Here is a 72089-nt window from a genome sequence, read left to right as displayed (position 1 = left end):
ATCAGATCCTGACTGAGTGTTTTGTGGGGATTATAGCCGGAGGATTTCCGGAGCAGCAGCAGACTGAGGTTTCCCGCACAGATTATCAGCAGCTACTCGTACGAGGTGAGTTACCTTCCAGTAGCGGTGGGTCTACGGCCACAATGTCGGCCCACCAGTAGGAGTTGTATGTTAGGTGATCGTCTTTGTGATATCATCTAGGTTTGCTACTACCTGATATGTTGTATGCTGGCATGACATGTTATATGTGATAGTAGTAGAGTTCGGTTGTTAGGACCGAAGGGTAGGTCAGGCACCCCAAATATGTCTGACAGTATGTGATGATATGTTTATATGCTGGCATGATATGTTATATGTGATAGTGGTAGTAGGAGGGGAATAGTCCCCAAGTTCGGTTGATAGGACCGAAGGGTAGCTCAGACACCCCAGATATGTCTGATAGTATGTTTATGTTATGATATATGTGATAGTAGCAGTAGGGGGGTGGAATAGTCCCCGAGGGTCGGTTGTTAAGACCGACGGGTAGGTCAGCACCCCAGAATGGCTTGACACGGGTAGGTCGGCACCCCAGAATGGCCGTACCGGGTAGGTCGGCACCCCAGAATGGCTTGACACGGGTAGGTCGGCACCCCAGAATGGTCGTACCGGGTAGGTCGGGCACCCCAGAATTGTCCGGCAGTACGTATGCTATATGATTGTATGGTATGTGGTACGATTGGGGGAACTCACTAAGCTTCGTGCTTACAGTTTACAGTTTTGGTTTCAGGTACCTCTTCAGCGAAGGGGAAGGAGCTGGCGCGGTAGCAACACATCATACACACACGCATTGATTTTCCGCACTAGAGATATTCTGGGATTGTACTCTAACATGATGTTATTATATGATTTGGGTTTTCAGACATGATACATTGATTTACAAAATGATATATTATTACGTAGTTTTCTTACGAATGTTTTTATAATCAGTTAATTAAAATGAAATTTTTGGACTCGAAATTTGGGATGTTACATTTTACGGTTGTTTTATTATAAGTCCATGGTTCAATAATGAATGGGTGAAGAATCATTTTCGTTTGCATCCAATTTCAGGACGCGAGATTCTTGTTATTATGTTTATATAATATATTGTTTTATCCAACGTTCTGATTTTTAAGGTTTGCAAGCAAGAGAACCTTTTTAGCCTTTTTCTGGTGGTAAAATCAAACACATGTATTATACTATTATATAGCACAATGTATTGTTCATCACTCACCAATAACTACAGTAAAACGAATAGTGTTAATTTGTTTTAAGGATCCTATGGAATAAGAGTTGGCATAGATTCATATACCTTTAGGCCTCTAGATCATAATTTGTATGATCTTTTGGAGTTTTGTCAAGTGGTAGTAGTGAGTCGAGTGACTGGGACCTTGCCCCCTGCCCCCACCACTTATTTTGGACCACATTTGTGTTTGTCTATTCATGCAATAAAGATTTGTGTTTTAAAATTTTGTTGTTTTTTCGTGTTGTAACTATGTTGTGTTATTCTATAATTTTTTTTTGGACCTTTCCGTTATCGTTATTATGTTACGTTACGTAGGTGTTTTGATTAAATGATTGTTTGATAAAAAAAAAAAGTTAATCACCAAAATATCAAAACGGGAAATTTTTTGCGGGCAGAATATCTCTCAAATGCAAATAAAATTAAGTTCATCAAAATCGGATATGACGTTTGGCTCTCAAAAGGTACCACATTCGACCCTTTTTGGAAAACACTTGCTTCACTAGCTAAAACACTATGTTATTCATTTATATGTAAAAGATAGGGATGAGCAAAAAGCGCACCGCAACTAAAATTAACCGCAAAAACAGCATAAATCCCAACCGATAAACCGCAATCACAATAAAAACTGATGGTGAGGTTTTCTGTTTTTCAAAAACCGCAAAAAAAAACCGCACCGCACCGCATATATTATATACAATTTTTTTATTAATTATTAATATATTAAATATTAAAAATAAGACAGGTTTCATGGATAAAAGATGGATAAAATACTAGAAGACAAAAGTGTTGGTTTTTTGTTACGTCTAACTTTGAAAAATGGTGAAATTAGACAATTTTAATATATTTATTGTTAATTACTATTGATTTGACGTTTTTAAGATATTAGTTGTTTGTGATTTAAGTTAATTGTTTTATACTTTATGGTTTTTTTATTATTACAAGTAATATGTTTGAACTCTTAAAACCGTTTGAGCTCTAAACTGTGGTTAAAATCACACAAAATAACTGCACCAAATAGAATGCGGTTAATAACAGCAACATAAGAAAAACAAAACCGCACCGCAAAAATAACCGCACCAAGCGGTTTTGAAAATGGATTAACCGCATTTGCGGTTAGTGGTGAGGTTTTGGCTAATAACCGCACCGCACTCACTCCTAATAAAAGATGTGTAAAAGTACATTAACCAATTGTGATGTACCTAATTTTATTTAGGTTTCAAGTTATAAAATAACATCATTTTTTTTAAACAAAAATAGCAAATTTCGTAATTTTTTTATTTTGTAGAAACTTCTTTCTTCGGAAGTATTTTGGTTATTTAGTTATAAATTTTGAAAATATAATATTTATTTGGTATAATATTTCTATATCTTGACATTAGTAACTCTTGATGAAACATGTTTTATAATTTAGTATTAGAGAAATCTCCATTAAAATCGTAATATTCTTATGAAAAAAATATCAAATTAAATTTTATATATCGAAAAACACGGAATTTCGGCTTTAACTCCAAGAAAACTTTTTTAGGCCGGTTTCGTAGAGTTTAACCGGTATCCCGTCGTTACAATATTTGAACTTTTCTGAAGATAACTCTATTTTTAATCAATAACCAAAACATTATGACTTTTTTTAAAGATTGCCTTTGAACTGATGTATATTATTACTAACAAATCATTCATAACACATCTTTTTTTATGAACTAATGTATATTATTATTCATAACACATCTTTTTAATGATAACAGGAGAAAATCATTCATAACACATCTTTTTTTATCATCACAGAAGAAATATACTGTAGTTGTTAATTTCTAAAAATGTAAAGATAGACTAAAGACACGTATTAGCCATTTCAAATTCTCTACGTTTTCCTTGTGTATTATTGTATGTGCCATTATCATGAGTATTCCTCAAAATCCTAGTTTTTTGTAAGCTTTATCCGGTTTTTTTTATGTTTTTCTTTATTTTGTGTTTTTCTATAAATAAAACAATCAAGTTGAAATAAGTGAAATTTGTTTTGAATTGAGGATTTATTCTAGTTTCCGTAGTTGGTATTAGTTGATAATTATACAAAATCAGATTATAATGTTTGCTTAGGTTATAACCTGATTATGAATGAAGGTCAACTTAGAAATGTAAAATGCAAAGGCAAAGGTAAAGGCCGGCTGATAATGTTTTGTTGGTCTAATTACTTACACGTCATTTTTCACCAAAAAAAACTAGAGCCAGAATCACATGATGCCTGCCTAACAACATCCAACGTCCAACACTGGAACTTACTTTGTACTCCCTTTTTCACTCAAATCATCTTCATTAGAAGAACATGTAGTTGTAGCAGCAGTAGTAGTAGTGGTAGTCCCACCAGTGTGGACCGGATCCTTGAGGAGGTCAACCAAATCACCTTGGTCAATGCACCTCCTCATACCACCATGGGGAGAAACCAAACTCATTGCAGCAATAGCATTCACATTTACATCAGTGGTTGTGGTTGCTCCATAGAAACTTCCACCTCCAACACCAGAGGGGAACTGGGTAGATCCACTGAGGAGGAGGCGTAGTGTGTCCCTAGCACTCTTTTCTGAATCAGATTCTTGGACATTCAATGCTGGTGGAATGCTTACTACGCTCATAATAGCAGGGCCAGTACTGACTAGGTAGGCTTGACCCGAGGAGCAGATGTCCATTACTGGGATCGGGATGTGAACTATTGGGTGGTCGCACTCGTACATCAAAGGGGTGAAGAGCGGGATCTGTTGTGAAGGTGGCATGCCCATGGATATTGGTAGAAAAGGTGGGAGTGGGATTGAGATTTCAGAACATGTTTTTGCAGATGATGCAAGGAGTGACGAAAGGGGTGGCAATGTAAAAGATTCGGTTGATGTTGTATGCGGATGTTGGGGTGTTACCATAACCACGGGTGGACACCAGCAGTAATATGGAGGAGGAGGAGGAGAGAAGATAGATGATGGTGTAGTACTAGTATTAGTATTAGGAAAAGGATGTGTTGCTGAGATTATAGATGGAATTTGCATGTTCATGTTCCCACTTAATACTGATGGGAACAAGCAAATTCCAGAAGATGATGATGGAAGCCTGTTTTCTTCATGCTGATTTGAAGTGGAAGGAAGAGGATGTTTTTCGGAGGATGTTTCAAGGCGGACCCCTTCCACCCTACGTCTTAACTTGTCTCTGACTACATTTCTCAAGGAAGCTATGTTTCTGGGGAGGCCACCTTCTTTGAAGGAGCTTGGCCTAGGACTCAGGCTGCCTTGAATAATGCTACTGCAGGTCCGGACCCGTGAAGCCTTTGAACTTGATGATGCCAACAATGGAGGAGACTTTGAGTTTGAGGTTTCACCAACCAGAAAAGTCCGTAGATGATGTACAAAGCGTTGAAGACGGGAATTACTGATTCCGGTTAGTTCCGCAAGGGAAGGCTTCCTCTCCAGTAACTTCCTCATCTATAACAACAAGATATATATGTGTATACACATATCATCAGATTCAGACATCAGTTGGTTTCTTACTAAGATTTGCTGGGTTACCTTTTCGAGCAATTCATCACCGAGGAGTTTGGATTTTTCAGAGCACCACAAGTAGAAAGGCGTGGGGACCCTAACAACAAAAGATCGACCAGAGGTATCTGCTGGGATTCCTTCAATCACAACAGAGGAACAATCTGTTGTGTTTCTCAAGATTGATATTCTCTCTGCATGCCCATCATCCCCAACAAACGATATGCGTAGATCAGAAGTTGGTAATAATGACAGAACTAAGTTTCCCCTGTTGCAAACCACCCAACATAATAATAAGCATATATTCATTCTAACACACATACAACCATATACATACTAACAACTTTCACAACTTTAAACATCATTTTTTTTATATGTAAAAACCATTGTATTCTAATAATATTTCTTCTACAAAACAAATATAGACATGTTCTTATCTACTTTTCCTTTCACTTACTTTATAATTTCTTTAATTTACACTTTTCTTGTGGCCGAGGGGGGTAGCTGTAGCACATATGTTATTGATTCACAAACAACTTAATAATAAATGTTTTCTCCAACTTTACAACAATAGCTATCACTGTATTAACAACAGTGTATAAATTAAAACTAGGTATATCACCTAAACACCCAACTCAAATAACAATATGAATCTTAACAACTTGCTCTCACTCTCACTCTTGCCTTTTAAATTGAAGATCAGTTTAATTAGGTATGCCCTCAACCCCCTAACTTAAATACCAAATTAAACAGAATACACACATTGTTACTGAATAGCTAGCTGCGTGTGCTTGTCAATAGATATTAGGACTCAAGCCAAATCAGAGAAACAAGTCTCAGAATTTTGTTCATTACTTCCAACAGAATCATAACTATTCACCAAGAAAAAAACTAAGCCATCATTAAACTACTTGAGACAGGTAATGGCACATCAATATCACAAGAGAGAACAAGAGAAGTTAGAGAATAAGATAGTTCAACTTATAAAGCAAGAACCCTTCAAAACATGTGGCTATGTGTGATAATGGAGTATAGAATGTAAACAAAAACATATATGATACAAACATCAAAGATGTCCAAATAATTGGATGATAATAAGAGTTGCTGCAAAACCGATAGTAGAAGAACCCACAATATACAATATGAGAGCATGAATCTACCTTTACTTCTTCTTAATTCAGAGATCATAATAGAAAACGCCAGTTTACCTACAATGAAAAGATATATTCATTTTGACGCATGTACATGTCACCATTATAAAGCTAATATACAGGAGCCTACAATTTCTACTCACTGAGTGAGATTATGTTGATCCCCGCATAGGTCTAAAAGGAAGGGATCATCACATCACATGTGCATATTATTACTTCCTATATAGAGAATACAGCAACAGTCTGTATGACATCCAAACATGAACTGGAAGGCCATAATAGATTACCATTGCAACATAATAGTAACAGACATGTCCTATAAACAAACAAATGTAAATGTATTATCACATATATACCACCACCAAGTAGTACTCACAAGCTACCACCAAATCATTTACATCAACAAAATGACCCTAAGATCCACCAAAGTAACAATGTTTCCATGCATTCAACATGAATTTGATTATTATCCATCACATTAGCCGGATTTATCCTTCATATTAAAAAGAAAAGTTTACAAGCCTACAAATAAACCACTTGCAGCTAAAATCTTGATAGTCAGTATTATGTGAAGTTGAAAGCCAAACCAACACTCATATAAGATAAAATAACTGCTACATTCAGTCGTTCAAAAGAAAATATATGCAAAGACAAGATTCGGTAATCATATTAAATAAGCTATTAATGAACACTTATGCATCTATAGGCAACTTGTTGATGTGCCAGAAGTAAATCTTAAGATGAATGTGAATTTGGGAGATGTACCACTAAAACTAATGACAACAGAACACATTGCAGATGCTAACTGATAAAACAGGAAACAACTACCTTGCACTTGTTGGAATAAGACGAGTTCCTTGTTTGTTGATCTTCCCAACACGAATTGATACAAGAGGGATACATAAGCACCTTGCGAGCAAACCGACTTCTGATGGCTCAAAATGCTGTCATGAAAACCAAGTTGAAGAATAAACATCAGTACATCACGCGATTCAACTGCAACAATACATCATCACGAGCATTCACTTTAATTGTTCGACACTCAATGAGAGCTTAATAATATTGAGGTGATTCTAGAGGAAACCATAAAGTATACCTGACTTAGATGCGACAGCAATCGGTCTTCAGCCACGCTGGATACATTAAGCTTGAGCAAGGGCTTCAACCTCTCATCGGCGCGACACGCTCCCAATACTTGCATATCAAGAGCCTGTAGCCACTGTACAACCGTGCCTTCTTGAGTGTTTCGTTGCATCAGCATATCGCTATCTCGGTCGCCATCTCCAACAAACAAATCCGTCAAACGAGCTGCAAGTCCAATATTATTTCCATTCCTCCTCGTCAAGGAATCTCCCGAAGCTGCCGCCGGAGAAACCTCACCGGTACCACCGGATACCGGTGACAAATCATCGTTTGATTGTTGTTGATCATCTACCTCCCGATCACTAAAAGATTGTTGTTTTCCAGAATTATTCATATTGATTGATTATAACGCAGAACCTTTACAAATTAAATGTTTAGACTCTAATTGAAGATTAGAAACCCTTGATCGCAAGGGGCTAAACAATATCCTTCAAACGAAATCCAACGATCGATCGGAGTGTGAAAACAGAGACCGACTCGAGGGATCTGATCCGATCAATCTTCAAAATGTGAATTAGTAGAAACGCAACACAAAGAATCACAAAAACTAATGCAAGATGACTCCTATAAAAGGAAAAGAGGTTACGGACTTGAAGAACAGGTTATTCTGATTTCAGATGGTGGTTGGAATCCGGCTCCAACGGTGGGACATACGTTAGCAATTGGATAACATCAGCCTTCAATTTATATTTTATAAACTAGACTATTAAACTATAATATTCAAAAACTTCTAATAATATATTAGAATATTCTAATAAATCTAACAAGTAAAATATTAGAATATTTTAACATATCTATCAATTTTAGAAGAAACATTCTAAAATTTTGATTTGATTATTTACACTGTAATATTTCAATATAATATTTCACTCATATTTTTAAAGAAACAGTGTTTTTTTTTTAATTTTTTTAGATAAATTAAATAACAAAATTAATATTTAAAAAAAAGAATTTTTTGCTTTTCTCTTTATTTTAATATATATATATACTAGTAGGCTACCCGCGCGATGCGACGGCACGAGATAGTTTCTTACGGCGGATTGTTTTTATGTGGCGATTAGTTTTCTTTTCGTGTCAAATAGTTCGTTTCAGTCTTTTAGCAAAAAAAAATTATGTTGGATAGTTCCATTCGACGAATAATTTCTAGCTAAGCACGTAAATGCGGGAGCGAAATAGTTTCTTATCCGATGTTATCTATTGCTCTAGCTTTTATTTTACAATTAGATTAAATGTAAAAGTGTATGTAACAATCTTTAATGTTTGATCCATGAATAGGTTCTATCAGCAATTACTTTCATTTAATATCTAACGAATTGTTTCCTTTTCAAATTTAGGTTTGGTTCAAATTTTTTTTTTTAAGTCAAAAGTATTTTATTGTTTTTTTGGACGATCCTAAATGAAAATTAATAATAAAAATACATAATAAATTAATTATTTCAACTTCACTTTCTCATCTAGTTACAAATTAAATTAATTATTTCATATCTTTATTTTTTGGACTGATTATATATTAAAATTACATAATAAATCAATAATTTTAAAAACTTTCACATGAAACCAGAACCGGAACCCGAAACCAGAACCGGAACCCGATGGAACCAGTCGTTGGAACCGGCCTAAAACCGGGAACCGGACCGGATAACTCACTCATATTTTGAAAGTTGCATAACTCACTCAATTTAACTTTTTTTGACCTGAATCTTTTTCCTACATGTAGATTATGATTTGTAGTTAAGTTTAGACTATAAAAACGTTTGATTTGGTTAAAAATTGAATGAGTTACAAGCCCCGCAAGGAAGGTGTCAAATCAGAATTTTTTTTATGTTTTAGCAATTAAATGTAATCTGAATTTGTTATTCAAATGTGCATAACTCACTCAATTTAACTTCTTTTTACATGAATCTTTTTCCTACACGTAGATTAGGATTTGTAGTTAAGTTTAGACTATAAAAACGTTTGATTTGGTTAAAAATTGAATGAGTTACAAGCCCCGCAAAGAAGGGTGTCAAATCAGAATTTTTTTTATGTTACAACAACTAAACGTAATCTGACTTTGTTGTTCAAATGTGCATAACTCACTCGGTTTAAGTTTTTTTGACCTGAATATTTTTCCTACACATAGTTTAGGTTTTGTAGTTAAGTTTAGACTATAAAAACGCTTGATTTGGTTAAAAATTGAATGAGTTACAAGTCCCGCAAGGAAACGTGTCAAATCAGACCGGTTCCAAAATTGAAAACCCGGCAAAAACCGGAATCTGTAGAACCGCCGGGCCGGTTCGGTTCTTGATTTTGGCAGAAGCCGGTTCGGGTCCGGGTCGGGCCGGTTCCGGCCGGTTCGGTCCGTTTGCTCATGCCTAATGAAAAGTATCTTTTCAAACATAACATTTTAAAAATAAAAGTTGATAGTATTTTAAAGCAACGAAAAACAACTTTTATCAAAACAATTAAACTAAACCAAAAAGGAACTTAAAATAATTAAAAGACGTTACTCCTTAGAAAAAAATAAACTAAAACGATAACCTTTGTCATCACAAATGATATTGAACATTGCTTTTAAATACTCAACATTGCTATGAGAATCTAAATACTAATAATTAAAAAAAATAACAAACATAAATGATAAATCTCTTTTTATCTTTTGAATAAAAATTAATACACAAAATCAAGAAATGGGTTTACATTGAAGTTACAAATCAAAACCCTTCATTATAAAAAATTTAAATCTCTATTTTAGTATGAAAACCTTAAGAATCAAAACTCCTTAATTTCCAAAATCTACTAAACAAATACTTTTAGGTTCCTATAAACAAACAAAATCAAACAGCCATTTCCTTACATATAATCACAAAAACACACATACACAGTCTACTTGATGATACAAACAAATGAAATATATACATCTAAAAAGTAATTTAAAGATAATTAATCTTACAATAAAGCACTATGGAAGTAATACAAAATAAAATATCATTTACAAAAAACTTCTCATTTGACTTAATACCAAAAATCATCCAGCAACTCACCAACTATTTAACTATTTAATTATTTCAAACATAAGCAATTAAAGTCATCTAGTTGCAGCTAAGAACCAACCAAATTTGATCCTCATTACAACACCTTTCCTTGCTTCAGCACCAACAAAAAGCTGCAAAGGAACAAAAATAAAAAGTGAGATTTTGACATGTAAAATTAACTAAGCGTATATAGAAAATAATCAAACTGAAAATAGGGGTTTAAATTCTTATAATGTAATTGACTATGGGTAGATTAAATTCATATATACCATGAACATGCATTTTGCCTAAAGAGAGCACCGGTTTCTTTCACAGTTCTGTCACTACTTGGAAAATTACAAAACAATCAACAAAAAATTCATGGGTTGTGATTTAAAATTCCTACAAATGAAAAGATTAAAATAAAATAAAACAAACCTTCAAATAATCACATATCTGTCTCCTCTAGATCTGTCTTCACCTCACTTTGTACACAAAAACACAAAAAAACGATAACTAAAATGAAAAACGAATAGTTAAGCTTTAGGTTTGGTATCCAAGTTCCTTTTCTTTCCTATGTCTGTGTTTCAGTCAAAAGAAAGCATCCCAATAAATCTATAAAAAAACCCAAACACTTGTAAACATACACACAGTGAGTATTATAAATACTTGAGTGACAGTGAACAACCTGAAACACAAGAAGAGGCATATATTGGAATCAAAAACTCTGGTAGAATGCACAGATTACAGTGAGGGAAAGCATTAAAAATGTTACCGTCAGCACCAAGAGACGATGGTGCAACATTAGTACAAAACACTTCCCGACATGGATGAGGCGAAGTGTGAGTATTTCACTCATTTCGTTTGTACATAAAAAAAAACCCTGGTAGAAGCTTCAACACTTTCCGATTTCATAGAGAGGTTACTGGCGGAAAGAGATCTCAAAATCGGAGGTTGAGGTCATGAACTGGTCAATGAAAAGGTAAAGATTATGACTTAGGGTTTGTCTTGGGATAAAACGCTATCTAGCCGTTTGATTTGGATTCCACATGCTATAATATGTACCTTTGAAGCCCTAAATTTGCTGGCTAGCAGATCCGGTTAGTATTTTTGGATCTAACCCAGAAAGGAAAGGAGTGGCGTGTAAGCGTGGCAGGAGGCAGAAAAGGTAGTTGATTTGAATGGTTGAAGAAGGAAGGAAATGAAGCAGCGAGCGGATTTGGGCTGTTGATAGAGGTGAAGCTCGAGATGGTGGTTGTTCGGTGATGTTGAAACTCGTGTTGACGGAGCGAGAGTAGGAAGCGGATGTGATGTTCTTGTTTAGCTGAGGTAGTGACCGACAGGGCGCAGGTGGGAGTGGCGACATGTCACTCTGTTACAAAGTAAAAACCTGTGTATGAAAGACAAATGTTAGAATCAAAGATGTTCTCTAGGGTTTGTGGCTGAAAGAGTTGGAGCAGAGAGTTTGGAAGGAAACACTTGGGTGTGTTTAATGCAAACAAAGGTTGTATGCCTATGGATGAAATGGAAATGATGAGATATAACAGGCCAAAAAAAATGTTGATTTTAAAATTTGAATCCTAGAGAATTCACTTTATCATCGGATATATGGCGATATATGCGGATTTAACAACACTCGGTCAACATTTAAAGAAGCTGAGTCAAAAGGCTGCTAAAATTAAGGAAATATATGCATTGCTTGATTGTACATTCAGTTTAACAATTTAAAATATAATATTATTTAATTGATGATTGGTTGTACTATAAGCTTAAAGATTTGAACGTCTTAAAAAATATTATTATTTTATTGGATCTATTTATAGAAATAGTAGGATTTCTTTTATAAGTTAGTAAAGATATATATATATATATATATATATATATATATATATATATATATATATTGATCTCCAAGATGAGTGATTAGGATCGTATCTCCATGTCTCACAAAATTAGCATGATCTGAAATAAACTTATATATATAATCATTCAAAACAAACGTTTCCAAACAATATAGATATGTAAATCCAACTTAAATATCTATAAGATATTCAACCCAAACATACACAGTCCAATCGATTCTCATAAATCTTGGTTCAACAATTATCTGGAAGAATCACCTAACCTGATGAATCGTTTGAGTAGTTGTTTGACTACACAGCTAGGGGAGTCCTTGGTGAGTGTAAGTATTTTAAGGTAACCAATGTTCAGAGTATTTGACAAATACGGTGTCCCATTTTATCTGTATTTGTGGTTTATAAATACACACTATCAACGTAATTCACGAGACCGTCTACAATAATCAAGTGTTGTCATCTCACTCTGGAAGATGCTCTAGACATACCCTCCAACTGTCTGATCTGGACATGCTAATACTGACTATCCAAAAAAAGAAGGACTACTGCACTCTGTTTTAAATCTCACACATTACCCAACTATGAGACTATTCGGATTTCCAACTTACTTCGATCTAAATTATCATTTATAAGTCTTAATTAAAATTAAACAAGACTATAAAAAAATTAAGTTTAAATAAAGTTTATTGATCACATTATACTATTATAACTTAGTAAATAAAACCAACACAAAGATACAGATAGTAAACAATTAATATAATATTAAAATTCGAACGATGGACACTTTTATTATAACTATGCACTTGAAAGTAACTACACATTCACCTGGTTAAATGTGAAAGACTCTTAGTGAAGTATGTGCTCCAAATAAGCATCAACTTTTACTTTTAAAAGAACATAGATATAAATATTGCTATGTTTAGTCACACTTTATATTATTCCCGGTTATAATTGTTGTTTCTGAGATTGATCAATAACTCCAAACGAAATACCAGATTATAGTTGATAAGAAACAACCATGTAAGATCGTATCAGAGGTAGGATCTGTTTGGCATATAAAGATACTAGGCGAATGCCCGCGCGTTGCGTGGGATATAAAAAAATATTTTATATTAAAAATAACTAAATCATTGTTATTAACAATTAAATAATAATTTCATAAGAAATATAAAAAATGATTTTAGTATTGTTATTATGTTGAACTATATTATAAGAGATAAGGTTGGAACTTGAAGTTGTTTTGCATATACAAAGTTATATGATTAAAATAGAAAAAAAAAATTAAAAATAAATAAATCATTATTGTTATCTATTAAATAATAATTTCATATTAAATTAAAACATTTACATTAAATATTATCATTATGTAGAAAATACGATAATAGAGACATCTTTTTATCTATCTTAAATTTTATCATTCTGTACAACATATGATAATAGAGACAACTTTTTATCTTAAATAGTAAAAAAATGTTTTGTATCATAAATATTACCATAATTATGTAGAAGATATGATAATAGTGACGTCTTTTATAAGGTTAAAACTTTAAATTGTATTACATACAAGGTTGTAAAACTTGGCTAACACAACCAAATACTCGGCATGTTACTTAAACTCGGCCTCCAATGGAAGCGAGTTTGCCTAACTCGGCCAGAAGACACTCGGATCCTTATTAAACTCGATCCCAATCTAAAAAATACGGTCCAAAATCATTTTCGAAATTCTGAAATTTAATTTGTCACTTGTCGACAAAGACAATCTCACCAAAGAATACACTCAACGTCCTACAAAGTTAGATGCAAGGAAGATCTCATGGCTTAGTCCATTTGAAATATTTCACATTTTTTCCTATTTATAGAGGAGAATACATTCTCTTGTTTACTCTCATGATCAATGTAGGATGAAGACATTTTAATTAAACGCATTTCTTTATTTGCCAATAATTTCATTTTGTTAAATAAAATATTAAATAATAAAAATAAAACGTTATCCAGAAAATTTATTGTTCAATAGTTCCATTTTTCAGTAATCTCGTAAGTTGCTATAAAAAATTAAGTTTTTATTGAATAACTTTTTGTTAAATCTAAAATCATAAATTCAGTTAGGTACTTAATATAGAAAGTTTGTTTATATGTATTTTCTTGATTCAAAATGTCATTATAAAATGAATTCATTTATAAAATATAATCGAGTATGTATTTCGTGCTTTTGAATCAAAGTGATTTTTCAAACAATTATAATTTTATGTTTAGGTAGATTTTTTTATATTTATATAACATTATGTAACTTATAATATTATTATAAACAATTTGAATAATCATGAGAGTTTCAAATGTATGTGGTGAAAGGAAAATGCTTCATTTATCGGTCCAAATTGATCAAACTCGGACCGATTTAGCTTAATATACCAAACTACATAACGTTTTTTCTATTGAAATCCGGTTTGTATATATTTTGTGTTTTTGAATCAAATTTATTTTTCAAACAATTATAATTTTATGTTTAGTTAACTTATTTATAATATTATTAGAAACAATTTGAAAAATCATGGGAGTTTCAAATGTATGTGCTGAAAGGAAAATGTATCCTTTATCGGTCCAAATTGATCAAACTCAGACCGATTCAACTCAATATACCAAACTACATAACAGTTTTTCAACTGAAACTCTATTTGAACCTAAAAAATCTTGTTCAAAACCATTTTCGGGATTCTAAAACTTAAATGGACAGTTGCCAATAAAGACAATCTCACCAAAGAATACCCTCAACATTCTAAAAAGGTAGGCATAAGGAAGTTCTCATGGTTTGGTCCCTTTGAAACATTTCACAACCTTTCCTATTTATAGAAGATGAAACGTTCTCTTGTTTACTCTTACCATCGATGTGGGATGAAGACATTGTAATAAAACATGCTTTCTTGTTTATAAAACATTATTCAACTTATTTAGTAAAACACCATTTCTCTTGTTTACCCTTTCTTTATTGTTCAATAGTTCCATTTTTCTATAATCTCGTAAGTTGCTATCCAAGAAAGTAAGTTTTTATTGAATAACTTTTTGTTCAATTGTAAAATCATAAATTCAGTTAGGTAGATTTTTCCAATAATTATAATTTTATGTTTAGGTAGATTTTTTTATATTTATATAACATTATGTAACTTATAATATTATTATAAACAATTTGAATAATCATGAGAGTTTCAAATGTATGTGGTGAAAGGAAAATGCTTCATTTATCGGTCCAAATTGATCAAACTCGGACCGATTCAGCTTAATATACCAAACTACATAACGTTTTTTCTATTGAAATCCGGTTTGTATATATTTTGTGTTTTTGAATCAAATTTATTTTTCAAACAATTATAATTTTATGTTTAGGTAACTTATTTATAATATTATTAGAAACAATTTGAAAAATCATGGGAGTTTCAAATGTATGTGCTGAAAGGAAAATGTTTCCTTTATTGGTCCAAATTGATCAAACTCAGACCGATTCAACTCAATATACCAAACTACATAACGGTTTTTCAACTGAAACTCTATTTGAACCTAAAAAAATCTTGTTCAAAACCATTTTCGGGATTCTAAAACTTAAATGGACAGTTGTCAATAAAGACAATCTCACCAAAGAATACCCTCAACATCCTAAAAAGGTAGGCATAAGGAAGTTCTCATGGTTTGGTCCCTTTGAAACATTTCACAACCTTTCCTATTTATAGAAGATGAAACGTTCTCTTGTTTACTCTCACCATCGATGTGGGATGAAGACATTGTAATAAAACACACTTTCTTGTTTATAAAACATTATTCAACTTATTTAGTAAAACACCATTTCTCTTGTTTACCCTTTCTTTATTGTTCAATAGTTCCATTTTTCTATAATCTCGTAAGTTGCTATCCAAGAAAGTAAGTTTTTATTGAATAACTTTTTGTTCAATTGTAAAATCATAAATTCAGTTAGGTAGATTTTTCAAATAATTATAATTTTATGTTTAGGTAGATTTTTTTATATTTATATAACATTATGTAACTTATAATATTATTATAAACAATTTGAATAATCATGAGAGTTTCAAATGTATGTGGTGAAAGGAAAATGCTTCATTTATCGGTCCAAATTGATCAAACTCGGACCGATTCAGCTTAATATACCAAACTACATAACGTTTTTTCTATTGAAATCCGGTTTGTATATATTTTGTGTTTTTGAATCAAATTTATTTTTCAAACAATTATAATTTTATGTTTAGGTAACTTATTTATAATATTATTAGAAACAATTTGAAAAATCATGGGAGTTTAAATGTATGTGCTGAAAGGAAAATGCTTCCTTTATCAGTCCAAATTGATCAAACTCAGACCGATTCAACTCAATATACCAAACTACATAACGGTTTTTCAACTAAAACTCTATTTGAACCTAAAAAAATCTTGTTCAAAACCATTTTCGGGATTCTAAAACTTAAATGGACAGTTGCCAATAAAGACAATCTCACCAAAGAATACCCTCAACATCCTAAAAAGGTAGGCATAAGGAAGTTCTCATGGTTTGGTCCCTTTGAAACATTTCACAACCTTTCCTATTTATAGAAGATGAAACGTTCTCTTGTTTACTCTCACCATCGATGTGGGATGAAGACATTGTAATAAAACACATTTTCTTGTTTATAAAACATTATTCAACTTATTTAGTAAAACACCATTTCTCTTGTTTACCCTTTCTTTATTGTTCAATAGTTCCATTTTTCTATAATCTCGTAAGTTGCTATCCAAGAAAGTAAGTTTTTATTGAATAACTTTTTGTTCAATTGTAAAATCATAAATTCAGTTAGGTAGATTTTTCAAATAATTATAATTTTATGTTTAGGTAGATTTTTTTATATTTATATAACATTATGTAACTTATAATATTATTATAAACAATTTGAATAATCATGAGAGTTTCAAATGTATGTGGTGAAAGGAAAATGCTTCATTTATCGGTCCAAATTGATCAAACTCGGACCGATTCAGCTTAATATACCAAACTACATAACGTTTTTTCTATTGAAATCCGGTTTGTATATATTTTGTGTTTTTGAATCAAATTTATTTTTCAAACAATTATAATTTTATGTTTAGGTAACTTATTTATAATATTATTAGAAACAATTTGAAAAATCATGGGAGTTTCAAATGTATGTGCTGAAAGGAAAATGCTTCCTTTATCGGTCCAAATTGATCAAACTCAGACCGATTCAACTCAATATACCAAACTACATAACGGTTTTTCAACTAAAACTCTATTTGAACCTAAAAAAATCTTGTTCAAAACCATTTTCGGGATTCTAAAACTTAAATGGACAGTTGCCAATAAAGACAATCTCACCAAAGAATACCCTCAACATCCTAAAAAGGTAGGCATAAGGAAGTTCTCATGGTTTGGTCCCTTTGAAACATTTCACAACCTTTCCTATTTATAGAAGATGAAAATTTCTCTTGTTTACTCTCACCATCGATGTGGGATGAAGACATTGTAATAAAACACGCTTTCTTGTTTATAAAACATTATTCAACTTATTTAGTAAAACACCATTTCTCTTGTTTACCCTTTCTTTATTGTTCAATAGTTCCATTTTTCTATAATCTCGTAAGTTGCTATCCAATAAAGTAAGTTTTTATTGAATAACTTTTTGTTCAATTGTAAAATCATAAATTCAGTTAGGTACTTAATATAGAAAGTTTGTTTATATGTATTTTCAAGATTCAAAAGTTCATTATAAAAAGAATTCATTTATAAAATATAATCTGCGTATATATTTCGTGCTTTTGATCAAATCGAATTTTCGAACAATTATAATTTTATGTTTAGGTAGATGTTTCTTTATATTTATATAACATTATGTAACTTTTTTAAAATATCATTGGAAACAATTTGAAAAATCATGGGAGTTTCAAATGTATGTAGTGAAAGGAAAATGCTTCTTTTATGGTCCAAATACATCAAACTCGGACCAATTCAACTAAATATACCAAACTACATATTTTTTTTTCTAGTGAAACTCGGTTTGTATATATTTCGTGCTTTTGAATCAAAGTGATTTTTCAAACAGTTATAATTTTAGGTTTAGGTAGATGTTTTTTTATATTTATATAAAATTATGTAACTTATTTATAATATTATTAGAAATAATTTGAAAAATCATGGGAGTTTCAAATGTTTGTTGTGAAAGGAAAATGATTCCTTTATCGGTCCAAATTGATCCAGCTCTGGTTCAACTCAATATACCCAACTACATAATTTTTTTTCTAACTGAAACACGGTTTAAACTTGAAAAAATTCGGTTCAAGACCATTTTTGGAATTCTAAAAGTTAACTGGACACTTGCCAATATAGACAATTTCACCAAATAATACCTTCAAAATCCTACAAAGATAGGCATGAGGAAGTTCTCATGGTTTGGTCCATTTGAAACATTTCACATCATTTCCTATTTATAGAAGAGGAAACATTCTCTTGTTTACTCTCACCATCGATGTGGGATGAAGACATTGTAATAAAACACCCTTTCTTGTTTATAGAACATTATTTAACTTATTTATAATATTATTGTAAAGAAATTAAAAAATCATGGGAGTTTCAAATGAATGTGGTGAAAGGAAGTTAAAAAATGGGGTTTCAAATGCATGAGATTCAATAAAAAATGCTAGCTTTATAAGTATGTATGATACCAAAAGAGTAAATTACAATTTTGGTTTATTTTGATTAGACTTTCGATTTTTTGTGATTGGTTGGTTCTTGCGGTATCGAAATGTTGCATGGGTAATTACTAATTACCGTCTACATGTTACGCTAGGTGAGAGTTAAATGACAAATTTCTCTTGTATTTATGTATTTACTAGTTTATAACTCGTGAGAACCACGACTATAAAATTAATTAAATTTTCATATTAAAAAACCAAAATTATTAATCAATTATTTTAAAGAAATACCAAAGGCTTCTAGTCCAGCGGTATCTGGTGTTGCCCTCCCTCCTTGAGGTTGAGGGTTCAAGTCCTGTCATGCACAAATGTGGATTTAAGGTCTAGTTTAGAAGTAGGTTAGATTTGCCGTTAAAAAAAATTATTTTAAATAAATTATTAATTAAGAGATATTTTTTTAGTTATATAAAATTATAATCATTGATTTAAATAAATACGTGAAGTTATATTACCTTATAATTTGTATTAATTTAATTTTATTTTTTAATCTAATGTTATTAATTTAATATAATTAAAAGCGGAAAATTTTAAAATTTAATGTAATTAGGATGAGAAATTTAAAATTTAAAATTTGAAATGTATAATTAATATGTTGACAAATGGCATGATAGGTGACATATAATATTAATGAGGAGTTCTAATATAGTGACACTTGTCAATAGGAGAATAAACATATTCATTTATTAGAATAGATATTATTTTCTTAACTTTTTAATTAAAAGATTCTTACCCCATACCCTCCCTTCCCTTCATGGTGACCCGTTAGGAAACTCCACCACTCTTCTACAAATACGGCTTATGAGTATTACAATATTTTCGGCTACATAAATATCTTCACCCCAACTAACTCACCATCATAACGTTACTCTACACTACCACTTCATCTGGCCATTAGCCAACCTCACCAGTCCCACATGTTGGGTTTTCTCTTGGGTTTTTTAGCCCATGAGGAAAGCCCACTTCTTTAGCCCATGTATATATATGTGTTACATGCCCTAATTTCAACAACACACAATACTTTTCAGCCACCAAGAGAGTTAGAAAGAGTAAGAAGCAAAATAGGGTTTTTCTCAATTCCCGTTTTTGAAGATACACCTGCATTGTTTGGTAATTTCCCGGAGATCCAACGGTCAGCTTCTCTCATTTTTGGACAAAAGCTTCCCAACATCGAGGCCTTCAGATCCAACGGCTGAATTGTCAATATCAGCTCCAGAGACTCGGGAATCGTTGCTTATGTTTGCTGCTGGAAATGAGGAACATTTTTGGTGATATTCTTCTTTGTCTTTGCTTATTTGATTATGTATGATTGATGTGATTTAGTTCCAAGTATATGATGATTATTGTATGCCTCTAGTACATCTAGAGAAGACTTTGTATTGCTCTAATATTGGTGATAGTGGATTTGAAGCGGCTCTAGTAGTCCCGTGGTTTTACTCTCCTTTTCTTGAGGTTTCCACGCTAAAATTCTAGTGTCTTTATTTGTTGATTACTTATTGTTTTGGGTTGATTATATTGATCATATAACTTGCATTGGGTCTGATTTGTTGCAAGTGAAATTATCCTATTTTTTTGCATCCTAAAAGGTTCATTCAAGACGGGAATAGTTTAGTTAAATGAAGTATTATTCCACATTGTTATTTACCGTTGTGGCTGCGTTTTTCCCATCAGATTGGTATCAGAGTCTGGTTCTTGTTATTAGCTTACTTGTTTGAACAATGGAAGCTAATACAAATAGGATTGTGAACTTGAATGGTTCTAATTATCAAGTTTGGAGAGGCAAGATGGAAGACCTTCTTTATGTGAAGGATTATTATATGCCTGTGTTTAATACTGAAAAACGTGAAGATAAAACAGATGCAGAGTGGAATATTTTGCATAGAAAGGTTTGTGGGTATATTCGGCAATGGGTTGATGATAATGTTTTGAACCATATTAGCGTGGAGACTCATGCCCGTACTTTGTGGAACAAACTTGAGAAGTTGTATGCTCGGAAGACCGGGAACAATAAATTGTTCTTGATTAAGCAGTTGATTGGCTTGAAGTACCATGATGGAAATCCTATTAGTGATCATTTGAATTCTTTCCAGGGAATTATTAATCTGCTTGCAGGAATGGGTATCAAGTTTGAAGATGAGTTACAAGGTTTATGGCTCCTTGGCACTTTACCGGATTCTTGGGAAATTTTTAGGACATCCTTGTCCAACTCTGCACCAGATGGTATTATCACCATGGAATTGGCTAAAGGCGGTGTTTTAAATGAAGAGATAAGAAGAAAGTCACAAGGTTCCTCTTCACATTCAGATGTCTTGGTCACAGAAAGCAGGGGGAGAAGTCAAAGTAGAGGTCTGAATAACAAAGGGAAGCATCGCAGTAAATCTAAAGGAAAGTTTGTTGACTATGAGTGCAATCATTGTGGTAGAAAAGGGTACACAATACGATTCTGCAGACAATTGAAAAGGGAGAACAAGAAGGCAAATTACAACAATCAAAAGAACAACCACAAGAAAGATGATGGTGGTAATGATACTGCTGAAGTTAACACTACTACCGAAAAGTTCTTTATTTGTTGTGATTATGATATGGTTAATCTTGCACATGATGATTCGAGTTGGGTTGTTAACAGTGGTGCTACTTGTCATGTGACATCACAAAGGGATTTTTACACATCTTACACTCCTGGTGATTTTGGGAATGTTAAAATGGGTAATAATGGGTTATCAAAGATTGTTGGTGTCGGAGATATTTGTTTAAAGTTTGAGACTGGGATGGAGTTGGTTTTACACAATGTAAAACATGTTCCAGATATTAGACTTAGTTTGATCTCTACTGGCTTACTTGATGATGACGGTTACCATAGTACCTTTGGTGTTGGCATTTGGAAACTCACTCGTGGTTCTTTGATTGTGGAAATAGGTGAAAGAAGCTCAAAGTTATACATGACACATCCGAAGATCTCCAAAGAATCAATCCATGCATCGATATATTGTGACATGACCGATTTGTGGCATAAGAGACTTGGTCACATGAGTGAAAAGGGGATGTCTTTGTTGTTGAAGAAAAATGTGTTGATAGGTATGCATGATGTGAATTTGAAGAGATGTTCTCATTGTCTGGCAGGTAAGCAAAATAGAGTTTCCTTTAAGAGCCATCCTCCTTCCAGGAAGGAGAATATTTGATCTGGTACATTCCGATGTATGTGGTCCCATGAAGACTATGACACTTGGGGGTTGCTTGTATTTTGTCACATTCATCGATGACTATTCAAGGAAGGTATGGGTTTATACTTTGAAGACTAAAGATCAAGTATTGGATGTGTTTAAGCAGTTTCATGCCTTGGTTGAGAGACAAACTGGGAAGAAATTGAAGTGTGTTCGGACAGATAATAGCGGTGAATACATTGGTCCTTTTGATGTTTATTGTAGAGAGCAAGGTATTCAGCACCAAAAGACTCCTCCAAAGACACCACAGTTGAACGGTTTAGCAGAACGGATGAATAAAACATTGGGTGAAAGAGTTAGATGTTTGCTTTCACATGCAGGATTACCTGATTCTTTTTGGGGAGAAGCTTTGAATACATCGGTACATGTTATTAATCTTACTCCTTGTGTTCCTTTGTCTTTTGATGTTCCTGATAGGGTTTGGAGTGGAAAAGATGTTTCGTATCGTCATTTACGGTCTTTGGATGCAAGGCTTTTGTGCATATTCCCAAAGATGAAAGATCAAAGCTTGAAGTGAAGACCAAGCCGTGTATATTCCTTGGTTATGGTCAAGATGAATTCGGTTACAGGTTATATGATCCAGTTCTCAAGAAACTCGTAAGGAGTCGTGATGTTGTATTTGTTGAAGATCAGAGTTTAAAAGATATTGAGAAGACAAAGATAGTTCCTGAATCTAATGATGATCGTGTTGATTTGGATCCGGTTCCCCCTCAACATTTTGAGCCAATTAATGAAGATGTTCAGAATGATGAACAACATGGTACTGATGACAATGATGTTCCAGAGCAGTCGGAGTTGGATGAGGATCTTCATCCAGAGTTGCCAGTACCTGATATACCACCATTTGTCCCACTTAGGCGGTCTACGAGAGATCGTCATCCTTCCACCCGTTATTCTGCTGATGAGTATGTTTTAGTCACTGATGGGGGAGAACCTGATTGTTATGCAGAAGCTATGGAATATGAGCATAAAAGAGAGTGGGTTGAAGCTATGTGTAACACCCTGTTTATTTAATAAATAAATAAATGAACGAATAGTAGCCCTAAAATAAATAATTATATTTCAAAGGTTGATCTTGAGGAGCTAACTGTCAGACTTTAAGAGATTGGGGGTTAAAAGTGTGAGTTCCGGACTCAGTTTATAAATATTTATGAGGACAGGGGCTCCGTGGTAATTATTTGGATTTAATTTAAAGGAAATGAGGTGAAAGGGGCTGAATATGTCATAATTAAGATATTGGGGGTTGTTTGGTAAATTTTGTACCTAAGTTGTAAAGGATTTTAATGCTAAGGGTTTAAATGATAATTATCGGATTCATTTTGAAAGGAAATGTTATGGAGAGGGGCCATTCCTGCCATTATGGAGGGAAGTTTGACGAGACACGGTATTTAACTGTTGTATTGCTCTCCGTAACCCTAAACCTAACCAATGTTCAGCCACCACCCTCTCCACCCTCCTTCTCCTCCCGCCGTCACCATCTCTCCCATAGTCGTCGTGCACCACCGTGTGGAGGATGCAACCCATCGAGTCAAGCGCTGCTGTCGCCGTTCCTGTTGTTGCTGGAGAAGGAGACCAGCGAAGGAGCGTAGTTCAGTCGGAAATGGTCGGAGAAACCCCCGAGATCGGAGTGTGGCTATGAACGAAGAGGGGCAGGTCGCGAACAGCCATAACCTTACGGTTAGACCACCTCGTCTCGCTTATCTGTACTCCTCGAGGTGTTTGACGTCGCGAGTGCCACTGTTGCGACTGGTTTCTTTCCCGAATGCCTTGTGCCGCCATGAGAATAGTGGAGATCGGAGTGTGTTCAGGGTCAAGCCCCCGACGAGTGGGTGTTCTGTAGGCGCGTGTTTCTGACGGGGACTCAAGAAAGCTTGCCACCACCATGAGGTGGTAGCTGTCTTTGCAAATCAACGATGCTGCCATCCCAAGTCCACTGTTGTCGCCGCCATGAGTATGTGATCGGGTGTATGGACCTTTTCTGTTAGCCGAAGTTGTCCAGAAACCACCATGGCCGCCAGCCATAGTGGCTGCCGCCGTTCGCCACCGCCAACCACCATTAGGTTGTTGTGTACGTGTGTTGTATTAGTGTGTGTGTGTGTGTGTGTGATTATTTGGGGTTTTAGCATTGTAAAATGTAACCGGAAAGAAAAATAATGAAAAGAAATTGAAAACCACCACCTTAGGGTGGTGGCTGCCGCCACCGGCCGCCGTGTCGGGTGGCGGTGTGCTTTGATGGTGTTTTGACTCGTTTGGATGTTTGGACAAGGGACTAAGAAACCCTAATGGGCCCAATGAGGCTTAATGGGCCCAATGAAGCTTAATGGACCTAAAAGCCCAAACAGATGACTAATGGGCCTAGTGAAACCTTAATGAGTCTAATGAACCTTAATTGATCAAAAGACATATCAATTGGGCCTATTGGGCTAAGATGGGGTTAGAAACCCTAATTAGGATTTCGAAAACCCTAATATTGGATTTATGGGCTTGGACTTATTGGGACCCACTTTTGGGCCATTGGAATGGAATTGTGTGATTAAGCCCAATCACACCATATGACTTATTTAGAAGAATGATGGACTGAATGGATTAAGTCCTTAATGGGTTAAGGGAGAGACACTTAACCCTAATCATCATTTTATGTGAAACCCTAATTTCACTTGGGTTTATTGTTGGGCCTCTTTATTGGGCCTTGATGATTGGGTTACTAATGGACCATCCAAAGTCAAGCAATTGGACTAGAATAATTTAAGGGGCCTAGGGTAAGGCCCATGTAAGGGGTTTGGGCCCAATTTGGAAAATTGGGCCATAGATGGGCCTTAGTTTGGGCCTTAATGGTTATATGATGTTGGGCCTTAGGATAAGACCATGTATAGGCCTAGGCCCAATTTGGAAAATTGGGCCATGTGTTGGACTTTGATTTCCTAGTTGACTTTGGGCCTATGGATTAGGTCCTGGGCTTGCATAAAGCCAAGCTTGGGGTAATGTAGTAATTATGCAAAGTATGTACTTATGATTATGTGGTGGAACCCAATTATTAATTGGGTGTTATTTTGGTGTTGACAGTTCGAGAATCTGTCATCCAGCAGCTGGGGTTGAGTCTGCGGGACTTCAGCAGTGTGGGGTTGTGTCTACGGGACTTCAGCAGTGTGAGGTGAGTTACCTTCCAGTAGCGGTGGGTCTACGGCCACAATGTCGGCCCACCAGTTGTAACGACGTAAATTTTTAAACAATTTTTCATTTTTCAAACATAATAAAACTCATATAATATTTTCAAATCTCGTGTATCAATGTCATCACAAAACATCTCCCCATAATCTCAACACATAATCTTCCACCAGTGTGTACAAATCATGTCGGCGCCTTCCCGCGATTCCTGATAAGAACCTGAAACACATAACACATAACACGGTAAGCACAAAGCTTAGTGAGTTCCCCAAAATACCACATACAACACATAAGCCACTCGAGGCTATAACTCGGTATGACCCTCCGGTCAATGTGTCTCAGCGGGACCCTCCAGTCCCGTAGCTCGTTGGACCCTCCAGTCCGGTCTAGCTCGTTGGACCCTCTGGTCCGGTCTAAATCGTTGGATCCTCTGATCCGATCTAAATCGTAGGACCCTCCGGTCCGGTCTATATAACACATAGCATACATATATCACAATACACATAAACTCAAACATACACATAACACATAAGACCCTCCGGTCTGCACATAGATACCACTCTATGTAATGTATAGTGAGAAGACTCACCTCGGGTAACTCGGATAATCTCGCACACGAATATACTGATCTAGCCCCCGCCTAATCACATAAACAATATCCTCCAATAAATAATGGCTCCCAAAGGCTAGATTAAATCCCCTTCTAAAATCCCACAGAAGGGTAAAAGACCACTTTACCCCTCCCTGGCCCAAAAGTCCAAATGTTGATCAAAACCCTAAAAGTCAACGAAAGTCAACGGTCAAACTTGACCAGACTCGCCGAGTGCACTCGTGTGACTCGGCGAGTTCATGCGTGTCCTCTGACTCCTCGTATGCCTCACTCGACTCATCGAGTGAACCTTCCACTCGACCGGTTACCACTGGAAACGAATCGCGGGGCAACCCGACTCGACTCGTCGAGTCCCATTGTGAACTCGGCGAGTTTCTTCCATGCTCTCACTCAAATGACCTTCTGAGGTCAGATCTGCTTCCCTATCCTATAGATCTGACCTTCCCAAGCATGATAATTACGTAAAGGTTCGAACTTTAGGCCCATGCATCACACTATCATCTCTATATGCCAAAATATCCTTTAATATGATAACCTAGGCCCCAAAACTCATAGGGACTGCATAAAGCTGAAGGATAGGGACTCTCTGGGCCTCTCAAGGTCCAGATCTGATAATATTGTCACAAGGGAACATCATACACACTAGATCTCTACCAAAAGAGAAGAGAAGAAACCCTAGATTCATGAAATCTATTACTCAAACGAAGATGGACATGAATCCTTACCTCTCACAGCAGCTCTGAACGAAATGATGGAAGATTTGAGTCCCTCAAGTCAGCCTAGCTCGAAATCCTTCCTTCCCTTTGCTAAAACACACTCAAGAATGATGGATTAGACTTCCTCTTGCACTACAAGCTTCTCTCTGCTCTCTAGGGTTTTCTCAGGGGAGTAGTGGCCACAAATGAAGCTATAAATGCCTTTAAATAGGTCCCAAACCCGGAAAATTAAGGTTTCTCTGCCCAGCACCTACTCGGCGAGTCCCTCCTCTGACTCGTCGAGTCCATTCATTAAATCCACGCGGCAATCTCGACTCGACTCGGCGAGTCGGTCCCTCAACTCGTCGAGTCCCTCCTTAAGGCTCAAGATTAACATACACAATAATGTCCCTGAAAATCCGGATGTTAAAATTCTCCCCCACTTGAATTAGATTTCGCCCTCGAAATCGCTCATCCACAACATATAGATCTAATCTAATAACCAAACAGCACCAGCGAAAGGGTCTCATACCACACAACTATCTTCCTCTCTGGACACCTGAATCCTAACAGGAACTCCTCCTTGGAAAAGGACAGACCCATCTGCCACTACGCTACCCCTCCTGACTCTCAAGAGTCTGGAAACTCTAGTATCTCGATACACAGCCAGACCGCTCTCTTCAGGTGTCACCTCGTTATTCGCTCCTCGAATAATAAACCCCGATAGCTCACTGCACCTCTGATTCTCTGGTGGGGACTGATAAAAACAAGTTCATGCCCAAAACTGGCTACCGATCACTCGTCCCAGACATGATAAACAACCCAGATCATATACCAAGGAATGGAAGGATCACATCACATCAGGGACTCATCCACTGTACTGCAATCAAATCCATCTGAACAACGAATCCTCAACACCCTGACCTCAAACACAGATAATGATCATGCTTGTTCTGAGGCGTCCTCTGACATCTAACAAACATAAACCTCAGCTCCCCTCTCAATACTGAGCACCGGGTCCTCACCCGACCCAGCAGCTGAACCTCTAAAGGTTACCCCTTGCATGTCCCAAAACGTCTCGTCTACTTCCTTTCCACAACAACTATCTCGGCCCAGTGTGACACACACCAGTCACGGAGTTCGCTGTACCTCAAGCGAATACTGAATTCGACTCACTCTCGATCTCCGTCGTCCACTACTCATTAGTTCCATGCGTTTCACGGTTTCCTCATACCAACGAATTGACCCACTCCGGTCCAAGACACCATATGGAACAATACCCCCTTCCAAATAAAATGCATCTCTGAATCTGGAATCTCATTATGTCTACTCGATACACCACTAGAATCGAACTCAACTCGAGAGTCTGATCCGGCACAGAATTGGAACCACTCGTCCCAACGAACCACTCAACTCATGACTCATGACCCGCAACTCATGCATTCTTCACTTATCCACTTCCCTTTGGTTGCGACAACCATTACTCAATTCAGAATATAACAACTTCTGACAATTATGGAGATCCCAGTCTCACCCCTAATTCGACCACCAGGCTCCCACAAAACTCAAATATTAGGGCTACCCAAGCCCAAAACTCCTCTATCTCATGCTCTGATCAGAGAGTACTTCGTCGCAACATTCTCTTGCTGACTAGTGGGTACTACGGCTCCCCGCAGTATCACAACAACCTCTCACTGAATAGTGAGTACTACGGCTCCCCGCAGCATCACAACAACCTCTCACTGAATAGTGAGTACTACGGCTCCCCGCAGCATCACCACAACCTCTCACTGAATAATGAGTGCTACGGCTCCCCGTAGCATCACCACAACCTCTCACTGAATAGTGAGTACTACGGCTCCCCGTAGAATCACCACAACCTCTCACTGAATAATGAGTACTACGGCTCCTCGTAGCATCACCACAACCTCTCCCTGAATAGTGAGTACTACGGCTCCCCGTAGAATCACCACAACCTCTCACTGAATAGTGAGTACTACGGCTCCCCGTAGCATCACCGCCCTTGCTCTTACCACTTCACAATCTCATACTCCGGTCGACGCCACACTGCGATCATTAACTCATACCCTGCGGACCAACCATAGATGTACATACTTACCCAAATTATGCATTGCTATTTCTGACGACATCTGCCATAACAAAACACCTTTCCCTGCTGCAATCCACATTCTCGAATAATCCTGTTTGATGTCAATTAGCTGAAAGGGCTCCCACTGGAACCGTAGACACCCGATACACCACTCGTCATCCCATAACTCAAGTCTCAAAATAGTCCGAAATTTAGAACATCATACTCGGATACCTCGGTACACCATCACAGAACCTCATGATGTCCTGTCTCAACCACTGATCTCCTACTTACCGCATCATACACAGATACAACAATGCGTTCCTTCAGGATTCACCACTAATCTTCATGCCACACATGGTCTTCGATCGACAGCCACCTGCCGTGGAGACACTCATCCTTTCCTTAACACATACCACATGCACTATCTTGCTCTGCACTTCGCCTTGACCACCAATAACCCTGGTCTCAGGAATCCGAACTGCAGGTCTCTATATCCAGTTCTCCAACCACTCTTGAACAACCTCTAATCTCCTCAAAGGTACCCGGTTCTCCCCCACTTAGGGTTCGAACCATCACCAATTGGTTCACCAACAATCTATCCCACAGACTGTTTTTACCAGTAACATCGCACCTACCCTTGGAAGGTGATACACAATGCTCGATGATCTCCCCGATGGAGATCAAACAACTTCAACTACCCCGAATCTCAGATGAAATCCTCAGAAACTTCTCATCATGACTGCCTCTAGTCATTCAGAATCTCGTACCATCCCACTACCGGACATCTCAACTGTCCAGTAGTAACACTGACCCTCAGTCTGAAAATAATGAACTAACATGCTCCTCATCCTCGACTCCTCAACTGACGTCCCATCATGTGAATTATCATAAGATCAGAGACCTCATTTCCACACTCGATACCCATCATAGACAATAAGAGCCACCGCTCCGATATACTCCTCTTGACTGTCCGTTGCTGCAGCTAACACATGCCCTACTATGCTCAAATAGGGTGTATCCTGGTCCTTGACCATCTCAGTCCCCACTGACAACCTACTCATGCTATATCCTTACCTCGCGGCAGATATACTGCCCAAATACTCTGATGAAAGATCGTAACCAAAACTACCCCACAGGGCTCGCCCCCAACCTCGGAAGCCGAAAATCTCAATATCTCTCCTGTTTCCCACTGGAACAGAAATAGAAGCGCTCAGGTCACAGAAAATGACATCTCCACTATCGTCCGGTCGCTCAACCCAGACCGTATTCTCCAATAACGCACCATCCCTACTCATCCCTGAGTCTTGCGACTCCAACTGGCATCTCACCAAAAATCCCTCGGAGCTAACTCGATTCCCCTTTCAAGGGATGCTCCACTAAAAATCGTTCATCATGGCCCTCTGGCCCCATACTCTTTCACATCTGATCTCAGTCTAGACAATCACCACAGAATAACCGGTAAACCAGAAGCACTAACCGCCACGAGTCAGGGTACTCGAACCATGTGGCCACCTCTTGATCTGCTATGAATCATGGTACCCGAACCACGTTATCTCTTCTCAATCCGTTACAAATCATGGTACTCAAACCATGTTCTCCCTTCTCAATCCGCCACGATTCATGATACTCGAACCATGAAATCACCTCTCGTTCTGCTACAAATCATGGTACTCGAACCATGAAATCACCTCTCGTTCTGCTACAAATCATGGTACTCGAACCATGAAATCACCTCTCGATCTGCTACTTAGATCCTCTGGAATGTTCCATGTATCGAGTATGGGTCCTCTACTTTCAGTAGTACGGGCCCATACTACCTTCCACATCTACCCATACTTTTTACACGGACCATCCCCGAGTTCCTAAGGAGCTGCTCAACCTTCTCGATCACCAATCCCGTCACGCGTGTTCGATCCTCTGCGATATGCTCTACTCTGACAGCGTACTCATCTGACTAGGGTCACCCTTTCCTAGGCTCTTCCTAGGTTCTCACACTTCTCCGCCATCAGCTGCTGAAGAACTCCTTATGATGCCAGTCATCTACCTCCTGAATATCGTTATATTCACTTAGAAGGTGACTCCCCTCATCAAGAGTTCCACAAAGCACGAAGCAAGCAGCATTCGGGCATCGAATAATCTCTACCAACATGTAAAACCACTCTAGGTGTAACATCCGGATTTTCAGAGGTATTATGGTGTAGGTTAATCTTGTGATTAAAGGTGAGACTCGACGAGTTGAGGGTCCAACTCGCCGAGTCGAGTCGGGTTTCTCCCGTGGATTTAATGAGTGGACTCGACGAGTCCGAGGAGAGGGACCCGTCGAGTAGGCGCTGATTAGAGAAACCCTAATTTCCGGGGTTTGGGACCTATTTAAAGGCACTTATAGCCTCATTTGCGGCCATCCTTTTCCCTGGAAGCAAACCCTAAAGGTCATTTGAGCTAAAAAGTGAGAGAGAAGCTATCTTGGAGTAAACTAGTGCATCTTTTGAGGAAAATAGGAGATCACCCATTAAGGGAGCTAGAGAATCAGTGGATCTGGTGTAACTTCGTGCAAGGGCTTGATTCAGAGGTAAAAGTTTGCACCTTTCTTGTTATTTTGCTTAGATCTTGTAGATATGGAAGATTAGGGTTTCTTCCACCATTGTTGGGACTTTGTGTGCATAAGGTCTCTCATGAGGCCTAGACTTCAGATCTGGACCTTGTGAAGTCCAGAGAGTCCAAAGATTATAGCTTTAGTTAACCATGGAAGAGTTATTGTGGTTAATCATCCTTGTTAGAGTTATATTGGCATTATGAGCTTTATATGCCATGTTTAAACGTAAAGCTTGCAGCTTTACGTGACAATCGACCCTCGGGATGGTAGATCTAGTGTTTGAGGTGATGGATCTGCCTTAAATCGTCTGAATGAACATTTGGTCTGAATGAACTCGCCGAGTCGATGAGCCGACTCGACGAGTTGGTTAAGGTTTGTCCCGAGGAACTGAATCAGGCGATAGCTCGACGAGTTGGGGGTCAACTCGACGAGCTGAGCTGGACTGTCACGAGATTTATGAGGAAAGTAAGTAGACTCAACGAGTCGCAAGGGTGCACTCGGCGAGTCGGGTCAAACATGGACTGTTGACTCGAGTTTGACTCCTGTTGACTTTGGGGTTTGGTCAACATGAGTAATGGAGACCATGGAGGGGTAAAATGGTCTTTTACCCAATTCAAGAGTTAGAGAGAGAAGAATAGCCCTCATTTATTAGGGTCGTGTAAAGGGTATTGATTAGAGATATTCAACTTTTGTGCTAGACGAAGGCTAGTTTGAGTTTCGAGTGCGAGGGTATTTACTTGCTGCTTGTCAGGTGAGTCTTCTCACTATACTTTACCTTGAGTGGTAAGTAGGGTTATATGACAGAGTATCGTGTATGCTATGTATGTGATGTGTTGCACTGCATTATTTCTATGTGATTTATGCTGTGTGTATTCCAGAGTTTATAGAGTTAGGACCGGAAGGTCCACAGAGTTAGGACCAGAGGGTCCACAGAGCTAGGACCAGAGGGTCCACAGAGTTAGGGCCATTGGGTCCACAGAGTTATAGCCTGGAGTGGCTAATATGTGCTATATGTGGTATTTGGGGAACTCACTAAGCTTCGTGCTTACCGTGTTATGTGTTATGTGTTTCAGGTTGTTCTCAGGAATCGCGGGAAGGCACCGGCTGGATTGTACACACAAGAGAAGGAATTAGGTTTTTGAAGATCCTGGGTTTTTACTAAACAAATTATGGAGTTTGAATTGTAAACTTAAATGAGATTTTTGTGAAATGCATTACGAGATTCATGTGATTTTTAATGAAAAAGTGTTTGAGAATTTACGGTGTTACAAGTTGGTATCAGAGCCTTGGTTTGAGGGATTCGGATGCGCCTTCGGGTAAATCTGGACTCAAACTGAGGATTTGAGAAGAATTTTCAAAGAAATGATTTTGCTAAAGCAAACAAGAGTTTCTAAGAGAAAATGAGAAAGAGCAATGTGTACAATCAGCCAGAGCCCGACGGTGATTTCCCAAACTACCCTTATTTTATTTTGTGAGATATTCTATGAGATATTATGCATGCTAGAGATAGGCTAGGTATTTCATATTTTAGGACTAGAGTGGCCTGATTTGTGATGCCTTAGCCTAGGAGTTGCGGTTATCTGTGATATGCTTTCGAGTATGTGCTGAGTAAGAGTATCCGGAGGGAATCCTTTTGAGAGAGGGATTGAGTAGAAGAGTAATCTAGGAGAGATACCTGGATGAGCATTCGTGGAATCCTCTAAGAGGGTAGTCATAGGCCCGCGTGGGGTGAAGTTGCTTGAGTTCAGTGATATCCTACGAGTATGAGGAGGGCAAGTAGGATAATAGCCTAGAGAGGTTTTATGAGGTTATTCGATGCCCGAATGCTGCTTGCTTCGTGCTTTGCTGAACTCTCGATGATGGGAGTTAGCTACCAAGTGAATATGACGATATTCAGGAGGTAGATGGTTGGCATCATTAGGAGTTCTTCAGCAGCTGATGGCGGAAAGGTGTGAGAACCTAGGAAGAGCCTAGGAAAGGTTGACCATGGTCAGATGAGTGCGCTGACAGGGTAGAGTATTTCGCAGAGGAGCGAATACGCATGACGGGGTTGGTGATTAAGAAGGTTGAGCAGCTACTTAGGAACTCGGGGATGGTCCGTGTGGAATGTATGGGTAGATGTGGCAAGTAGTATGGGCCCGTACTACTGAAAGAAGAGGACCCATACTCGATACATGGAACATTCCGGAGGTTTTAAGCAGCAGATCGAGAGGTGATTTCATGGTTCGAGTACCATGATTTGCAGCAGATCGAGAGGTGATTTCATGGTTCGAGTACCATGATTTGCAGCAGATCGAGAGGTGATTTCATGGTTCGTGTACCATGATTCGTAGCGGATTGAGGAGAGATAACATGGTTCGGGTACCATGATTCGTAGCGGATTGAGAAGAGATAACATGGTTCGGGTACCATGATTCATAGCAGATCGAGAGGTGGCCACATGGTTCGAGTACCATGACCCGTGGCAGTTAGTGTCATTGGTTCTACCAGTTATTCCATGGTGATTGGTTAGACCGAGATCAGAGGTGAAAGAGTATGGGGCTAGAGGGCCATGATGAACGAGTTTTAGTGGAGCATCCCTTAAAAGGGAAATCGAGTTAGCTCCGAGGGATTGTTGGTGGGATGCCATTTGGAGTCGCAAGACTCAGGGATGAGTAGGGATGGTGCGTTATGGGAGAATACGGTCTGGGCTGAGCGACCGGACGATGATGGAGATGTCATTTTCAGTGACCTTAGCGGTGTTATTTCTGTTCCTGTGGGAAACATGAGAGGTATTGAGATTTTCGGATTCCAAGGTTGGGGGTGAGCCCTGTGGGGTAGTTTTGGTTACGATCTTTCATCAGAGTATTTGGGCAGTATGTCTGCCGATAGGTAATGTTAGAGCATGAGCAGGTTGTCAGCGGGGACTGAGATGATTAAGGACAAGGATACACCCTATTTGAGCATAGTAGGGCATGTATTAGCTGCAGCGGCAGACGATCGAGAAGAGGATATTGGAGCGATGGCTCTTATTGTCTATGATGAATATCGAGTGTGGTAATGAGGACTCCACTCTTATTACAACCTACGTGATGGAACGTTGGTTGAAGAGTCAAGGATGAGGAATATGTTAGTTGTTATTTTTAGACTGAGAGTCAAGGTTGCGACTGGACAATTGAGATGTCCGGGAGTGGGATGGTACGAGATTATGAATGACTAGAGGTAGTCATGATGAGAAGTTTCTGAGGATTTCATCGGAGATTCTGGGTATTTGGAATTGCTTGACCTCCATCAGGGGGATTATCGATCATTGCGTATCACCTTCCAAGAGTAGGTGCGATGTTATTGGTAAAAACAGACTGTGGGTTAGATTGTGGGCGAACCAATTGGTGATGGTTCGAACCTTGAGTGGGGGGAGAACCGGGTACTTTTGAGGAAATCAGAGATTGTTCAAGAGCGGTTAGAGAACCGGATAGAGAGGCCTGCGGTGCGGATTCCTGAGACCAGGGTTATTGGTGGTCAAGGACAGGTGCAGAGTGAGATAGTGCGTGTGGTATGTGTTTGAGAAAGGAAGAGTGTCTCCACGACAAGTGGCCGTTGGCCGGAGACCTTGTGGTGGTTAGGAATCCTTCAAGGTTAAAATGGTGAATTCGAGGTGGTTGGCTTGCGAGATTAGTTCGGCGGTTGAGAATTTCTAGCTCAGAGTATGGGCTATTATATGCAGTATGGGAAGGGAAGAAGTTGATTGGGCAACCAACTTCAGGGTCGTTATGAGTATTCTTGCATGAGTTCTGAGCAATAGAGAAGGAAGTTTTGGATTGTCAACTTCGTGTTCTGAGTCGTTGGCAATTTCTCCGTGTTTTAAATTGGGGGATGGAGTATTCCAGGGTTACAAGTGATACGAGAGAAAGACCGGTTGTGAAGTTCCAAGGAAGCAATGCGGTATCTGAGTATGATGCCATGAGTATGGGATCAGTGGTAGAGTCAAGACGCTGCGAGGCGTTGTGATGGTATTCCGGAGTATCCGAGTTTAATGTCCTAAAATCTCGAATTGTTTTGAGTTTGAGTTTGAGATGTCGAGTGGTGTATCAAGTGTCTATGGTTCCGGTGGGGGCCCTTTAGCTAATTGACATCAAATGGATTTATTTGAGAATATGAATTGCAACGAGAAAAAGAGGTTTTGTCACGACGGTGGTCGTCCGAAGTAGTGATGCTTAGCCCGGATAGGTGTGTGTGTGTGTACTTATCTATGCTGGGCCGCATAGCATGAGTTAATGATCGCAGTATGGTGTCAACCCGAGGATGGGATTGTGAAGTGGTAAGAGTAAGTGCGGTAAGACTGCGGGGAGCTGCAGTTTCAATGAGTCAGTGCAGAGAGGTTGTGGTGATGCTACGGGGAGCCGTAGTACTCACTATTCAACGAGAGGTTGTGGTGATGCTACGGGGAGCCGTAGTACTACTATTCAGTGAGGGGTGTGGTGATGCTACGGGGAGCCGTAGTACTCACTATTCAGTGAAGAGGTCATTGTGATACTACGTGGAGCTGTAGTATCCACTAGTCAGCGAGAGAATGTTGTGATGAAGTGCTCTCTGATCAGAGCTTGACGCAGAAGAGTTTTAGGCTTGGGTAGCCCTAATATTTGAGTGTGTGGAAGCCTAGGGTCTCCATATTTGTCGGAAGTCGTTATATTCTTAAATGAGTAGTGGTTGTCGCAACCAAAAGGAAGTGGGTAAGTGAGGAACGCATGGGTTGCGGGTCATGAGTCATGAGTTGAGTGGTTCGTTGGGATGAGTGGTTCCAACTATGTGCTGGACCAGACTCTCGAGTTGAGTTCGATCCTAATGGTGTATTGAGTAGGCAAAATGAGATTCCGGATTCAGATATGAATTTCCTTTGGAATGGGGTATTGGTTCCATCTGGTGTCTTAGACCTGAGTGGGTCAATTCGTAGGTATGAGAAAACCACGAAACGCATGGATCTAATGAGTAGTAGACGACAGAGGTCGAGGGTGAAACAAATTCCGTATTCGCTTGGGAAAAAACGAACTTCGTGACTTGGGTGTCACTGGGCCGAGATAGTTGTTATGAGAAGGAAGTCAGTAAGACATTTCGGGATATGTTATGGGTGACCTTTAGAGGTTCAACTGTGGAGTCAGAAGTTAACCTAGTGCTCAGTATTAAAAAGGGGTATGAGGAACGAAGCTGGGACTTGTGATTGTGATGTCTGAGGACACTTCTGAGCGAGCCTGGTTATTCTCTTATGTCTGAAGGGCAGAGTGTTGAGGATTCTTTGTTCGGATGGGTTCTGATAGCAGTTTAGTGTATGATCCCTGGTGGGGTGTGGACCCTTCCGTTTCTTAGGGCGTGATTTGGATCATTAGCATGTTGATATGAGTGAGCGGTAGCCGATTGTTGGATTTGGTCTTGTGAGAATCAGAGGATCAGTGAGTTATCAGGGTTTGATATTCGAGGAGCGAATATCATGGTGATCGCTTGAGTAGGCGGTCTGGCGGCGGATCAGGACATTAGAGCTTTCGGATAGTGGGGAGGAGTATATTAGCGACGGAAGAGTTGGTTCAGTTCTGGTCTTGGGAGTTTTGTGTGGTTTCAGGTGTCCATAGAGGATGATATCGGGGTAGTATGAGATCCTTTCGGTGGTGCCTTTTGGATTGATGATTTCATTATGTGAGTGGTTAAGGAGTGATTTCGAGGGCGAAATCTAATTCAAGTGGGGGAGAATTGTAACATCCGGATTTTTAGAGGTATTATGGTGTAGGTTAATCTTGTGATTAAAGGAGAGGCTCGACGAGTTGAGGGTCCAACTCGCCGAGTCGAGTCGGGTTTCTCCCATGGATTTAATGAGTGGACTCGATGAGTCCGAGGAGAGGGACCCGCCGAGTAGGCGCTGATTAGAGAAACCCTAATTTTTGGGGTTTGGGACCTATTTAAAGGCACTTATAGCCTCATTTGCGGCCACCCTTTTCCCTGGAAGAAAACCCTAAAGGTCATTTGAGCTAGAAAGTGAGAGAAAAGCTATCTTGGAGTAAACTAGTGCATCTTTTGAGGAAAAGAGGAGATCACCCATCAAGGGAGCTAGAGAATCAGTGGATCTGGTGTAACTTCGTGCAAGGGCTTGAGTAAGAGGTAAAAGCTTGCACCTTTTTTGTTATTTTGCTTAGATCTTGTAGATATGGAAGATTAGGGTTTCTTCCACCATTGTTGGGACTTTGTGTGCATAAGGTCTCTCATGAGGCCTAGACTTCAGATCTGGACCTTGTGAGGTCCAAAGAGTCCAAAGATTATAGCTTTAGTTAACCATGGAAGAGTTATTGTGGTTAATCATCCTTGTTAGAGTTATATTGGCATTATGAGCTTTATATGCCATGTTTAAACGTAAAGCTTGCAGCTTTACGTGACAATCGACCCTCAGGATGGTAGATCTAGTGTTTGGGGTGATGGATCTGCCTTAAATCGTCTGAATGAACATTTGGTCTGAATGAACTCGCCGAGTCGATGAGCCGACTCGACGAGTTGGAGGTCAACTCAACGAGCTGAGCTGGACTGTCACGAGATTTCTGAGGAAAGTAAGTAGACTCAACGAGTCGCAAGGGTGCACTCGGCGAGTTGGGTCAAACATGGACTGTTGACTCGAGTTTGACTCCTGTTGACTTTGGGGTTTGGTCAACATGAGTAATGGAGACCATGGAGGGGTAAAATGGTCTTTTACCCAATTCAAGAGTTAGAGAGAGAAGAATAGCCCTCATTTATTAGGGTCGTGTAAAGGGTATTGATTAGAGATATTCAACTTTTGTGCTAGGCGGAGGCTAGTTCGAGTTTCGAGTGCGAGGGTATTTACTTGCTGCTTGTCAGGTGAGTCTTCTCACTATACTTTACCTTGAGTGGTAAGTAGGGTTATATGACAGAGTATCGTGTATGCTATGTATGTGATGTGTTGCACTACATTATTTCTATGTGATTTATGCCGTGTGTATTCCAGAGTTTACAGAATTAGGACCGGAAGGTCCACAGAGTTAGGACCAGAGGGTCCACAGAGCTAGGACCAGAGGGTCCACAGAGTTAGGGCCATTGGGTCCACAGAGTTATAGCCTGGAGTGGCTAATATGTGCTATATGTGGTATTTGGGGAACTCACTAAGCTTCGTGCTTACCGTGTTATGTGTTATGTGTTTCAGGTTGTTCTCAGGAATCGCGGGAAGGCACCGGCTGGATTGTACACACAAGAGAAGGAATTAGGTTTTTGAAGATGCTGGGTTTTTACTAAACAAATTATGGAGTTTGAATTGTAAACTTAAATGAGATTTTTGTGAAATGCATTACGAGAATCATGTGATTTTTAATGAAAAAGTGTTTGAGAATTTACGGTGTTACACTAGGTTATTACCCACTTGCTCTCCTCATACTCAAAGGATATCACCGAACTCAAGCAACCTTACCCCACGCGGGCATCTGACTACTCTCTCAGTAGACTCCTCAAATGCTCATCTAGGTATCTCTCATAGATTACTCCTCTACTCAGATCCCTCTCTAAAAGGATTCCTGCTGGATACTCATACTCAACACATACTCGAAGACACATCACATATAAAAGCAACTCCTAGGCTAAGGCATCACAAATCAGGCCACTCTAGTCCTAAAATATGAAATACCTAGCCTATCTCTAACATGCATAGCGTATCACATAATATCTCATAACACATAATGTAAGGGTATTTTGGGAAATCACCGTTCGGGCGCAGGCTGATCGTACACACTGCTTCGTTCTGATTTTCTCAAAAACCATTTACTCTTTTATAAAAATTGTTTCTTTTATGAAAATTTCCTCAAATCCTCAGTTTGAGTTCAGATACGCCCGAAGGTGCATCCGAATCCCTCAAACCAAGGCTCTGATACCAACTTGTAACGACGTAAATTTTTAAACAATTTTTCATTTTTCAAACATAATAAAACTCATATAATATTTTCAAATCTCGTGTATCAATGTCATCACAAAACATCTCCCCATAATCTCAACACATAATCTTCCACCAGTGTGTACAAATCATGTCGGCGCCTTCCCGCGATTCCTAATAAGAACCTGAAACACATAACACATAACACGGTAAGCACAAAGCTTAGGGAGTTCCCCAAAATACCACATACAACACATAAACCACTCGAGGCTATAACTCGGTATGACCCTCCGGTCAATGTGTCTCAGCGGGACCCTCCAGTCCCGTAGCTCGTTGGACCCTCCAGTCCGGTCTAGCTCGTTGGACCCTCTGGTCCGGTCTAAATCGTTGGATCCTCTGATCCGGTCTAAATCGTTGGATCCTCTGATCCGATCTAAATCGTAGGACCCTCCGGTCCGGTCTATATAACACATAGCATACATATATCACAATACACATAAACTCAGACATACACATAACACATAAGACCCTCCGGTCTGCACATAGATACCACTCTATGTAATGTATAGTGAGAAGACTCACCTCGAGTAACTCGGATAATCTCGCACACGAATATACTGATCTAGCCCCCGCCTAATCACATAAACAATATCCTCCAATAAATAATGGCTCCCAAAGGCTAGATTAAATCCCCTTCTAAAATCCCACAGAAGGGTAAAAGACCACTTTACCCCTCCCTGGCCCAAAAGTCCAAATGTTGATCAAAACCCTAAAAGTCAACGAAATTCAACGGTCAAACTTGACCAGACTCGCCGAGTGCACTCGTGTGACTCGGCGAGTTCATGCGTATCCTCTGACTCCTCGTATGCCTCACTCGACTCATCGAGTGAACCTTCCACTCGACCGGTTACCACTGGAAACGAATCGCGGGGCAACCCGACTCGACTCGTCGAGTCCCATTGTGAACTCGGCGAGTTTCTTCCATGCTCTCACTCAAATGACCTTCTGAGGTCAGATCTGCTTCCCTATCCTATAGATCTGACCTTCCCAAGCATGATAATCACGTAAAGGTTCGAACTTTAGGCCCATGCATCACACTATCATCTCTATATGCCAAAATATCCTTTAATATGATAACCTAGGCCCCAAAACTCATAGGGACTGCATAAAGCTGAAGGATAGGGACTCTCTGGGCCTCTCAAGGTCCAGATCTGATAATATTGTCACAAGGGAACATCATGATGGGTTTTGAGCATTCTAACACTCCTATGGTGTACATGCAACCCTAGAAACCTTGGATCTATGTTTGACTAAGATACATGCAAATAATTATTTTTCCAAGGTTCTTATCCTAACTAGCATGGCATGGGGTACTTGAATCAAATAAAGCTAGTAGAATTACTTACCTTGTAGTTGTAGTTGATTGCTTGGAGTTTTGAGAGCCTAACACCAATAGTGTGGATGCCTCAAATGGAAGTCACAAATCACCACAAACTTGGAAACTTGAGAGAATAGTCACAACCTTCTTGAAATCGGCCCTCTTAGTTTACTCACATCAACTAGTGTGATTTCAAGAACCAAAGCCTCCTTTATATAGTGTGATGGATTAGGGTTACATCCATGTAAACCCTAATACCCATGTCTTTTCATTTCCATGAGATCCATGGGTTAAAGCTCCATGGAGTATCCATGGACTTTCCATGCAAGCCTAGCCCATTCCAAATAAGCATTAGCCCACACTATATAAATACAAGAGCCCATATTTAATTAGTCATACTTTTGATCTCTAAATTAATTCTAAATTAATTATAGATCAATACCAATTAAATAATATGATTTTATATTAATATATTAGAACTTATAACATATTAATAAATCATAACTCATACTATTCTCAAAAGATTATCCATAAATTGTTCGGGTGAAGTGCAACCCAAATGGACCATGTCGGGTCGGGTCAAGTACATACCAAATATAGTTATGGACTTAGACACTATATCCAACAGTCTCCCACTTGGATGAGTCTAATAACTATAGTTGCAAGTATGACTTCAGGAACCGATCAACAATCGTAGCTCTTAAAACTCCGTTGAACTATGAAGCGCCATTTTAGATAAGTGATCATATAATCCTCTGTTCTAGATATCAGCCGGACAAATACATGGAACATGGTCTTGCTTATTGTCCAGCATTTGTTTACCGATTTCCGATTTGTTTGACATAGAACTTAACTGAACACATCAATTTAGTTCTGACCGGGCCCGGTACATAGGTCAAAACAAAATCATCGAGGGGCCCAGATATCGCTTCTAATCCTAGAAGGAGCAGATAAACTTCGACTCATATGTTTGCTCTACTACTCGTTGAATTACACACAAAGGCACGGTTTATAACATCGAGTTACCAATGCATTTTCGTGCAATCAATGCATAACCAACTCATAGGCAACAAATCATATCTCTAGGTTTGAAGACTTATATGATATTACCGTCTCACGATTACTCGAGATAAATTCCATGAAGTGATACAAGTGAGCGTGGGTTGAATCCAATACTCAGAACTTATGAGCACTCATGAGTGTTGTAGCTCCGCTTTGTCTAACATCTTAGACCTCTACAAGCCAACCCATGACAGTCTTGATTCATATCTACTTCCAACATATGACCGACTGTGGAGAGTTTGAATAATATGATATAAACCATAACATAATTATTCTGGAAGTCAAAACATGCAAAAAGAAATAATAGTAAACGATTGACAAGTGATAGCAACACTTTACTCATAAATAACAGCTTTTATTTATCATCAAATGTCAATTACATTTTACAAATTTCAAGATTATCTAACTACTAAAACTAATATCATCCTTCAGCCCTATGCTCCGAGCATGCTGGAGATGCTTAGCCCGAGTCAGTCCCTTCGTGAGGGGATCTGCTGGGTTCTCATCCGATGATACCCTCTTTGCCACGATGATTCCTTCTTCTATTCGATGTCTGATGAAGTGATATTTTCTGTCAATGTGTATGGATCTCCCATGATCTCTTGGTTCCTTGGCTAAGGCAACCGCACTATTACTGTCACAGAAAATCTCCATTGGTTCCTTTATAGCTGGTACAACTCCAAGGTCTCCGATGAAGTTCTTTAGCCATATAGCCTCCTTTGCTGCCTCGCTTGCTGCTATATACTCTGACTCACAAGTGGAATCAGCCACTGTCTCCTGCTTGGAACTTTTGCAAGTAATTGCCCCTCCGTTTAGGGTAAAGACCCAGCCTGACTGAGAGCGGAAATTATCCCTGTCAGTCTGGAAGCTAGCATCACTGTACCCTACAACTCTCAAGTCATCACTCCCACCGAGGGTAAGGACCCAGTCCTTAGTCCTCCGTAGGTACTTGAGGATATTCTTTATCGCAGTCCAGTGTGCCTTGCCAGGGTTCCCCCGATACCTGCTAACCATGTTCAAAGCAAAGGCTACATCAGGTCGAGTGCATGTCATAGCATACATGATCGATCCTACAGCTGAAGCATAAGGTATTCGACTCATTTCTGCTATCTCAGCCTCAGTACTAGGGCTTTGTGTCTTACTCAATCTGGCGTTACTCTGGATGGGTAACTCTCCTTTCTTGGAATTATGCATGTTGAACCTTTTCAACACTTTGTCCACATAGGTGCTTTGACTAAGTCCAATTAGCCTTTTACTCATGTTTCTCAAAATCCTTATCCCTAGGATATAGGCAGCTTCTCCAAGGTCCTTCATAGCGAAACGCTTCCCAAGCCAGGACTTTACTTCCTGCAAGGTTGGAATGTCATTTCCTATGAGTAGTATGTCATCCACATACAGCACCAGAAAGCTGACTATACTCCCACTAGCCTTGACATAGACACAAGATTCATCTTCACTTCTTGAAAAGCCAAATTCTTTGACTTTCTCATCAAAGCAAAGATTCCATCTGCGAGGTGCCTGTTTCAATCCATAAATGGATTTCTCGAGCTTACACACTCTATTGGGGTACTCTGTACTGACAAAACCCTCTGGCTGAACCATGTAAACATCTTCAGCCAACTTTCCATTAAGGAAAGCAGTTTTGACATCCATTTGCCATATTTCATAGTCATGAAATGCAGCAATGGCTAACAGAACCCTAATAGACTTAATCTTGGCCACTGGTGAAAAGGTCTCATCATAATCAACTCCCGGAGTTTTAGAATAACCCTTTGCAACCAGTCGTGCCTTATAAGTGTGTACATTACCGTCCATGTCGGTCTTCTTCTTGAAGATCCATTTGCACCTAACTATCTTACGATCAGGTACATTGTCAACCAAGTTCCAAACTTGATTGTCATACATGGACTGTATCTCGCTATCCATAGCCTCTTTCCATTTAGCAGCCTCAGGGCCTGCCATGGCTTCCGTGTAGCTGTTAGGCTCATCCAGACTTACCAATGTCGCGTCACTGATAAGTGTCTCACCTTCTACAGTAATATGGAAGCCATAATAATGCTCAGGTGCATTCCTAACCCTTGTGGAACGCCTCAGAGGTTCAGACTTGTCAATTGGCTCAACAGGAGTTTCCTCCTCAGGTTGAGGGCTAGGGGTTGAGGTTCCTTCATCACTTGACTCTTGAATTTCCTCAAGGTCAATTTGCCTCCCACTGTCTCCTTGGCTTATGAATTCTCTTTCTCGAAAGACTCCTCTTCTTGCTACAAAGACCACATTATCACTGGGTCTGTAGAAGATGTAACCAAAGGATTTCTGTGGGTAGCCGATGAAAATACACCTCTCACTTCGAGGTTCGAGCTTATCGTGAGTCTCGCGTCTCACGAAAGCCTCACAACCCCAAATCTTGATGTGGTCTAGATTGGGAACTTTTCCAGTCCACATCTCGTGAGGTGTTTTGGCAACCTTCTTTGTAGGGACTAGGTTAAGGATATGGGCGGCAGTCTCTAAGGCATACCCCCAAAATGAGATTGGTAGCGAAGCTCGACTCATCATGGAACGAACCATGTCCAACAAGGTCCGATTGCGCCTCTCAGCCACACCATTCAACTGTGGTGTCCTAGGAGGTGTCAATTATGAGACAATCCCACATTCCTTAAGATAGTCAAGGAACTCAGTACTAAGATACTCACCACCACGATCGGATCGAAGCATCTTAATGTTCCTGCCCAACTGATTCTCCACTTCTTGCTTAAACTCTTTGAATTTTTCAAAGGTTTCTGACTTATGCTTGATTAAGTAGACATATCCATATCTACTAAAATCATCAGTAAAAGTCACATAGAAGCGATTAGCATCTCTTGTGGCGGTTCTGAAGGGTCCACACACATCCGTGTGTATGAGGTCCAACAAACCTTCACCCCTAGCACAAGTGCCGGTAAAAGGTGACTTTGTCATTTTTCCAAGCAAACAAGATTCAGAACTATCATCTGATTTTAGGTCAAATGATTCCAAGACTCCATCCTTTTGGAGTTGGCCTATGCGTTTCTTTCTTACATGTCCAAGACGACAATGCCATAAAGATGCTTTATCTAAGCTAGTGGAAGAATCAATACACAATACATTATTTCCTTGGTTATCTACAACACATACAGTTTCATACACACCATCACAAGGTAATGCTTTAAAATAAAGAACATTATTAAAGAAAGCATCAATACCACCATTATTATTATCAAAATAAAAGGTAAAACCTTGTTTATACAATGCATGAAAGGAAATAACATTTCTTGCCATTTCTGGCGAATAATAACATTTATTCAAATCTAATGTAAACCCACTATTGAGCAGTAAGGAATAAACTCCTATCTTGGTGACAGGTGAAGCTTTCCTGTTCCCCATGATCAAGTTTATCTTTCCATGCTCCACATTCTCACTTCTTTTTAGTCCCTGCAAATCAGAACATATGTGAATTCCATAACCTGTATCAAGGACCCAAGACTTAGAATGAGGTGAGTTATTAGAGAATATAGTGTATATACCTGCATGGTTGGGTTTTACTTTCCCATCCTTCACATCTTGCTGGTATTTTGGGCAGTTTCGCTTCCAGAGCGACTTTTCATGGCAATAGAAGCATTCAGCCTCATTAGGGTTAGCAGAAGGAGTGACAAAACCTTTCTTGGTTTTGCTTGAAGAGGAGCCTTCAAGAGTCTTCCCCTTGGTACCCTTAGAAGGGTTCTTTCTCTTCTTCCCTTTGCCATGCCCGATTGCCAAGACATTGGCCGCAGTTGGAGTAGGAGGAGTAGGAACACCCGACTTGCCTTTAAGACTACTTTCTGCAGTCTTTAAAAGCCCTTGAAGTTTACTAAGTGTAACTTCTTCCTTGTTCATGTGGTATGTCATTCTAAATTGATCATAACATGAAGGTAAGGAGTGCAAAATGATATCTATTGCCATCTCCTCAGGAAAGTCAACATTTAGTTTCTTCAACCGATCCACAAACCTTTGCATTTTCTGCATGTGGGTCGTGATGGTCTCACCATCCTTCATTCGGGTAGTTATCATGAAGGAGATAATTTCATACCTTTCTTGACTAGCACTTTGATGGTAGCGGTCCATCAAATCCATGTACATCTCAAAAGGGTAGTGGTCCTCATAGGACTTTTGGAGCTCAGCTGTCATAGTGGCCATCATGATGCATGCTACCTTAGTAGCATCCCTTTCATGTGCCTGAAATGCAGCAATCTCCTCTGGAGTAGCAGTTGACTCATCAATCTCCTTTAGCTCCTTATCAAGGACATATTCTTTGTCCTCATAACGAGTGACCATCCTGATGTTTCTGATCCAATCCATAAAGTTGGATCCATCAAAGATGACTCTCCCACAAAGATTAATGAGAGAGAAGGAGCCAGTAGGGTTTGAGCCAGAAGCATTGTTATTGGAAGACATCTGAAAAGAAGAAAGAATAGATTAGATTAGATGTAAAGATAGTCCTTAATAATACACCCAAATGTAATATTAAGGCTAGGACCCAACACAATATTTTATAACTTAGAAAAGGGATGTCGTAATCTAAGCTATAAGATATTTGAAGGTAGGTGAATGGCGATTCACCAATTTCCACCATGAAAAACGAAATATTTAATTAGGTTTTAATTGGTTTAGAAACTCCTAGATTCTTTGAGATTCATTGAACTTTTCAATGGCATGTTTCAATCTCGAGTGTGCCCTTCAAGTTTTGTGACTGGGATGCCGAGGATCACAAAACAAGGTGTGAAGTAACCATGCAAATTACTTGGTACCCTTAATGTACTACCCCTCAATCGATGTGTCGGTTAACCACACACGCTCCATCGATACTATGATAAACATTAAGTCACCCTTTTCCTACCTTGATAAGTCCAGGTTAGTGTGCCGGTTAACCACACACGCTCCACTAACGACTTAATCAAAGTGTAAAGTGTAATTTCATAGATTAGCACCTTATTCACATTTTCCTAAAATAACTAAGATTGAGAATTCAATAAAGTTTAGTTACTTTAGTATTATCATTATACTTTTAATGAGAATTTATAAGTCCTTGTCCTACCCGTTCGGCTAACGACCCTCCACCCATCAAGGAAGTGGTGGGTGAGAGTGGACACCCATTAAGTTGCCATTTTATAGGCAACAACCTTATACCCCCTTACAGACCGGCTTCGTGAATGAGGCGTACTAGCGGTAAGACGACTTGATCTTATACATATATATATTATTAACTTATAATATTATAAAGTATAAGGGTTGAATTTTAACTTTTAAAATTCTAAGGGTTGGAACTAAAGTTTTAATCATGACTTTACTTGTTCCAAAACTTGAGGGCAAGTTTTGCAAACTTTCAAAACTATTCATTTCTTATAACTTATGAATTTAATTGAGTATTAAAATGAAGACTTTTCATTTTTCTAACTCTTGTGTTCTTTTAATGGTTTTTATTAAAGTGTGACCTTTGGTTTTCCATAACTTGAGGACAAGTTATGGACTCCATTAAAACACATTATGATCAAGAATTAAACTACCAAGTAGGTTACAAACAATTCCTATGATCATCTAATCTTCATAAGTTCAAGAACATGAATATGAACATTTCAAGAATCATAAATTACTCATAAAACTTGTAACTTTTGATAATAGCCATTGTAAATGGATTAGCATAAACATTACACTATCTAAAACAAGTTTTATAACACCAAAACAATTTAGGGTAATGTTTCTAGTCCATTTCCAGCAGCAAAACTCGAAAAATTGGACACTGCAGCCTCTACTCGTCGAGTGCATGAACAGACTCGACGAGTAGCATGCATTTCTTCATGGACTCGTCGAGTCCCCCCAATGGACTCGGCGAGTTCATACGAGCAGTGAACAAAAAATCGATTTTTCAAGTAATTTGCATCAAGTATCAAGTAAACAAGCCTAGGCTCTGATACCACTGATGGGTTTTGAGCATTCTAACACTCCTATGGTGTACATGCAACCCTAGAAACCTTGGATCTATGTTTGACTAAGATACATGCAAATAATTATTTTTCCAAGGTTCTTATCCTAACTAGCATGACATGGGGTACTTGAATCAAATAAAGCTAGTAGAATTACTTACCTTGTAGTTGTAGTTGATTGCTTGGAGTTTTGAGAGCCTAGCACCAATAGTGTGGATGCCTCAAATGGAAGTCACAAATCACCACAAACTTGGAAACTTGAGAGAATAGTCACAACCTTCTTGAAATCGGCCCTCTTAGTTTACTCACATCAACTAGTGTGATTTCAAGAACCAAAGCCTCCTTTATATAGTGTGATGGATTAGGGTTACATCCATGTAAACCCTAATACCCATGTCTTTTCATTTCCATGAGATCCATGGGTTAAAGCTCCATGGAGTATCCATGGACTTTCCATGCAAGCCTAGCCCATTCCAAATAAGCATTAGCCCACACTATATAAATACAAGAGCCCATATTTAATTAGTCATACTTTTGATCTCTAAATTAATTCTAAATTAATTATAGATCAATACTAATTAAATAATATGATTTTATATTAATATATTAGAACTTATAACATATTAATAAATCATAACTCATACTATTCTCAAAAGATTATCCATAAATTGTTCGGGTGAAGTGCAACCCAAATGGACCATGCCGGGTCGGGTCAAGTACATACCAAATATAGTTATGGACTTTGACACTATATCCAACACATCATACATACTAGATCTCTACCAAAAGAGAAGAGAAGAAACCCTAAATTCATGAAATCTATTACTCAAACGAAGATGGACATGAATCCTTACCTCTCACAGCAGCTCTAAACGAAATGATGGAAGATTTGAGTCCCACAAGTCAGCCTAGCTCGAAATCCTTCCTTCCCTTTGCTAAAACACACTCAAGAATGATGGATTAGACTTCTTCTTGCACTACAAGCTTCTCTATGCTCTCTAGGGTTTTCTCAGGGGAGTAGTGGCCGCAAATGAAGCTATAAATGCCTTTAAATAGGTCCCAAACCCGGGAAATTAGGGTTTCTCTGCCCAGCACCTACTCGGCGAGTCCCTCCTCTGACTTGTCGAGTCCATTTATTAAATCCACGCGACAATCTCGACTCGATTTGGCGAGTCGGTCCCTCAACTCGTCGAGTCCCTCCTTAAGGCTCAAGATTAACATACATAATAATGTCCCTGAAAATCTGGATGTTACACCAGTAGGAGTTGTATGTTAGATGATTGTCTTTGTGATATTCATCTAGGTTTGCTACTACCTGATATGTTATATGATGACATGATATGTTATATGTGATAGTGGTAGTAGGGGGAGAATAGTCCCCAAGTTCGGTTGTTAGGACCGAAGGGTAGGTCGGACACCCCAGATATGTCTGACAGTATGTTATGATATGTTTATATGCTGGCATGATATGTTATATGTGATAGTGGTAGTAGGAGGGGAATAGTCCCCAAGTTCGGTTGTTAGGACCGAAGGGTAGTTCGGACACCCCAGATATGTCTGATAGTATGTTTATGTTATGATATATGTGATGGTAGCAATAGGGGGTGGAATAGTCCCCGAGGTTCGGTTGTTAGAACCGATGGGTAGGTCAGCACCCCAGAACGGCTTGACACGGGTAGGTCAGCACCCCAGAACGGCTTGACACGAGTAGGTCGGCACCCCAGAATGGTCGTACCGGGTAGGTCGGCACCCCAAAATGGCCGTACCGGGTAGGTCGAGCACCCCATAATTGCCCGACAGTATGTAGGCTATGTGATTGTATGGTATGTGGTATGATGGGGGAACTCACTAAGCTTTGTGCTTAAGGTTTACAGTTTTGGTTTCAGGTACTCGATTTCAAAGGAAAGGATCTGGCTTGATCGCAACACATCACACTATGTTTTCCGCACATGAGATCTTTGGTATTACACTCTGATATGGTTTTATGATAATATGTTTTGATTATTGACATTTTGGTTTTGACATGAGATATTAATATGAATGTTTTTTATACTGATGGTTTTATATAATTACTTAATTATAATGAAATTTTTGGCCTAGAAAATTGGGACGTTACACTATGCAAGATGAGATGAATTCCTTGCATGAAAACAATACCTTTGAGTTGGTGAAGTTGCCTAAAGGCAAGAGAGCTTTGAAGAACAAGTGGGTCTACAAAGTGAAGACTGAAGAACATACCTCACGGCCTAGGTACAAGGCTAGATTGGTGGTCAAAGGGTTCAGTCAAAGAAAGGGTATTGATTTTGATGAGATTTTCTCTCCGGCCGTGAAGATGGGTTCCATTCAGGTGATTCTTGGTTTGGTTGCTAGCCTTGATCTTGAGGTTGAGCAAATGGATGTCAAGACAACTTTCCTTCATGGTGACTTGGACAAGGAAATCTATATGGAGCAACCTGAAGGTTTTCAGGTTAAAGGCAAAGAAGACTATGTATGTAGGCTTCAAAAAAGTCTTTATGGGTTGAAGCAAGCACCAAGACAATGGTACAAGAAATTTGAGTCAGTCATGGGTGAGCAAGGCTACCACAGGTGGGTCTACAAAGTGAAGTTGAATTCCTTGCATGAAAACAATACCTTTGAGTTGGTGAAGTTGCATAAAGTCAAGAGAGCTTTGAAGAACAAGTGGGTCTACAAAGTGAAGACTGAATAACATACCTCACGGCCTAGGTAAAAGGCTAGATTGGTGGTCAAAGGGTTCAGTCAAAGAAAGGGTATTGATTTTGATGATATTTTCTCTCTGGTCGTGAAGATGGGTTCCATTCGGGTGATTCTTGGTTTGGTTGCTAGCCTTGATCTTGAGGTTGAGCAAATGGATGTCAAGACAACTTTCCTTCATGGTGACTTGGATAAGGAAATCTATATGGAGCAACCTGAAGGTTTTCAGGTTAAAGGCAAAGAAGACTATGTGTGTAGGCTTCAGAAAAGTCTTTATGGGTTGAAGCAAGCACCAAGACAATGGTACAAGAAATTTGAGTCAGTCATGGGTGAGCAAGGCTACCACAAGACTACTTCAGATCACTGTGTTTTCTTCCAGAGGTTTGCTGATGATGATTTCATCATATTGTTGCTTTATGTTGATGATATGTTGATTGTTGGCAAGAATGCGGAGAGAATTGTTCAGCTGAAGAAACAATTGAGCAAGTCTTTTGCTATGAAAGACTTGGGGCCGGCAAAACAGTTTCTTGACATTCGGATTACTAGAGATAGAGCTTCAAAGAAGTTACATATGTCACAAGAGCAATACATTGAGAAGGTGCTTTGCAGATTCAACATGGATAAAGCTAAAGTGGTTAGTTCGCCTCTAACTACCAACTTTAAGCTGACTGATAGAGATTGCCCTTCTACTAAGAAGGAGATTGAAGAGATGGATAAAGTTCCATATGAATCAGCCATTGGGAGTTTGATGTATGCCATGGTGTGTACAAGGCCAGATATTGCCCATGCAGTTGGTGTTGTTGGTCGGTTTCTGTCAAATCCGGGAAAGAAGCATTGGGAAGCAGTTAAGTGGATTTTCAGATATCTACGTCGTACTTCAAAATTGGGTATAACATTTGGAAATGGAGCACCTATGCTTGTTGGTTATACAGATTCTGATATGGCAGGAAATAAGGACAACATGAAATCCACTTCTGGATATTTGATGACTTTTGCAGGGGGAGCTGTGTCATGGCAGTCACGACTGCAAAAGTGTTGTCTTGTCCACCACTGAGGCTGAGTATATGACAGCAACAGAAGCATGCAAAGAGTTATTGTGGCTAAAAAGATTTATGCAAGATCTTGGATTTATACAAAAATGCTACGTGGTTCTTTGTGATAATCAAAGTGCCATTCACCTTGCTAAGAATTCTATGTTTCACAAAAGAACAAAACATATCGATGTGAGGTATCATTGGATTAGAGATGCTCTTGAAGACAACTTGTTTGAACTTGAGAAAGTTCATACTGATGATAATGGTTCTGATATGTTGACTAAAGCTTTAGCAAGGGAGAAGTTGAAGATATGTTGCTCAATCGCCGGGATGGCGAACTCTTCCTCATAGGCCAAAAAGGGGGAGATTTGTTGGGTTTTCTCTTGGGTATTTTTAGCCCATGAGGAAAGCCCACTTCTTTAGCCCATGTATATATATATATATGTGTTACATGCCCTAATTTCAACAACACACAATACTTTTCAGCCACCAAGTGAGTTAGAAAGAGTAAGAAGCAAAAGAGGGTTTTTCTCAATTCCCGTTTTTGAAGATACACCTGCATTGTTTGGTAATTTCTTGAAGATCCAACAGTCCGTTTTCTCTCATTTTTGGACAGAAGCTTCCCAACATCGAGGCCTTCAGATCCAACGGTTGAATTGTCGAGATCAGCTCCAGACACTCGGGAATCGTCGCTTCTGTTTGCTGCTGGAAATCAGAAACGTTTTTGGTGATATTCTTCTTTGTCTTTGCTTATTTGATTCCATATGCTTGATGTGATTTAGTTCCTAAAGGAATCTAGATTATTCCAGTGAACAGATAATCATAGATGTTTCGTATTTATCTGTTTGTTTTTCATTATCTTTTACTGAATTTTAGGATCTCAGGATATATATATATATATATATATATATATATATATATATATATATATCCTGTTTGCTTTTGTATTTAACATCAGTTACGTTATGAATGAAAAAGGTAGTGCACGAATTCTCAATTAGATCTTTTGTGGTATCAGAGCCTATGATCCGTTAGGTCATGGTTAACAAAGATCATGACATGGGAGAAAGGAGACGGAAGCAAGAAGGACGGAGATGTCATTGATGCCAATTCACCCTTCTATATCCACCCGTCTGACTACCCGAAACAGATGCAGGTTAACGACATATTGAACGACAATAATTTCAGTGAATGGAAGCAGGAGATGACTAATTTTATGTTTGCAAAGAATAAGACAGGACTGGTCCATGGATCAGTCAAGAAGCCGGAATCAACATCACCTACGTACATGGCTTGGATGCGAGCCGATGCCATGGTGAAGGGATGGATGACAACAGCCATGGAGAAAGACATTCGAACCAGTGTTATATATGCAAATACTTCAGCCGAAATCTGGAAGGACCTTGAAGAAAGATTCGAGAAGGAGGGAGCACCACGTGCCTATGAGCTGAAACAGTCGTTAAATGCCACCAGACAAGATGGATCTTCTGTCTCTTCTTATTAGACGGAACTAAAGGCTGTGTGGGATGAACTGCAGCTTGTTCTTCCCATGCCCCGTTGTACGTGTGACAAATGTGACTGTGAATTGGGAAAAAGATTAAGTGAACTTAAAGAAAAGGAGAAGATCTATGAGTTTCTCATGGGACTCGATGATGATTTTTCTATCATCCGCACACAAATACTTGCTATGAAGCCAACTCCGTCCTTGGGGGCAATATACCATCTAGTGGCTGAAGATTAGCAACAACGAGCAATTTCTGGAGGTTCAAGAAGAGTTGGTGTTGAAGCAGCGACTTTTCAAGTGAATTTAATGGGGAAGAAAAACGCACGAGGGCAAGGAACTCAATCAGCTAGCAAGCCCATTCCAAAGACATTCAAGCAAAGTAATGACAAGGCAGAAAAATGCACCTTTTGTGGGAAAGATGGTCACAATAAGGATGGGTGTTTCAAGAAGATAGGGTATCCGGACTGGTGGCCCGGGAAGAAGGATAAACCCAAGTCGAAGGCAGCTTGCGTGGAGATGGGTCCTAGCCCTATACCAGGGCTAACCGATGAGCAATATCACCTCTTTGTGGAACACTTCAAGGAGGAGTCACTCAATGAGACAATTCCGAAGGCTAACTTGGCAGGTAGAGAAAATCCTTACGATGGATGGGTCGTTGACTCGGGTGCTACCGATCACATCACCCATAGAAGTGATCTTCTTGATAACAAAATCACTTACACGAAGGAGGCACCAGTCATCATTCCTAATGGTGACAAAATACCTGTTATGGGGGAGGGTGAACATACCCTTCCAGGAGGCCTTACGATTAATGGAGTCCTGCATGTTCCGAATTTCAATTATAATTTGTTATCTGTGAATAAGCTTGCCAAGAACTTACATTGTGCTATAACCTTCTTTCCCGATTTCTTTGTGATGCAGAAGTTAGTGACGAGGGACTTGATTGGTGCGGGTAATTGCATTGGAGGACTATATCGAATGGGGGCGATGGAGAGGAAATCTTTCGTTACTACCTTTGAGGTTTGGCATAAGAGGCTAGGTCATCCATCACCCAAGAAGATTTCTAGTTTAGGCTTTGTTAAAAATGTTTCTAAAAATGCTCAAGCTGAAGTGTGTGATGCTTGTTTTAAGGCTAAACACACAAGGCTTCCTTTTCCCATTAGTGAAATAAAGACTACAAATTGTTTTGATCTTATACATTGTGATGTGTGGGGAAAGTATAGAACCCCATCTTTTTCAAAGGCTTATTATTTTTTGACCATAGTAGATGATTTTAGTCGATCCGTATGGACATTCCTTCTCAGACATAGGCATGAGGCTAACACACACCTCATAAATTTTCACAAGATGGTCAAGATGCAGTTTGGGAAGGAGATCAAACGTATAAGGTGTGACAACGGGGGAGAATTTGTCTCTCATAAAATGCATAGCTTTTATGCACAAGAGGGAATTGTCTTGGAGACTTCTTGTCCATATACACCCCAACAAAATGGGGTGGTTGAACGCAAACATAGACATTTGCTTGAGACGGTACGACCCCTTCGTTTCCAGGGCAATCTTCCCAAGGCTTTTTGGGGAGAATGTATTTTGACCGCTACTTACATGATCAACAGGCTTCCCTCGAAAGTGCTCAATGGGGTCACTCCCTATGAAGTTCTTTTTAATCAATCACCCACTTACGATCACATGAGAGTATTTGGATGTTTGGCCTACTACCGAAGCACAGAAACCGGTGGAGACAAGTTTGAGCCGCGAGGTAGACCAGACATCTTTGTTGGTTACCCACAGGGGACGAAGGGCTACAAAATTTATGACTTGGAGTACAGAAGGTTAGTAGTTTCAAGAGATGTAAGATTTCTAGAACATGAATTTCCAATGAAACGAATACACGAAAGTAAGGAGACAAATGAAGAAGATGAAGACCTCTTTGTCTTCACTGATAAGGAGGTCACCACGACTCCGGTTCAGCATCCTTTCATCATCGACAGCCACATCCGGGATGAAGCTCAAGATCATCACGATACTCTCGAGCTAGATAATACTACCATCGATGAAAACAGCGAACTCGTGGAGAGTGACAATCACGAGAACCAAGAAATCAGCAACACTGACAGCAACAGAGAGACTAGAACTCGATCTCAGCCAGTTCGCTTCAAAGATTATAACATACAACTGCCTCCTTCGATAAGTCATCTGCAACCCGCTTCCAATCGTGTCGCCTCCACGGTACATCCTCTCACTAATTATGTCTCATATGAGAAATTTTCTAATGCTCACAAGTCCTTTTTAGCTGCCATCGCCACCCACGATGAGCCAAAGTTCTTTCATCAGGCTATTAAAAATGACCGATGGAAAGAAGCCATGCAAAAGGAGATCCAAGCTCTTGAACAAAATAACACTTGGGAACTTACATCGTTGCCCTCCGGAAAAAGAGCTATAGATTCCAAGTGGGTCTATAAGATAAAGTACAAGCCAAATGGAGATATAGAACGCTACAAGGCTCGTCTTGTTGCTAAGGGCTACCCCCAAATGGAAGGTGTGGATTTTCATGACACCTTTGCCCTGGTGGCTAAGCTTGTAACCGTGCGTGTTCTACTCTCACTATAGCTGTCAAACGTGACTGGATCATACACCAGTTAGATGTTAACAACGCCTTTTTGCATGGAGATTTGGACGAAGACATTTACATGAAGATACCGCAGGGTTTTAGAAAAGACAACGAAACACGAGTCTGTAAGCTCAAAAAGTCATTGTATGGGTTAAAACAAGCCTCGAGAAATTGGTATAAAAAATTTACTACAACCCTCCAAAGTCTAGAATTTCGACAATCTCAAGCTGATCATTCACTATTCGTTCATAAGCATGGCGACACCTTTGTGGCAGCCCTTATTTATGTGGATGATGTAATAATTGTTGGTAACAACAAGAAAAAGATAAAACATACCAAATCTAGACTTGATGCGAGTTTTAGTATCAAGGATCTCGGAACCTTGAAATATTTTTTGGGCATAGAAGTGGCTCGTACAAACGAAGGTTTGGTTCTTAGCCAACGAAAGTACACCATTGATGTCCTAGAAGATTCGGGTTTTCTTGGATGTCGACCCAGCAGGTTTCCAATGGAACAAAATTTAAAATTAAATAAAGGAGAAGATGAAGATCGGGTCGATGCTAGTGTGTATAGACGTCTCGTTGGGAGACTCTTATATCTTCAAGCAACCAGACCTGGCATTACTTATTCCGTGAATGTTCTTAGCCAATTTGTCTCGGACCCTAGACAAAGTCATTGGAATGCTGCTATGCGAGTACTTCGTTATCTCAAAACTACGTTGGGACAAGGTGTGTTGTTACCAAAGACCGAGGATGTTGAGTTGATTGCATATAGCGATTCGGATTGGTTGGGTTGTCCCTTTTCACGAAGGTCACGGACGGGGTACATATTGCTCTTGGGAGGTGCACCGATTTCATGGAAATCCAAGAAACAATCAGTTATTTCTCGATCCTCAGCTGAAGCCGAGTATCGTGCAATGGCTACTACTGTGAGTGAAGTTCTTTGGACCCGTTGGTTGTTAGCAGAATTTGATGATGATTTCCATGCACCGACACCTCTTTTGTGTGATAATGAGTCCGCCCGCAACATTGCTCACAATCCGGTGTTTCATGAGCGCACCAAGCATGTCGAAATGGATTGCTATTTCGTACGAGAACGTGTTTTGTCAAAAGATATTGTTCCTGTGAAGATAAGCACTCAAGACCAATTGACCGACTTGCTCACTAAGCCACTTGGTTCAGATCGTTTGAAGTGGTTGTCGGACAAGCTGGGCATTCGGAATCTTCATGCTCCCGCTTGAGGGGGAGTAAAGGAATCTAGATTATTCCAGTGAACAGATAATCATAGATGTTTCGTATTTATCTGTTTGTTTATCATTATCGTTTACTGAATTTTAGGATCTCAGGATATATATATATATATATATATATATATATGATGATGATGATTATTGTATGCCTCTAGTACATCTAGAGAAGACTTTTTATTGCTCTAATATTGGTGATAGTGGATTTGAAGCGACTCTAGTAGTACCGTGGTTTTTACTCTCCTTTCTTGAGAGGTTTCCACGCTAAAATTCCGATGTCTTTATTGTTTGATTACTTATTGTTTTGGGTTGATTATATTGATCATATAACTTGCATTGGGGCTGATTTGTTGCAAGTGAAATTATCCTATTTGTTTGCATCCTAAAAGGTTCATTCAAGACGGGAATAGTTTAGTCAAACGGAGTATTATTCCGCATGGTTATTTACTGTTGTGGCTGCGTTTTTCCCATCACCACACTCCCACTATTATTACCAACATCACCACCATTTAACAATGACATTTTTTTTACTATACATCTCAATAATAAAACCAAAACATAAATTGATTCATATATAATAGCCTAAAGCCAAATTAAAACTTCATTCAGACCGTTAATGAATCAAATCTTTATTCTTTCTCTAAAGTGTAAGTGAGTTATAAGGAGTTCAACGACGAGGTGGTGGATTTTAATATGTCGAAAAACAGAGGTGGATAAGAGGTACGATGACGATGATGATTCTCCATATTCTTCTGTAAGTTTTTCGATGATTTGTTGCAATGAAAGTGGTGGTTACAGTAGTGGCTTTGAAATTGTCTTTAGATGGGGCAGATGAGGGGGTACGATGGTGGCGACGGTGAGTGTCGTCTTGTTTGTGAGTGTCTTTGAAGTTATAGAAGCGAATGAGTGTAAGGCTTGAGGGAGTGAGTGTGGCATGTATGGCGTGGTTGTGGTGTACACCATCCCTGGTGGTATGACATGAATCGAACGTGACATCCTCAAGCCACGTCTCTCTCTCTCTCTCTCTCTCTCTCTCTCTCTCTCTCTCTCTCTTCCCAACCCCTAGTGGTGCTTGGTAAATATGATGACAAAGTGAGGTGGACAATATTTTGGTTGAGGTGGACCGTGGTGAACTCGACACTATTCCTACTAACTTAAAAGAGCCAGAGAAGAATCCCCGCATACTAATATAGGGATTTAATTAGTTTTACCTATAATTTCCATAATTAGTTTCAGAAGTATATAGGTTTTAACCATTTTGGTCTAAGGGTAAAAAAATTGGGCCTCCTACACAATATGTGTCTTTGTTGTCGCACGCGCGACATGCTCAAATAGGGCCTATTAAAATGACATATACTCGAGTTATTTTTTCACTTTTCTTCGGTAAGTCCAGCTTTTTACAAAAAGTAATTCGATATTTGTTATTTCGTTCCTAATTCTTATGGATTTTGGAAATAAGTGATGTTAATGCTTAACCCGAGGAAATAAATTTATAAATGTCACTATATTTTTTTAACCATTCTAATTCATTTTGATACATGAAAGCCAACCCAAGTTTGACAAAGTTTTCTACTTTGATTGTTGATATCGTGTTGCTATGATGTTTTATCTAGAGCAATATACAACTTTTAACATTGTGGTAATTTTTGTTGTTTAGACACTATAATTCAGTTTAAATTTTTGTAGGAGGTTATAGTCATCACAATCGAACACTTGTTAAGGTTGTGTGGTTATTGATTTTATTTAACTAAACTTTAACACTAAATATTTCGGGGGTGTTTGGATAAATTACTTTTTAGTTTATTAGTTTATTGCTTATTAGCTTATTGCGGTGGGAATACGCAATTTTTGCAAAAGTGTTTGTGGTGGGAATAAGCAATAAAAAATAAGCAAGAGAGAGATGCTTATTAAAATCAGCTTATTTAGCTTATTCCTACCACAATAAGCTGATTTTTAAGGATTCCTATCTAAACACTTAAACTTAGTGGGTGTTTGGCTAAGCTTATTTATGACTTATTTTTCGAGATTATTTTTTATAAGCTCATTTTTTCTGACTTATATTTTATGAGTTCGGCTTATTTTCTTAGTATAAGTCATAATAAGCTCAGAAGTTGAAAAATAAGTTAGAAAAAATGAGCTTATAAAAAATAAGCTCGGAAAATAAGCCATAAATAAGCTTAGCCAAACACCCCTAGCTTATTGTGGTGAGAATAAGCAATAAACATCTTTTTTTTTCCCTGTCCAAACATCCCATTCGTATAAAAGCCACAATATTTAAACAACTTTTCTTTTGTTGTGATTATTCTCGCATGATTTAGCATATCACAATGATTGATATTGAAAAAAAATTGTCACAAAGTGATTTTTTTTCAAAAATTACAAACGGTTTTTGTAGCTCTATTATGTCTAAAATAACCATACGTTTATATTTTTGTACCAACTAACAACTTATTACCTAAAATCTAAAAATGAGATCGAGGTCATGAGGTGACATGGACGCATGGTTATAAACTAGACTTCAATATGACGCGAGAGGTGACTATCAACGGACCTTTGCTCCTTTTATTCAGGGTTACGTAAGTATACGGAAAACAAATTGTCGGTATCAATGGTGTCTGCCGGAAACTCCACCTTCCGGGATCGGACATCAGAATTCCGATCTCTGTCGGACACATTGAAAAAGTTTGGGCGAATATCAGCTGCCAATCCAGATCGATCAAATCAGCAAAATGATCCATCGACGTCATCTAAACTACCGGTAACTCCTTCTTCATATCGATCCGAATTCAACAAGAAGGCTTCTCGTATTGGATTAGGCATCCATGAAACCTCCAAAAAAATCTCCAGACTGGCTAATCGTAAGCATTTGTCACTTTACACATCTCTTTTGTTAAACGTAGGGTTTGACATACAATGTTACATTACTTCCCTTGCTTTTCAACTATCCTCGTGTCAATGAAAAGCTCTATGCGTTTTTAGCGAACCAACTGGAAAAGTTACGTTGCAGTACTCACAATTGCTTCTCATTTGAATCTGTAAGGATGTCTGAATGGTTAGATGTTGATATGTTGGTGCAGATCGATATATGTTGCTTGAGGGGCACTAAAACTTTACTCGATTATACTTGCTTATCTCTGGATTTGGTTTCATCAGATTTTACTTGCTTATTTCTGACTGATGGTAATTACGAAATAGAATTCTCTGAAAGGCTGTAAGCTGTGATGTGATCCAGAGGCAATTAGATTATGTCTGTCTGTGCTCTGCAATGGTTGGTAAACACAGTACAACATTAGCTTTGAGATCACAGTTAAATCATATTAAATTTTGAATTCTCTCTTTAGTGTGGGCTATAATGCGACTAAAAAAGCTTCCTGGTTCTTTCTTAGAGTCCCAATTACTTTGATTCTTGTTTCTCTAGCTGTTTGTAGTTGGGATTTAGTCATAACATTAACATGTTTATATGGATGGACTTGCAGTGGCTAAGAAGTCATCAATTTTTGATGATCCGTTGAAGGAGATACAAGAACTAACAGCCTTGATAAAGAACGATATAACAGCCCTAAATGTAGCTGTATCTGATTTGCAAACTCTTCAAAACATGGAAATTGCTGAGGGTGATTATTCAGAAGATACAGTTGTCCATTCTACTGCTGTTTGTGATGATTTGAAGAACAAGCTAATGGGAGCTACAAAAAAGTTTCAAGATGTATTAACAACAAGGACTGAGGTTGTTTCTACTTTCTTGTTTATATTCTTTATTCTCCTCCTTCCCCTTTAATGGTTATAACTTACAATTAATCTCATTCTTGCTCTTACAACAGAACATCAAGGCTCATGAAAACAGGAGACAAATCTTTTCTACAAGTATAGCAAGAGAGAACCCGTTACGCCAGCAACCAAAGTCCGTGATGGAGCCACCTCCTTGGTCAACTCCATCCGGTCAACCATCTGAGTGAGTCAGTAAAATTTTGATTTAGATCTCATCTCTATTGATTGTCAATTTCTCTATGATGATCTTGTCTTATCTTATTATATAAGAGATTTATGAAAGTTTGATGTGTTTGGAAATAGATGTTTAAATAAATCTTGTTTGTTTTTCTCAGATCTTCAGTAAATGGAGTCCAAGTTGGCAACCAACTAAGGTATATTTTCTGGTTTATTATATAAATTTGTTCTTCATAAATCATAACTATGACTCTGTTTCACTTTATTCTTTTCTCATTTCTTATTTTTATGTAGTGAAACTATAGAATAGGTGATCTGATTTTTGTTTTAATTTTGTAAATGCAGGAGAAGGTTAGCTGTTGAGAGTAGTACTCCTTCCCAGAACATGAACACGGGAGCCTCAATGTTACAGCAGCAGGTGGTCCCACAACAAGAAAGCTATACACAAAATCGTGCAGTTGCTCTACAAAGTGTGGAGTCTACAATTACAGAACTGAGTGGGATCTTTACAAATTTGGCTACAATGGTGGCCCACCAGGGGGAGTTAGCTATTAGGTTAGTTCATGTTCATTCTTATGAAAAAAAGGTAGTTTGGGTAATTAATTAATCATCATAAACATTATTCTTACATTATGGTATCAGGATTGATGACAATATGGAGGAAAGTTTGTCAAATGTTGAAGGTGCTAGAGGAGCTCTTTTGAAGCATTTAAACCGGATATCATCAAACAGGTGGCTGATAATCAAGATATTTGTCATTTTAATAATCTTTCTCATCATATTCTTATTCTTCTTGGCTTAATAGTGGGATCTGCAAAAAATTTGTGGCACAATATTTTTGTGAATTATAGTGCAAGTTAATTCTTACAATGTCCATATTTCCATTTATGTTGGGACAAAGATCTCCCCACACTTTATATTTTAGATCTTCACTATATTGGAATTATTTTCCAACTTCTGCGGAAAGTGTGTAACTGATGGAGTGATGGTTGCAATATTCTTGTTATGCTTTCTACGTATTCTTTCCTTTTATCGATGGAAGATTGATTTATTTATTTATTTTAAGTATGGTCCATTTTGTTGATTAACGATTGTATTCACGAAGGAATCCACATAAGTTCTAACACCAATTCAAACATATTTTGACAGAAGAAAACAATTATTCATAACACCGTTTGCCACCTTTTTCATAAGTAAAAATGGGGAATATTACTGTTTGCATGCATCTTTTCCCATGACAACCTCACCCTATCCCACATCCCCTGCCCTCGGCTTTGAGTACCTCCCATCAAAGAGTCGAAGTTTCTATGCACACTGCTTTAGTAACTTGCACACACAAAGCATAATCTCCACCTCTACTTCTACAAAAAGGCAAGCTTCAAGACTACCAATACTAATCCCATTTTTTTCTTTCGAATCAATGACCAAGGCCCAATTGGCCCAATGGATTCTGTGACCTTTACTCTATATAACAAACTGGACCATACTCTATATAACAAACAAATGTTTGGACTTGACGTGTAAAAACCCAATGGGCTTTCAGCCCATTGTCTTTCAGTAGTGAAACAAACAAAATCCACAGCATGGGTGCCATTCTGAGAATTATGGCGGGTAAAAGAATAATAAACAAAGATTCCATATTTCCATTCCGAGTCAATTTCTGATTTCTCTCGTTTTTTTGAAGATAAGATTTTGAAATATCTCAGGATTGCCTTTCCCTCTCCACCTTTAACAATCCATACGCCCAAAACCCTCCACTGTTACTCTCTAATTTTCAACTCAATCCTCCCTAAAACTCCAATCAATTCAGCAATTTCAATGTCGCCAGCTTTCACATGAGTTTTGCTGCGAGTATGACCACGCCGGCGTGTTTTCGCGGGAACATTGTTCCTGTATCGCAGTGCAGTTCATGTTGCGACATCCGATTCCAGCCTTTCATCTCTTCGTACATCAATCATGGCATCAGACGAAACATTTATCCTGTGAAATGCGTTTCCAGGTAAAAAAAATCGTTGCCTCTGTAATTTATCAAAACTGTTTTTACATCGTTTAAGATCTCCTAAGGCCACTGCCACCGCTGTTTTAGTGCAATAATTTGTGAAGTTATGTATGAATTTTTTTTTGGAAATATAATGTTGTGATCTGCCTTTAGGTTAGTGGTTAGTGGCAATCGAGTGGTAAAATGCAGAGCGAGTGAAACGGAGACTGGACCTGATGACGATGATGATAAAGTGATGCATCTATTGCTTTCTTTCAGTTTACTTTTTTGGTGTGTCTGAACTCTGAATAGGCGAAAACCCATATTTTGGTTACTGTGATTATAAGGCATTAGCAGCTTGGGTTGTGGTGGTATGTTTTCTTTAACAATGGCCAAACACAGGTTTTGCACATTTGCATGACAATCATCATTTTCTATTCATAATTGAATTGGTTTTAACGACATTGTTAAGAAAATATGAACACCACAGATGCCAATGACCCATTTGTTAAAGCCAGAAAACCACATTAACCAAATTTGCGTTTTCCTATGTCGTATGTGAAAGCAATTTTGTTCATTCACAGTATATCTGGTTACAATCTTGAATTTGTTTAACATATTCTCTAGGAAAAAGAAGCGCATGAAGCTGCTGAAACTGCAGAACCATCGATATCGAGTGGTTCAGATATTGGGGATGATAAAGAAAAAGTAAACATGTTGATCGCTATAATCATCTTTTGTATATGAGCGTAAGATTCTTGATTTTAGAAGCAACTGATAAGCTTTTTTGTTAGGATAAGGGCCAACCTAGTCAGTTGGAAGCACTTAACAAGTTCCTGGATAGTAACAAGGCCCAAGGACTTACCGAGGTGTTTTCCTGTTTTAAGTGTTTTGTGTGTGAATATGTAGTTGTTATGTTGGGGTTTCTAATAAAAAGTTGTTGTTGTTAGGATAAAGGCCAACCTACTCAGTTGGATATGCTTAACAAGTTACTAAACAAAGATGATGTTGAAGCTAAACCCAAGGAAGTGACTGAGGTATTTCCCTTTTCAAAGTGTTGATTTATTGGATTTGAAGAAAACATTGTATTATTATCAATGGAGAACTTTAAATATATAGTACGACAAATAGTCATATAAGACGATTTTGATTGATTGACATGTGTTATTATTTGAACAAGGGTCAGCTTGCTCAATTGGAGTCACTCAACAATACACTAAATACCAATGATACTGAATCTAAGACCAAAGGACTTTCCGAGGTACTTTTTTTTTTTTTTTTAATCATTTTAATGATGTTTTACAAAAACTCAACAATTCTTAATTTCTTGTGCTATTAACCTTTTTTCAAAATAGGATGCTGATAAAATAGAGGTTACAAGTGGATCACCCCTGCCAGGTGTCAAGGTGAATATTTTTCATTCATTTAACCTCCTTTCCACTTTTACACATATATATCATTCTGTTCTCTCTTTTAACTTGTTATAATTCTTAACAGCCACAACAACTTGATGAATTATTCATGATTCCAAAAGAAACAATCGACATTTTGAAAGACCAAGTCTTTGGATTCGACACTTTCTTTGTGACAAGCCAGGAGCCATATGAGGTGATTAAATAATATATATATATATATATATATATATATATATATATATATATATATATATATATACTTATATTTTATTATCATAAAATATTTTTTGAAAAAAATATGTCACAATCATTTTAATGTGACAGGCTGGAGTACTGTTCAAAGGAAACCTACGTGGACAAGCTGCTGTGACTTACAAAAAGATAGAAAAAAGACTACATGTTAGTTTAGTTTACCCACAACACAAATCATCATTTTTTTTTTATATAAATTGGTTAAAAATGTAAAATATACTCTTTGTGAAGGAGACATTTGGAGATCAATATAAGCTTTTCCTTCTGATCAACCCTGAAGACGATAAACCTGTTGCAGTTGTTGTTCCAAGAAAGACCTTACAACCTGAAACAACTGGTATTATTAGTTTCACATTGTACTTCCTTTTTTTCCTTATTACAACATTGTACTTTCAATTGTTTTCTTATGGAACATTGTAATTTAATAAATTTATCCTTTATATATAACAAATAATTTGAATAAGTAAAATGTTATAAGAAAATACAATGATATAATAACGAAAAACTAGAAACTACCTTGCTACTTGTTGCATTTATCCGTTTTTGCTAGTGCTTACTTTCTACATTATCCCCCTGTGATATTTGTGTTTGTTTTTTCATGACAGCTGTCCCAGAATGGTTTGCTGCTGGATCTTTTGGAATAGTTACAATATTCACATTACTTTTACGCAACGTCCCCGCTTTACAATCCAACTTATTGTATGTAAATCTATAAATACAAAGTTAACTTTGTTTGTTTGTTTGTTTTTTTTTATACATGACCATAATAATGTGACAGATCCGTTTTTGACAATACGGAAGTATTAAAAGAGGGGGTTTCTGGAGCCCTAGTAACCGCACTTATTTTGGGCGTACATGAAATCAGTCACATTTTGGTTGCAAAAGAAGCAGGAGTTAAACTCGGGGTTCCATTTTTTGTACCCAGTTGGCAAGTGAGATTTTTTAATTAGTTTGTAATTAAGGACACACACATAGGTATAGGTATATATAATATATCTAACAGTCTTTAAATTTTGGTGGCAGATAGGCTCATTTGGTGGGATAACACGGATTCTAAACATCGTACCAAAACGGGAAGATCTTCTGAAAATTGCAGCAGCAGGACCTTTAGCAGGGTTTTCATTAGGGTTGCTTCTTTTGCTGTTTGGGTTTTTCTTGCCACCAGCTGATGGTATCGGGGTAATTGTTGATGCTTCTGTATTTCACGAATCGCTTCTTGCTGGTGGAATAGGTATGAATTATTATAATGAATTCAGAGTATAGGAGAAAACATATAGTAAATAATAAAATGCTGTTGTATGTTTTTATAATAGCGAAATTGGTGCTTGGTGATGTTTTGAAAGAAGGAGCGACGATAGCGGTGAATCCGTTGGTGATATGGGCGTGGGCCGGACTTCTCATCAATGCAATCAACAGTATCCCCGCCGGAGAGCTAGACGGTGGTCGGATATCTTTTGCAATATGGGGACGAAAGGTTTGTTTTCTATTGTAAAAAAAATTTCTTACGATTTTAGTTTTTTTTAGCATTTTCGTTCTTTATATTGAAGAAACCTAATAATTTTGGTCCAAGGTCAAAATAAAATTGTTATTATTATCTAAACTTTTACAAATATAGGGCCGCCCATATGTTATTTTCGAGCATGCAAAAAAAAGTTATTTGGATCATAATTGAAAAAGTAGTAAAACTCAGGGACCAAAAATGTAACGTACTTTTTTCCTTTGACCTTAAATAGGAGAACTTATTATGATTTTTTTTTTGTTGGCAGGCTGCATCGAGGTTCACAGCTGCTTCTATTGTGCTATTGGGGCTATCTTCGTTGTTAGATGACGTGGCATTTTATTGGGTGGTTTTGATATTTTTCTTACAACGAGGGCCAATTGCTCCACTAGCTGAAGAAATCAGCGAACCTGATAACAAGTACGTTGCATTGGGAATCACGGTTTTAGTTTTGAGTCTACTTGTTTGTTTGCCTTACCCTTTTCCTTTCACTGAAGCAATTACTACAAGTATGTAGACGTCTGTTTTAGTGGGTGAGGTATTAAATATTACTAATAAACATCAATACATGACCTCTTTAGTGTAGCGAGTGGAATAATAAAGATCCATATGTATATGCACATGTACATGTCATTCTTTTCATTTTCATAATTTTCACATGGGGACATGTCTATACTATTCTTGGAAAGTAGGAGCTGAAAAAAAAAAATCCGAACTCATTATACCGGTTCTTTAATTGTTAAATGTTAACTTAAAACTTTAATGGTTTGCTTGTTTAAAATGTCAAATATTGACATTTGACACGAACATAAACTAAATTGGTAATTTAATGTTAAATATTGACATTTGACATGAACATAAACTAAATTAGGAATTTAAAAGGATACCTATTCACCATATTAATATTTAGAGTGAGTTAGACTAGAACACTCTAATAGTTTTATTGTTTTGTCAAGTCAGTTTTTAGTAACTTTATTTAATAAAAAGTTAATATAAAAAATCTTTTCTATTTATTGACTTTTTTTTTTTTTTCAATTTAACTATGTTATCCCATCTTTATGATATATATTATAAAGCCTCTCATATAATTTATTATTATTTTTTGCACATCCATGTTTGTAGAAAGAAATATAACTTGAAAGTAGCATTTAATAAAAACTAGTTGTTTGTCGGCCGTGAGTTGTAGCGATGCCAATTCGTTTTGTAAATTGAATTTTGATGGTTGTATTGATAAAATGTAGTTATTGTTGCATTTGCTGATTGTGCAACTTGCATTTACAAAATATAGGTTTTTAAAGTAAAAAACATAAAAATAAAATTGGTGGGTTGGAAATAGCAAAGGAAAGTACAGATAAAAATGAAAAAAAAAGGGCTCAAAATAACAAAGAAAAATACAACTGATATTGCAAATTAATATATAGTTAATAAATATGTTAAAAGTCAAAACTAGAATAAATTAATATATAGTTAATAAATATGTTAAAAGTCAAAATTAGAATAAGATGTCCTAAATCTAGAGTCCATATTCAATATTGTTATAAAAATAAAAGTATTATATGCATGATTCCTTTTGAACAACTAGTTAGCGGTTAAAAGTTAACATCACTAAATTAGAAAAATTTATCAACCTCTCGGATTAAAATTTGAGACCTTCATTATAAGAGGCAAAGTCTCTACCAAGTAGGCTAATCTCATATTGGCACTATATGTATGATTATAAAAATAATATATATAATATTATAATAGTTAAACTAGATTATGACTCGCGTTAAACGCAAGGAAAATAAATTAAATACATATCACATTAATATGTGGTTTTATCTTAGGTGGATTTTTAATAAAAAAAAATGTTACTTAGATTCATTTTTAGAGTTTTTGAACCAAACTTATTAAATAAAATTATTTAATATTTATATTAGAGAAATTTGGTTTTTTAATACAACAATTTTTAACACAAATAATCTACGTGATCTTTGTTTTATCACAACATAATGTGACTTCTTGATTAAAACATGTTGTGTAGTAGCTTTATGAATTAGTTTTGTTCGGTGTACCAACCCACATGGAGGCTCATATGACTCTTTTCATATTGGTCATGTAAAACCAAAAGTAACGATAAGTTGTTACATGTACCAACAACGTTAGATTCTACAAAGAAATTCGATAAACATTACAAATAAAGTGAATTGCCATTGCCATAAACATCAAATTCAGAAATTGTAATTTGGTCAATTTCTAAAGTATTTTTTCTTTATAAAAATAAAAATATGATTTTTCAGGCTACATCCAATCACATATACATGTCTTCCGATCAAAGAAACTATTACAAAAAAAAAAAAAAAAACATGTTGTGAACAAAAATATAATATTAGTTGCATAATTTGCTAAAGGTTAACACTAATAAATAATAATGAACTTTCATGTAGTACATAAAAATATGTTATTTGATCAACTGAAATATAAAAAACGAAATTTAATAAATGTAATGTTTGTAGTATTTTTCGTAAAAGAATGTTATCTGTTCGATGTAAAAAAGAAAATTACAATTCAATAATGATTGTATTATCAACATTGAAGTTTGAGATTGCATAACCATCAACTTTGTTCTTCAAATTATAATGTGAAATTTGAATTTTGAACGCCAACTTTTTATCCAAAAGTAAATTCAAAGCAGATGGATAAATTTTCATATTAGCTTCTTAAAAATTTTTAAAAAAATTGAACGGTTATAAAAATAGATCGATAAAAAGTAAAAATTAGTTTTATGTAAATGAAGTTAATATCGATAACCACATTAAACTTTTGAAACAACTCTTATGCGGGTTTTTCCAGAAGTTTCTTTGCGTCCCGATCAAATAACGTAAGTGATATCACACCGGAAAAGTTTTGTACTCTAATGGTGATTTTGAAACTAAAATCACTGATATAAACAAATTCAATAATATAAAATTAAAAAATTTAACCGAAGATTATATAATATGTATAAAAGAGTTATTGAAAACCTTGGAACAACATATATGTCTTTGTCCATGCAAGTTGAAGTGTAATAATAAAAAAGTTCTTTATCTTGCTTTTGGTCCATTCCACCATTTTTTCCATCATGCATTAAAACGACTTTTATGACTTTCTTTTGACAAACATAGGTCACCACATTAAAAAAATCGATTTAAAGGATATAATTTTGTTTCTATAACTAAATGAATGAAACTAATGTGCTTAAAGTAGATTGATTAATTTTTTATGACCTCTCAACAAGAACACAGTAATAACATGTAATAAGAACATAGTAAATGCAATAAATTGGAGAAGAATAAGGAGAACAGAGTAAAGAAAGAACCTGAAAAATAATTAGAGAAAAAGATCGTTGAAGAAGAACATTGTAAATCGTAGGACTCAATCCAAAATCGTAAGAATAACAACTTCAATGTAATCGTATATATGGGGTATTTTTGAATAAGGAAATCACTATCTTCTAAAAAAATTAGGATCCTAAGATATCATCTTGGAGATTTTCGACTATTCATCTAAAAAAAAAAAAGATATAAGTTATATTAATTCAAATTTTCAAATTAATTAACTTGCTTATTTAATGAGTTTTAAAATTCAAACCATTATCTCAAATTGATTCATTTTATGTGAGATATACTCGGAGATAAATTATAAATAATATTACATTTAATTTTGACTCTCAAATATTTTACTGATTTAATAGGATTAGATTAGATTTTATAGGTTAATAACTGAATTATTGATATGCTTATTTAATGAGTTTTTTCCGCAAAAAAAAATTAAAAAAAAAACGGGTTTGAATTTTGAAACCAAAAGGCAAAAGCTATAAATAAGGGAGTTAAATTAGGAACAATATTAAATCGAGAAACTGATATCATGTATATAAATAAAATGATATGTTTTAATTGAGAAAATAATTGTTGAATTTAAAGATTCTATAATTATTAAAGATTCTATAATTAAATGTAATTGTGTTTGAATTCTATTTAGAGAAGATGATGTCAGTAATTTGATCTAAAGGTGGAAAACATAGGATTGAAACACAATTAGTGGCCCTGATTGTTTCATTGGTGAATTAAAGTTTCTCTTTTAATAATATTTAAAAATAATTAATTTATAATATTGAATATTAAAATAAAAAAAATTAACTACGAAAAAATAATAAACATTTGAAGGGCCAGAGAGTAAAAATGCAATATTTTTGAATAAAATAGTTAAATATATAAAATTCAAAATTCAGAAAGAAAAAAAAATCTAGTGGTTGATAGTATTGACCAACAAAACTATCATCTCTAAAAGGAAAAAGATTCTATAATTTTTGATGTCTCAAAGAAAATCAAAAAGCTCTAATAACAAGCATAGAAACCTTCGTACATCTTCTGAACATTAATGACCTAAAAGCCATGTATGGTTGAGAAGCACGGACAATGATCAAGATATTAAAAAGCACACATGATCAAGACATTAAAAAACACACATACAATATGATTATTATGTATAATTGTCATTGGATAAGATGCAGCAATTATTTGATTTAACATGTCGGTTCTAAAATTTTTTTGGGCTATGAGGAAAATATAATCTTTTTTTAAATAAATAAATAAATAAAAATTCCTTTAAGTTGACAAACCATAACACTTCATTGGTGGCTCCTCCATATTTCGAAATTCTTTGACAACTACAACACTTTATTGGTGACTCCATGTTTTGAAATTCTTTGCTATTTGTGTAAGTACGTATAATAAATAGAGATGTCGATGGTGTTGAAAATATATCTATGCCCATATCCCATCCTCATATGTTGTTAGAATATAAATGCATCTCGATTTCCGTTCTTCATTGGGAATGAGATCCACAACACGAAAGTATGAACATTTTTATTAGGCTAAAAGATATGGCGACTAATAGATACAACATAGATAAAAACTTATAAAATTACAGATAGAATCTAAATTATCCATTGTTTTCAAGTTTACATGCATCTTTTGAAACAAAGAAAACAGTGTATAATCAAATGTGTGATTAACATCATCAGTTATTCGATTATAGTTATAAAAACGATTGTACGTTTACGTGTACATATACACATAAGCAATTACAAATATCAATGTATTAAAGTTGACAACGGTTATTTTTCCATTAAGGAGTACAAAAAATCCATATTTTACATGAGTAATGACTAATGAGTATTGTGGAGATGAGATCCAAAGTTTTAGGCTTGATGACGATCTTCAAGTTGATCGAGGCTTTAGTACACTCCAAACTTCATATCACTTGTAACGTCCCATTTTCACAACAAAATTTTTCATTTTTAATGGAGGTAAAACACCATTTTCATAAAAACCAATGTTAAGAAAACTCATTTGTTCAAAATACAATTATATGAAAATCAAAGTAATATAATAAATTTGGAACTCTAATGCTGCTGACGAGTGTGTACAGTCACGTCTTCGCCTTCCCACAATCATCGGAAGTACCAGAAAAATATTTAATCCACAATTGTAAGCCAAAGTTTAGTGAACTACCCAAAATACCACAAACCACAACATACATACAAGCATACATACAATGACCTTCAGTCCAATACTGGTCCATCTCACTCACCTTCAGCATACAGTTGGTCTGCACCTGGCCTTCAGCACACTGTTGCCCCGCCTTGGGTATCTTGGCCTACCACACAAATCAGGATCGCCTCCACCCACAACAAGATATATCGATATATATATATATATATATATATATATATATATATATATATATATATATATATATATATATATATATATATATATATATATATATATATATATATATATAACAAACAAACAATCAAGTAATCCAACAACACATACAACTTTCTATACTAGTCTATCTGTCTAACAACCCACTACATCATATAGGGTCTCATACAACACACTATGCCACAACCGGCAGATCACCAAATGAATGCATAGTTGTATATAATCAGAGGTAGGATAGACAGTTAAACAGATGATCCTACTTTAGATCCATAACCAAACAGGGAACATGCTAGAAAGCCTAGATCAAGAGTTCTCAAGTTATCCTACATAACTACATACAACCCCTAGGGCACTCAATTGGATAACCACCGACCTACTGATACTCTAACCAGCATACTACTACTTCATTATATCCTATCATGGAAGGATATACACTACAACATATAGTATAGAGAGGAAACTCACCTCAAACGCAGAACCGGAGAAACACCGATACACTCTCAACTCCTCGGGCTGGACAGGCATGTGAACTGACTAGTCACAAAATAAAGATCAACCCTCAATCAGCAACCCAAATCCTTCAAGTTTAACACAAGGTCAAATTGGTCAAAGGTCAACAGTTAACAATTAACATATCAACAGCCACCATGTCGTGGCAAGCTCTTGGCCACATCGTGGCCAAGTCAGTACAAAATGTCGAATTGCAGCAGGCCACCACGTTGTGGCAAGCTCTTGGCCACGTCGTGGGAACTGTATCTAACAAATTAATGGATTAAGCTCTTAACCCTTAATCTCCATAGCCCAAAAACTCAAATTT

At 37.5% G+C, this 72089-nt stretch overlaps 4 protein-coding genes across 5 annotated transcripts; 3 read left to right on the top strand and 1 right to left on the bottom strand.

Annotated features, from left to right (window-relative positions):
* Positions 1-3397: 3397 nt before the first annotated feature.
* Positions 3398-7696, bottom strand: LOC145129599 (uncharacterized). Its single transcript, XM_079064368.1, has 4 exons — positions 7024-7696; positions 6756-6871; positions 4807-5044; positions 3398-4722 (listed from the first exon to the last, which is right to left on the bottom strand). Exons 1-4 carry the CDS (start codon positions 7402-7404, stop codon positions 3538-3540), a joined length of 1920 nt encoding a protein of 639 aa, XP_078920494.1. The 5' UTR covers positions 7405-7696; the 3' UTR covers positions 3398-3537.
* Positions 7697-52130: 44434 nt separating this feature from the next.
* LOC145130199 (uncharacterized) lies at positions 52131-52580 on the top strand. Its single transcript, XM_079065037.1, has one exon. The coding sequence runs from the start codon at positions 52131-52133 to the stop codon at positions 52578-52580; it is 450 nt and encodes a 149-aa protein (XP_078921163.1).
* Positions 52581-58953: 6373 nt separating this feature from the next.
* Positions 58954-61345, top strand: SYP31 (syntaxin of plants 31). Its single transcript, XM_079063110.1, has 6 exons — positions 58954-59292; positions 59911-60161; positions 60256-60386; positions 60538-60576; positions 60725-60934; positions 61022-61345. The coding sequence occupies exons 1-6, from the start codon at positions 59043-59045 to the stop codon at positions 61179-61181; spliced, it is 1041 nt and encodes a 346-aa protein (XP_078919236.1). The 5' UTR covers positions 58954-59042; the 3' UTR covers positions 61182-61345.
* Positions 61346-62014: 669 nt separating this feature from the next.
* Positions 62015-66210, top strand: EGY2 (ethylene-dependent gravitropism-deficient and yellow-green-like 2). Of its 2 annotated transcripts, none has more exons than XM_079067476.1 (15): positions 62015-62378; positions 62532-62610; positions 62985-63065; positions 63152-63226; positions 63308-63394; positions 63544-63618; positions 63713-63763; positions 63855-63965; positions 64097-64171; positions 64256-64361; positions 64630-64723; positions 64803-64956; positions 65048-65255; positions 65338-65498; positions 65791-66210. In XM_079067476.1, the coding sequence occupies exons 1-15, from the start codon at positions 62215-62217 to the stop codon at positions 66037-66039; spliced, it is 1770 nt and encodes a 589-aa protein (XP_078923602.1). In that variant the 5' UTR covers positions 62015-62214; the 3' UTR covers positions 66040-66210. The 2 variants fall into 2 exon arrangements, with proteins under 2 accessions (XP_078923602.1, XP_078923601.1); XM_079067475.1 differs by having other exon boundaries at positions 63538-63618.
* Positions 66211-72089: the final 5879 nt, after the last annotated feature.

This window comes from Lactuca virosa, chromosome 8 (assembly GCF_052849685.1).
Source record: "Lactuca virosa cultivar CGN04683 chromosome 8, Lactuca_virosa_CGN04683_v6, whole genome shotgun sequence".
Taxonomy (NCBI): Eukaryota; Viridiplantae; Streptophyta; class Magnoliopsida; order Asterales; family Asteraceae; genus Lactuca; species Lactuca virosa.
The sequence above is the reverse complement of the archived record's forward strand: the minus strand, read 5'-3'. Positions and strand labels throughout refer to the sequence as shown.

Coding starts and splice junctions, on each gene's coding strand:
- SYP31 (XM_079063110.1), top strand. CDS start 59,043: ATGGTGTCTGCCGGAAACTCCACCTTCCGGGATCGGACATCAGAATTC. Junction 59,293..59,910: donor AATCTCCAGACTGGCTAATC/GTAAGCATTTGT, acceptor ATGGACTTGCAG/TGGCTAAGAAGTCATCAATT. Junction 60,387..60,537: donor CCATCCGGTCAACCATCTGA/GTGAGTCAGTAA, acceptor TGTTTTTCTCAG/ATCTTCAGTAAATGGAGTCC.
- LOC145130199 (XM_079065037.1), top strand. CDS start 52,131: ATGACATGGGAGAAAGGAGACGGAAGCAAGAAGGACGGAGATGTCATT.
- LOC145129599 (XM_079064368.1), bottom strand. CDS start 7,404: ATGAATAATTCTGGAAAACAACAATCTTTTAGTGATCGGGAGGTAGAT. Junction 6,872..7,023: donor TGCTGTCGCATCTAAGTCAG/GTATACTTTATG, acceptor TTTTCATGACAG/CATTTTGAGCCATCAGAAGT. Junction 5,045..6,755: donor CTTATTCCAACAAGTGCAAG/GTAGTTGTTTCC, acceptor GGTTTGCAACAG/GGGAAACTTAGTTCTGTCAT.
- EGY2 (XM_079067475.1), top strand. CDS start 62,215: ATGAGTTTTGCTGCGAGTATGACCACGCCGGCGTGTTTTCGCGGGAAC. Junction 62,379..62,531: donor CCTGTGAAATGCGTTTCCAG/GTAAAAAAAATC, acceptor ATCTGCCTTTAG/GTTAGTGGTTAGTGGCAATC. Junction 63,395..63,537: donor AACCCAAGGAAGTGACTGAG/GTATTTCCCTTT, acceptor TATTTGAACAAG/GGTCAGCTTGCTCAATTGGA.